Genomic DNA, 72,089 nt, shown 5'->3' with positions numbered 1-72,089 from the left:
AGTGAAGTCTGAGCAATCATCTCAAAGCATCTGTCTGCAGCATTGCTTAAAGGTTGTTTACATATTTATACATATGATATCAGGATTAAAATTAGATTTTTGTCCTTTACAAACATTTCCTGTTGCATAACAACTTTTTCTCTCAGTATATCTCCAGGATAGAATGTGATGTGTTACAGCAACCAGCTGTAGAAACCAGAAGTTTGCATTGCTCCTATCCCTAATGTATTTTGTTCTGTAAATGAGAAAATTAACATTTCAGTAACAGTAATTTGACAAAGCTTTTTATTACTTCTGTTACTGATACATGTAGTCTGGAACGGTAGATATGGATTAATTACACATTTTGGAGAAGCCAGATGCAGATACATAACCTCCCATGAATGAACACCCTATTATAAATGTTTAACATGATACAACCTTGTTCATAGTCAGCTTTTTACATTAGGATTAAAATTCTGACATGTCACCCACGTTAAGTAATTTTTTGGTCTTTTTCAAACTGTGGGTCACACATAATAAATAGGTACTTTGGAATAATCACATGTTGGATAATGGGCCGTCAGCAAGATGTGCTGGTTCCAAGTAACTTGCATCTCAATGTTTTCATGACTACATTAGCACTAAAATCAGCAAAAGAGATATCTGGCCTTGCATAACTGAGAGTAGTTTAAATACTCAATATCACTATTTTAGAGTATGCTTAGTTTCTTACATTTAAATATTTTCTTTTTCATAAACATTTAGGTTTTTTCAATAAAATTTTTACATATTAAGCTAGTTTCATGAGGGATGGAAAAGATATAAAACTTTGCTCAGCTTAATATCTACAATGTACAAGTCCAACAGGAAGCTAATAGCTTGTTAGCACAACATTTAATGGGAGAGTAACAGATCTCATCCTTTCAAGGGGTTTTATTCAGGTAGTACAGGGAATTCAGTCTGTATCTCCCATGCCCTATAAAGACTTTCAAATTGCTGTATTTCCTCTCAATATGATTAATGGAAAGTGTTTCTTTCTAACCGAAATACCCCAAGATATAAATTACTGTGTTAACAATCTTAATTACTATTCCCAAGCAAACAGTTAGGCCTATTTGGACTCATTAAGTATATCAATTTCAGATTAGTTCAAACCCAACACAATAAAGTGATTCATCTGCTCAAAGCTACCACAGACAACTGTAGCATTATAATAGAATGGACTCAATCCCACATTATTTTCTGCTCTGCATATCCAAGGCTTTTCAAGCTGAATAAACAAATCTCTATTGACTTGAATGATTTTCAGGTTACCAATGGCAAAAACCTTCTGTTAGATAACAATATTAAATTTGTATCCAATCCTGTTTTCCTAGAACCATTGCCATCAATGATGTATTTCAGCCAAAGTTCATTTATAAGATTTTAAACTTTTAAAGATTAACCCTGATATTTCACTTGCTCAGATTTTATCCTGTATAGTACTTGCAAGCTTTAATCTAGAACATGATATGCCCTTATTTCCACTCATTCTTAGCATCTTAACATTAGTGTGACAGTAAGAAAAGAAGGAAAAAAACTACCAGTCCTAAATTTAACTTCACAATGTTTTAGAATGTAAGAAAAGAAGTAAAGTTTCCACACCACATTAAAACTCAGCTGGGGAGTTTGGCAAGTCTGAGCTCACTCATTTCACACACATTCCAACAGTTTAGCACTTTCCTCTCATACGTTATCTTTCATCAGAGTTTTTGCATGTACAAAAGTCAGGGATATATCCCAGCTGTACTCTAGGCTAATGTGAATGTTTATGGACTAAGGAAAGTGCTGGGAACCTACCTACTGTATAATACATACTACACCCTGAAAATCAAAAATTATTTCTATTTCCTCAGATCTGCGAAGCATTAATAACAGAGAATGAATAGCTACACAATTGCAAAAAAAATATGCAGAAAGACAAATAATTATATTAAAAATGGGATATAGGAGTTTCAGAACATATGTTGAGTTCTGATTATATTAAAATAATCAGATTTAATTAATCAGAATAGCTATATAATATATTATATTATATTATATATATTATATTACCTATTTCTATATATTTGGAAAATGAAATTGGATGAAGTAAACTGAGGACTTAGGAGAAAATTTTGGTGTGATTGAAGACTCCTGCATTTGTTTGACAGTCTTATTCTCACTTTAAATAGCATTCAAAACACATCTATGTTGGTCACACTTGCTTTGCTCTTTAGTGCTATTTATTTTAAAAGAATAAAAAATTGTTTCTACCATACATTCTATTCCTTTTCTACTAATTTGCTTTTTTCAAAACATTTTTACTGAATTTCATTCCTTCATGGTCATTTTTCTTTGATGTTCAAAATTATCCACTGATATTTTATTCTTTTATTATATGTACAAACATTTTCCATTTAAAAGATTACTCTTTGTAATACACCCAGAAGTATCAGGACTGAGCCATTGCCACATAAAATTTCTCATAATTTCAAACTAAAAAACATTACTAGTCCATGTTTATTGTGGCCCTCCAGCAACTCTCATGGGAGGTCATACAGAACTGCATGACAGCCATGAAATTATGCTGTATCATTAATAAATAACTTACTATAAATGTCAAAATCCCTCAGCTTCTAAAGACTGCTTTAGTAATTATGCTACATTAATCTTAAAACAATGACATTCTGTCCTTCCTTTCTTCTTTCCTGTACCTCTATTTGGTGGAATATCTCCTACTTATCAGCAATTTATTATGAATGAGACTACAGAGGTTTAAAATTGTTAATGCAAATCAAGTCACTTGATAGCTTCAGAGTGAACAAACACTAATATTTTTTTCTAATTGCCTAATACTTTCTCTTGAATAACTTGCAAACATTTGAAGCAAGCTTCTATCATTAGCATAATATAATCACAATGTTCCCACTTAATTACAATTTATTTGAATGACTAATCATCAGTTTCATGTTTTAAAATAATAGAAACATTTTACAAACTGCAATATAGTATCTGCCTATCAAAGCATTAGTATAAAGACAAGTGCAATACACATAGCTTTTATTAGCCATTGTCTTTAAAAATATTTTCTATTTCTTTTGCAACCTCTGTGATAGACTTTAAAAAAAAAAAGTAAGTTTGATGCATGCCCGTGAATGATGCAAAGAGAACTGTCTCCCAAGAACAATTTATCCAAACTGCTGGGTTTTTTCCAGCCTATGCCACTAATAACCTCAGTTACTGGCATCGTCCCAGTAAGAATGAGTCATCTTAAATTTGAAGGATATCAACTGCATTTTTATAGCCATGTTGAAAGTGAAGGACTTTATAGTCAAACACAGCATCATTTCAATTGCATCTTCAGTAATTTATTTAAATGATAGAAGAGTAGAACATAAAACGTCAGCTAGGAGAAATGAAGGAAAACTGTCAGGATCAAACCTTCCATACTTTTCATTCAAGCTGTCACTTCTGTCTCATCTTACATGTGTGTTCATCAATGCTTGTTATTTGCTATTTGCCACATATTCCATATGCCTATGTTTCCACATGCAAGTGAGAAAGAGCACTGCAAGTCAGCACTTTTTCCCCTACACCCCCTTTCTGTCACGTCCTTCTCTCTTCTACATTCTCATCCTCTTCATTATCACATCTGTGGTGGGACATGCACCAAGGAACTGTCAGCAAGCTTCTTGCTAAGAGAAAATGCCACTTGTAGCCTTGTTGTCAAAGCCAGGCACAAAGTCTGTTCATAGGAAAAGTTTACCACAGTGACTAAGGAAGCAAAGAATCGCATTTTTCTTATTTATCTAAAGATTTATGCATGTGAGAGAGAATATTAAAGAGTGGTGAAAAAACTCTCTCTCAGTAAGAGATTCAAGTCCAAATCTAGAATCTCAAATTATTTGCTAGAAGTGAATATCTTTGAACAGAATACAAGCCAGAAGCCTGACTGTTATTCAAGGATCTTCCAAAACCTACAGTTGAAAAAAGATAGGTATCTACTATATCTTTTAAAACTACTTAAGCAGTTAGTTGGTGATAAAGACTGTCCTTGTTGCTGGTAAATATGATTTCAATGTTCAAACTCTCAGCAATTTTTGCTACACAAATGTCTTTCCTACTAAAAATTAAAAATGGAAATGAATAATGGGTGAACAGAAGGAAAATTAAAGCAATTTATATATCTGAATTATATAGGTCCTCAATCACTTAATGTTATTTTATTGTGAATTGCTCATTCATACATCAAAGGCTGTAGAATTACAAAAGAGCTTGCTATTGTGCATTCTCCACTAGTAATTCAGACTATGTCCAAGCTGCAGCCATTACCATAAACTCTTTTAATAAATCTGCCAGTTCCATATGGCCATATGGCATCTATAGAGGAATAATGGTTTCCCCTTAAACACTACCAAAAAGCTATTCCTCTCATTCTTTCATTCTTTCTCATTCTTCTTATTAGAATTAAGATTTCTCCCCCCCTTTTTTTTTCTTTTTTTTTTGTGGCCAGGAAAATTCTTTATAGACAATTTTTTTGCTGGGGTAAATTTTCATATTATGCTTGTGTGATAAGCAAGGACAAACAGAGCTGGTTTTTTTGCTATCGATCTTTGTTCTGTTTCACTGACATAATTTAGTTGCTTTTTTTCCTCATTCATATCCAGATCCAAGCAAAAGCTGATCTGGACTTCTCACTCACTCTCACCCCTCCTCTACTCCCTCTTTTGGTATATTTTTATTTTAAAGGCAAATACTAATAGTTCAGTAAATTAAAATGATAGCAATGGAACAAGAAGTTCTTCTAAAATAATTGAAAGTATTATTGTATCTGTTAGAATATACAGGGGCATTGTCCATGTTCAGAGATATAAAACTAGAACGAAAAATAAGCTAAAGCATGACAGCAAATGACATGTGTTAGAAACAGCAAAACAAGCCACTCCAGGTTCTTCAGACTCAGCTTCCATTTTCATAGATTGTAGCAGAGAAATCTTCCCATTTAGATCTAATTGCAGCCAATACAACTGTCCTCTATGATTTTTGTGGCAATCTAGAACAAGGAAGTTCTGGACTAAAACAATATTTTTTGTTGGAGGGTCATCTGGATGTTAGCTTCCTGCTCAAAGTAAGATCATTAAAAGATCAAAATTGGATCAGGTTGCTCAAGGCTTTGTCAACTTCTGATCTCCAAATACAGAGATGCAAGAATCTTTATGAAGAATTGCCCTACTCATAAGCCAGTCTCATTGAAAAATAAAGGTAGGGATGATTTAGCTAATTTTGAGCATGTTTCTGAAGTCTAATGACAGTGTTAAAACAGTGTCTACTTTGGCACAGGTATTTTGGTACTTACTATTTTTGTGGATAAATAAGAATGTGAAGCCTGTAGCAACTGGAAATAAACAACTATAATAGAGAAAATGGTAAGAGAAAAATACAGAAAATTGTACACAAAAGAGAAAAAATAGAAGAATAGGAAAGCAAAAGCAACAAAGAACAGAAATACCATTATTCTGATAGGATAAACATATACAGAAAAATATTTTTATTGTTTAAGAGAAAGCAACAGCTGAAATACATAATCCTACACTGCAGCAAAAATATTTTATTTCTTGTGGAAGCTTCCTAGAGCTTGATTTTATATTCAGGATATTTTAAATGTGTTGGAACAATCTGTTATAACCCATTGTTTGAGTCTGTTTCCCTACACTAGCCATTCAAAGCAATATTTTTTTCTGATCCATTACAGAACCTTCCCGCGGTCAATGATGTCACCCTCCCTACCAACCCAGTCACAAAACTCATCACTTATTTCCTAAAAGCCTAATTTTGAACTGCATTTTTTTGCAATCAAACTCATTTGATTCCAGTATTTATCCTTAGCCTCCAGGAAGCCGTAACTTGACACAGAATGACTTTAAGTCTCTACCCTTAATAGTGAAATGCAATGCATGGCAGTCAAAGTAGCAAAATGGTGACTTCTCTTTCTGAGTGCCTATAGTACCTGTCCCAGGTGAGTGAGTATCTCTTTTGATGGCTTTGGCAACTCTGATTTTTCCCTTCTGGCTTCTCAGAGATGCAAAAGCAAATCCATCCGATCACATTCTCCTTTGTAGTGCCATTGACTCTAATACCTTGTATCTATGTTTCTGCCATATTTGACTTCAAAAGACAATGAAATTGTACAGATGAAAAGCTTCTACAAAGCTTCCCTCACATACTTTTTTTGAAGATCAAATCAAGCTCTAGGCATTAGTATTACAATTTTGATATACGCTACTTGCAAGAAATAATGGAAGAAAATCACCACTTCACTGTAATAGTTTTTTCCCTTTAAGAAAAAATAGCAGGTCTTTTGTTCAAATGAACATGGTTGCTTTTAAGTTTGAAATGTCAAACCAAATCTAAAATAAATGTATACACATCATGACAGGCCTCTGCATTAGCAGAAACTCAAATATTCCAGCCAATTTTAGTTTTTGTAGAATTTGGCTTTCATGTAGTCACTATATTGATTGTATTTCCATAGCTACCTCTGCAGCCTGTGGTTCTGCCTAGTTTTTCAGAACAAGAAAGAGCAGTTTACATATTCTCCTGAATTCAGCTACAGCAATAAATTACTATGAGTAGGGTAAAAATAGTGAAGATACATACATATCTGGATTCTTTGAAGGAAAGGATCAATTTGAATTTTGGTTTAAAAAAAAATTGTTTTTCATTTTTCACATAGCTTTGTTTCGCCTCCCATTTATCAGTCCTCATTTCTAATCTGCAACATTGCTGCTGCAACAGGACAAGCAAATTGCAACATAAATGTATATTTCACTAGGTAAACCAATAAAGTTGCAAGTATGAATCAGTTTGTTAGTAGTGACATTTGAGGTAGAATCTCACTTCCGTGGATACAAAATATTTGTCACAATCATTAGATACAAAGCAAAGTATAAAAGTTTCTGATACATCTATTTGTGACATCTCATCCTTGGGTACAAAGGAGTACCACCCAAGATTTATAGATGCTCATGGTTGAAAGGAACAACATAAGTCAAAGGGCTTGCAAAAGCTTACACATTTTTATAAGTTAAATACACATGTGGCATGGAAATTGGAATATTAGTTCCTGAACTCCTAGTATAAGCAAACTACAGTGGGCTGTGGATTAAAGGCTAGGGTGAAAGATAAAAAAGAAAGAAAATATTAATTAAAGATGGGGAGAGAGAGAGTGACTGTATGAGGGATGGAGAGCTCTGAAAAAGAGTATTGCCTGTACAGCTGTAAACTAAACAAGTAGAAGGGCTATTCAAAGTAAGATTCTTCTTTCTGTTAGTTGAGACACGGGGGACTACTGAAATAATATTAAGTGCCAAAGAACACTGGATGTACCATTCCCCTCACAAAATGTAGAACAGCAATGACCTCTAATAATCCTGATCAAAAATAAACAGGCAATAATTGAGATCTATAATTGCCTTTAGTGGTTTGCCTTGTAACAATATGAGAGCAGGATAATTCACTCAACAACAGGTAATGGGCTAAAAAAATGGTTAGTCACTTTAGAAAGAGTAAAAGCCTGCCCAGCAATAAAATATTTAGAAATTAATGAAGAAACAAAAATCAGTGCAATCTTAGAAGGCAGAGATTTACATTCTGAAGCCATTAGCACAAAGATCCTGCTTCCTGCTGTGTGATTTCACCACTGAACAGAATAGAAAACTGCATTAGTCTACTCTGATCAGATGAAGAAAAAAAAAATATTGCAGGAATCAGATACCCTGTTTAAAAAGAAGTCCAGTCAAAATAAAAAAAAACCAAAACCAATGTGATAATGTTCTACAATCATCAACATGCTTTCTTGAAGAAACCAGTCATCATAGCATCATACTTTGGTGCTTTAAAAAACTACTTCTATGGTACAGTCTCCTTCTAAGTACTGGGACACAAATTAATCCTACTTTCAAAAACCTCTGTCGTTCTAACAATTTTGGGAACAAACCAAGAGAGCTCACCTGCCAGCAAACTTCCATCCTTGAAATTGCTGCCGAAGATAACCAACAGTGACACTTCCCTGTTATTGTCAATGACAAAGTCAAGGGTCCTGCTAGAAGATGACTACAGGTCGTGCACTCTGTTACAGATGACAATTCTTGCAGAACCCGGCTGCACATTGTAGATAAGTTCTGGATTTTTGCAAGTTGCTCCTCCTTTGTCAGTGTTAATTTCAGTTGAAATAGCATTAGACCAGTATGAAGGGCTTCTATAACTCTCATACATCAATACCTCACAGTTTATCTTGCTCTTGGTTCAGATGAACCTTACAGAACTCTTGCACTTTGTTTTTTTTTTCTTATCCACTTCTCCTTCCATACACAGTCTTGATTTCTGCCAACAGTAAAAAACTGCTCTGAAACTGAAGGTATAATTACAGAAATGTCCAAGCTGAGTCTATTCTTGTGACGTCATCTCTATAATAAAATAGTAAATGAAGTGTGCAATTTTTTTCAGATGTGTTTATATTCAGCAGGATGTGCTGAATTGTGTTCTATATACTTCATGTTTACTAGTAGCAAAGTAGCTGGACTAAAACTGGATTTAAATTGCCCAGCCAACTGCAGGACTTACCTGTCCGCAGTAAAAACAAAAAATAGTTGTTTCCGGAAGCTGTTGAAACAATGCAAAAGAAATCCAGCCATCCTGACCCCTGGTAACATTGTGAAAAAAATAATTCCTGCACTGTGAAAAACGATTCAGAGTTTATTGGCTGTCATGTCATCCATTACAGCTTCCTATACCCTTCTAAAGATTAAAAACTTGTCCATTCCCATCATCCTTCTTTCAGTCAAAACATTTTACCAAGCCTTCATACTTCAGAACGATCTCTCCCAGAAATATAACAACAGCATAAATGTAGGGGAAAAAAAGCAGAGATTTGGTGTCAGTATAAATAAATGTAATGAAAAAATAGACCCTTTAAGAAAAAATAAATTTTAATTGCCTTATCAACATAAGGGACATTGCATAATGCAATTTTCCCAATTTTCACACTCTGAATTAGTTTATGAAACCATATGATATCTTTTCATGTTTGTTGAGGCATAATCTTCTCAATATTATTAACATTTATTTTAATTAGACTCCACCCTCCCAAAAATAGATTTGCTGTATCATATATTCCATACTGCATTTACAATCTCTTCCAATTAAATATTTTTTAATAAATCAGTGGTCTGATTTGTCATTATGAATAATGTAATGCTGTCTGTAAAAGGCATAGATCAGATTTATCTGCAACTTTATACATTTTGTCCTTTAAAACTCAGATAATTGCTACTCATATATGACAGAAAGATTGGTCTCAGCCACCAAAATGCATATATCTTTCCCTTAGTTCAACCCCTTTGTGTTCCCAGAGAATAGAAACAAGTTCCAAATGACACTGGTCACCAGTACCAAAACCTCTTCTACAGATCACTGGAAAGTCCTCTCCAAATACCCTCTTCATTTCAGACACAAGACCAACAGAGTGACCAAACATGACTCCTGAATGACCTCGATACATTTAATTTGAACGATCTCCACCTCCTTCATGTACAAGCTGCTTTCTATATCACTCAGATAGCAGAGCTGAAACTCTCCAGACAAATACTGGGATGCATCTCACATTTCCTACTCTATGGAGTAAACTGCAACTCCATAGCAATCTACTGCCATCTTCCTCTCCTTCAGTTGACTGCAATCACTGTATCTAATCCTGCTGTTCATGTAATGATGGTCATGTTTTCCATCCCATGAAGAAATAGGAAGAAAACCAGAGTTTCTGGATTGCAATTAGACTAAGGCATTAAGCCAAAAGCTTTACTATGCATCACTGCTAAGATTGGAGTTGTTCTGCAAATGTTTACAGGAACAGCCCTTGGAATCTGGGAAACTACTTGTGTCCAGCATTAAATGCCAACTGAGAAAACTCTTTCTAAAATTTGGCTTGAGGCATAGACATCTACATCCAGTAAAAATTCTAGCCATTTTTATGCTATAGCAGAAGTCTGACTTGAAAGGCATGAATTGTGTTATACACATGATAATGTATCTGGGAGAACATGGCAAGCAAGTGGACAAGAAATGTACAAAGCCTGTACAGCAGGATAGCACAGAACAGTCTTTTTAGTAACACTAAAGAATAAACCCTCTTCGTTAGGCTGTATTTACAAATACAGTAAATAGGCACCCCTTTCCTTATAGGCACCCCTTTCCTAAAACATATGTTTACATTATCTAAGTAGTAGGTATGCACATTTAAAAATGTTGAGGCTGAAACTTCACCAGAAAAAAAAATATTTGAAATTAAATATACGTGATTGTTCACGCAACGTGTTTAGAATTATGCATATTTATATCCATTATCATTCATTCACATATATTTAGTGAATATTTATGGTCTAATTAGTTGCATAACAATACTGAGCATTTAACTCCACTTACATGATCACTTAGCTGTAAAAATATTGACTCATTTTTATCAAGCAGATCCTAATGACTGGCAAGAAAATGATGTATCATGAATATCTGCTTAGGAGACCTGCTATAACACCACCTGTCCATATTGATCTGATTTATACAACACTTCTGACACCTGGAACCATGAAGCAAAACCAGAGCATTGTAAAAGAAAAGTTTATGATGCATTACAAAAATTCTATTCCTACCATTGTCCACCATCTATAAATAATTTGCTGGCTCAGTTGTGTTCAATTGTGAATCACTTCATCCACCAAAGGTACATTGCAAAATAGATATATCTAGGAGGATGACTGCAGATATTCTTATTCTTTATTCTTTAAATTAAGTTTGTATACATCATTTTCCCCTTCATTACACAAGAACTTCTAAAATACAAGAAACATGAGAAAGAGAGGTAATATTGTGGTCCACATACGCATTGCTAGGAATGCCAAGCTAAAATGAATGAAAGTGCTGGGAAAAAATATTGAAAACTACATTTACAGAAATAAGTACTTTTCTTTATATTTGACACCCTCATTTTTAAGGAATAGTCTTAATTTTTCTTGGAAGGTGGAGAAGGATATAGAAAGGATAGGCTCATGTTTATATGCTTTATTTTAAATACCATCATCCAAGGCCTGTTTAAAATATATTAATTTTCTTCACAGCATGTTATTTGGTATTCTCATTTATATCCTGCCACTGTGACGGCAATCATACTTGTTTTGCTTTAAGCATGTGACTAATGGAATTTTGTAGCTACTTAAGTAACTAAAAAGAATAAAGGATAAAAGACTGAGTCTTACTAGACTGTCATGAGAAAGGTAATACTAGTAATGGTGCTGAAAAAAATACAGTTAACTACTTAATATTAACATGAGCAGAGTTGAGGCTCCAAATCTCATTATAATTCTACTTTGTCTTAAAGCAAAATAAATAAAGTGGATAAAAAATTCAGTCATGTAAATAACCAACAAATAAGATGTAAAAAAAGCATGGTGCTGGTACTAGAACTGATCTCCCACAAAAAAGCCATTCCCCTCTCCCACTATTCATGTAAAAGACCAAAGGAAAGGCATTTCCAGGAAGCTTAGTTAGAGTTCAAGAAATTCAAGCAATATTCTAAGTATTTTCTACTAATATGGTAGCACTTGCCCAGTTACTCATTTCACTTGAGTGTTTTGTGCTGCCTCAGAGCTTATTATCCAGTCTGGTCCCCTTCCTTTCTCTACCAAGAAACAGAGTGATTTGCTCAAGCAGCAACAGCAGCTAGGCTACTTCCACACTGCAACTAAAGGCAAAGTCTCAATTACCCAGCAATCATATAATTCTGCTCCCAGAGTGCTGTCAGTACCTTGCTTTTCCTGGAACTGCCAGAACAAATGTGTTGCATGCCCAATATAAACCTAATTCGTAGATATAAGCTCTGGAAACAACCCTCAAACAGAGGGTTGCAACTCTACATAAATCTAATTAATTTTCCTACAGAGAACAAAAATTACCTGTAATTGACAAAATGAAGTCTGTGAATTCAGAACACCCAATAAAATTATATATGCAAGACTCTTATTATACAGTCTTTGCACATATCAAAATGCAAAGAACAGCCTATCATAGGCAATCCTATTAAAATTAATTGGCATGTTGTTTCAAATACATTAGGTCACAAGGAAAAGCTCAGGCTATATATAAAATGTTTGAGACATTCATACATTTCATTGATTTTGCAATTCCTAAGTGGCTTAAGCCACTGAGGACACACACTAACATGCCAGTGAAATCATGGCTGCATTAGTATTAATTGTGACTAAAGTGTGATCAAAGGATTTTTTAAATGGTATAGACAGTGAAATTGTTCCATAATCCCAGGATACATAAAGAATCTCTATCTTTAAATGCACTTTACACACACCAATTTGAAGGGACTGCCTGTTCACAGTTCAGCCATATTTCCTTCATGTATCATATGCATGAGAAAAATCAACAGAAGGAGGAAATAAAGGCTTGAATTTGAGCACTGAAGTGAATATGCAAAAAATTTCACTGTTGGACAATACAATAAACTTCATAACTCCTAATAAAAGTATAAGAAATTTGTTACTTCCGGGAAAATTTACTTTAAATATCATTGCATAGCATAATTTAAATATCATTTCATCTTATATTTTGGTCGGTCATTTGAAAAATTGAATTGACTATCCAGTAAAGCATTAATGGGACTATTCTATCACTGTCTAAGTGTCTTTACTGATATAAAATGAATTTTGTACTGGATGCATAAACCTTAATTTAAAAGATTGGCAAAGATCTGAAACAATTAAACGGTCCAGACTTCATATAACATGTCTGGCATGCTTTCAATGAATCTTGCTTTGTTGTGCAGAGTGATGCATTTATCAAACACCACATACATATGTTTCACCAGTTCTGTAAAAATTGATCTTGTCTCTTTGTTTTTGCTCCTAAGCATCTTCAGTGTATGCAGAATTAAAAGTTGGAAGAATCCAACCATAAAGACATATGCCTTGGAACTGAAAAGTAAGGAGCCAAATTGATTCTAATAAAAATCTAATTTAAAAAAATCTCCAGTAAGAATGTTATGCACTGTGCTTTTTAACTGCACAAGCTGAAGTTATCAACCATGGAAAGAAAAGGAGGGAGAAGTACAAAAGCAGAAGCTGCTGAAATTTTGATGTTTCCACCAGAGACTAATCTAAACCATATTACCTTTACAAAACCTGTTTTATTGTATTTGCATTGCCCCTAGACAAAGGAAGGAATGATGAATCTGACTCCATGTTCTCAGGAGGCTAATTTATTATTTTATGATATTATATTATAATTAAGAATACTGTACTAAAGAATACAGAAAGGATACTTACTGAATGCTAAAAAAGATAATAATGAAAACTCGTGACTCTCTCCAGAGTCCCAACACAGCTTGGCCCCCATTGGCCAATAAGTGAAAACAACTCACACCAGAAACCAATGAAACAATCACCTGTTGGTAAACAATCTCCAAACACATTCCAGGTTGGCAAAACACAGGAGAATCAAATGAGCTAATAATTGTTTTCATTTTTTTCTGAGGCTTCGCAGCTTCCCAGGAGCAAAATCCTGGGCAAAGCAATTTTTCAGAAAATGTGAATGCCACACTATTTAAAAATTTTCTTTCAATTTTCATCAACATATTTAAACCTCCTACAAATTATAGGCATCTGGAGAAGTTATCATTCCAAAATAACTTTAGTTAGTGAATTTCAGTTACAGGATGCTGGAGTGCTCAGACACCCACTAAATGCCTTTTAGTTTTGCCCTGTCTCTGAGCCTCTCTACTACTATGTCAGTTCAGAACAATGATTTGCCAGAGAGAGAGGCAGAGGGAGGGGAGAGGAGAAAGATTTGAGCTAAACAGGATATACAGTGATCATTTAGTTCAACTGTCTGACAACTTCATGTCTGACCAAAAGTTGTAGCATTTTGTTAAGGGCATTGTTCAAATGCCTCCTAAACACTGTCAGGCATGCGGCATCAAACACCCCTCCAGCATTTCAACTCCCTCTCAGAAAAGGGGCAAAAAACACCAGTTCTGTAGAGTTTAAAAAAATGAAAGGACTGCTTGTGTAAAACTGCAGGCAGAATAGTGCATGATTGATTCTGAGCTACGGAGCTTGAAGCAATATAAAAGGTTTCACTTCAAGTGCCAGTGATGAATCATGCTGAGCCTGGCCTGAGCTCCCCATCTGCATGCAGGGGAGAGTTTGTGTTCCCTGTTCTGCAGAGCTCTTGTGTCATTTCAGCAGAGATCTGGTCTCAGAGATGGAGGAAAGACAGCATTGTGAACCATGTCAGATTTGTATCTCCTGATGCTGCACTCAGACACCACGTCCTGTCTTGAGGCAGACAAGGCTGCTTGTTGTTACACAAGAGATGTCTGTCAGAGGACAGGAATGTTAAAACTGGCTCAGAGAAGTATCTATATAATTTTCTCTGATGTACTACAGTAATCCCTGATTTTCATTCAGTGTTTCCATGTACATGCAGGAAAAACACATGTTCCAGGCTTTGGGGGCACTTGGGTAGATTTGTGTGGCAAGGTTTTGGTAGCACGGGAAGCTCTAGAGGTGGCTTCTGTGAAAAGCTGCCAGAAGCTTTCCCTGTGACCAACACAGCCAATGCCAGCCAACTTCAGGACTGACCTGCTGCTGGCCAGCAGCAACAGTGGTAACCCCTCTGGGATACTGTGGCTAAGAAGAGCCAAAACTGCTGTGCAGCAGCAATCGCAGCTGGAAAGAGGAGTGAGAATATGTGAGAGAAGCAGATTCCCCTGCAGGCCATGATGCAGATGATGGTGAGGCACCTGTCCCACTGCAGTCCATGGAGGCCCACAGAAGAGCAAAGATCCACCTGTAGCCCGTGGAGGATCCATACTGGGGCACATGAATGCCCAAAGGAGTCTGTGACCCTGTGGGGAGCCCTGCTGCTGCAGCCTCCAGGCAGGAGGTAGAGTAAATGGGGAATTAAGTAGAGCCCAGGAAGAGGGAAGGGGCAACTTTTTTCTAAGACTTGAGCTTTTTTCCCATTACCTTACTCTGAATTGATAGGTAGTAAGTTAAATTATTTTTTTCCCAAGTCAAGTCTGTTTTGCCTGTGACGGTAATTGATAAGTGATCTCTCCCTGTCCTTACCTCAGCCTTCATAAGGCTTTCATGGTATTTTTGTCCCTGTCATGTTGAGAAGAGGGAGTGATAGAGCAACTTTGGTGGGCACCTGGCATTCAGCCAGCATCAACCCACCACGGTCCTGTTAGTTAAAGTAGCAGCAGTTGCACAGAATTAGTATACAATACATTTTCTGGAGAACACACACACATACTCACAAAAACAGTACAGTCCCTATTCCTGGAAGTCTGCAATTAAAGGTTCTAATCCTGCACTTAGCTTTACAGAGACAAATCTTAAAAAAAAAAAAAAGATGTAGAAAACCTCCTTGAACTCAGCAGCACTCCTTGCAGCCGTGCAATTCCAGCCACCTGAAAATTGCTGCAGGTTTAAGGGGGAAGGCTGAAGAGGCTTCAGGAGTCAATGAAACATCACAAAAGGAATTATATTTACAAATGTGACAAGGAACAACACAATAGGATTGGAATGAGAGAGAAGACTGAGAATAATATTAGGTGTTAGAAGCCAAAAAAATACTGCACATAGGCAAAATGTAATGATTCCAAGGAGAAAAGATAGAAGATGGAAACCCCAGGGCATAGGAGATTATCTTGATAAAGTGAACATGTAGAACATGCACTGAGACACTACATCACTATGATATCTGGAGTAGAAAGAGAAATGAAAAGCTCAGGTTGACTGGTAAAGCTGTAAAAGGCCCAGAGGGGGTTAAGAGGAGAGCTACCAGTCTAGGCAGCAGGGAAAGAAGTGATGGAGAAAGACTGCTAGTTACCCTTTACATAAGGATGCTGCTGTGATAAACTGTGGGAAAGGGGAGCCTGCAGGGAAACCCTGGCAACCCACATCAGGCTGTGATGATGTTTCTAATGTTTCCTTCATTTCTATGATAAAGCAGCAGCAACAGAGTCAGAACTGCTGAGAATGAACATGAAGAACAATAGCATGTCACTGAATCTGTAATGGATCTAATGGGTCACTGTCATCACTGAAGGAAGTAACCTCACAAGAGAAAGAGCCCTTTATCATTCTGTTGTTCCTCCCAGCATCATCTCTTGTATCAACCAAACTGCACAGCTCAACACATTTCTGATCTAGCCTTACACAGCTAATCTCTTAAACTAAATGCAAACATCATAGGCTAATTTTTGAACAACTAAAAGGTGCACAACATAGACATGAGGCAAATAAAAATAACAACAGTGATCAAAGGAAAGGTTTCAAAGTGGAGGAAAAAGTCGACCTTCCCCCCTCCAAATGCTTTTTGAAGCTGAAATTCATCAGCTAAGTTAATGCAATGATAAATGTTTTCAAAGTACAGTTCATAGGGTGATGTAAATAAAAGAATGTTTGAAAAAACACTTTAAAAGAAGCTAAGACATAAAATGCTTATGACTATTCTTCTACAATTTTACTCAGAATAGAAAAGGAATGAAGACTAAAACAGAAGAGACAAAAGAAGTATATTTTTCTTCAAAAGGTCATTATGGTATTTTGTTACATTTTTATACAGAAGCAATTTCCTGAGCAAATAATAAGTTTTGTGTCAACTCCTTAGACAATTTAATTAAAGTTCTTTCTGTAAATGTAGTTATTCACATTAAGTCAACTCATTACAAACACGGGTGAAGAGTTTCACTAGCAATGAAAATCATTTACAATGCAGAGTTTGTGAGCTGGGCTCAACCCAAAAAAATGCTACCACCCTAACTCAGGTATTTGCATTGCTTTATTGACATGGACACTTCCCCATACTAGCTAATGTTCAGCGCCTGTGACACAGAATTGATAGCTAAAGTAATTTGCTATCAACTGTAGCTGAAAACATTTCCTTCTTAATTCAAGAAATAATGAAAAAAAATATGATCTAAATTTCATGAAGTGCAAGCAATGTCTAATGCCAGGACACTAACAGATGGTCAGATCTCATTACAGCAATGTAAGATGTTACTGCTCTCAGCTCACTTTCCTTTGCTTTCAAACAGAGGCTAGATGGAGTTAAAGAATAAAGTAGGTGTTTATTAAAAGGCCTCAATGGATACACCTTGGGCAGTACACAAGAGCCCAACCAGGGCTACACCCAAGATGAACTCAAAATGGGCACAAAATGGACAACCAGTCACAAGGTCTCTCACTTTTATAAGTTCTGATCCATTAGCATATTGGAGTTAATTGTCCAGTAATAGCTTTAGCTTATTAAGACCCATCATTCCTTTTTTTCTCCCTTCAGTTCATGTTGTTTATGCTCTTGGGTATCAGTTTTCCTTGGTCCCAAGCTAGAGAAGGAATTGTCTACCTACTCTGTGAAGAGATCTTACCATCCCTTAATATGAAGCTCAGAACTACACATTAAAGCAGCACAGAATCTGAAAAATATAAAAGCTAAAACCTAAGGCATCATCACAGCAGAAGCCCAGTGCAGCTGCTCAGCCTAGTCAACCACTCACAGGCTAAAGCAGCATCTAACAATCAAGCTGGAAATTGAAGGCCAAGAGATGTTTTTGGACTTCACAGTGGACTTCACATGGCAAAAAGAGTACTCAGCAGAGTGAACCAAAGTCCCTTTGTTGATCCTGAGTGACGTAGACAGTACAAATGTTCTTGCACATGTGTTCTATAACAGGATTATTCTCATGTTTAGACTAGAAATCCCAGTGCCAGCACATACAAAACAAGCAGGGTGCTTTCTAGGAGTAGATGGGCATTTGGGGAATGAAAGCCTTAGACAACTGAACCTTAGAAAACCAAAACTAGAGTTCAAAAACATACTACCAGGAAATAAATAATTCTACAGAAACAGGAGGAGACAACTTGGCAGGAGGGCAGGAAATGTGGAGGCAGTGTGTGACATGATTCATAAGAAACCTAAAGAAAGGTTTTAGTACATCCACAAAAGGAAGAGACCAAGGTGTGGACTGCAGAGCTGCCAAGTTCTTAGGGAATAAAGTCTCAGTTCATGATGCAACATTGCCCATTTACTTTCTGCTGGATAACTCACTCCTTTTTTTCTATGTACTCTACATAAACCCTGTGCTGATGAAAATTGGTGTTATTCCAGTTGATGTAATCTGTTCTTGTTATTTGCTTCATTTTAGTACAATTGGCTATTCCTGTTCCTTTTGCTCAGATCAAATTTCTAGTCTTTATTCCAAGAAACTGCTACTTGCTGAACCATGTCTTTAGAAAGATAAAGAGTAACTTTGATATTTTTCTGTTCCATTAGTGCAATAAGTCATCCTATAAACAGAAGCTTGTTGGGTGAAATTTGACAAATCATTCTGTCATTTTAATTTTAGTACAAGTTATTATACCATACCTATTACTGAACAGTTCACCCTCCATCTGTGTGATTTCTGTATTAGATATTGCCAGTTTCACATGGCTGTCACACAAAATTGTGCATTAAAACAATAATTTCTTCCACTTACTGATGCCTGCACTGGGATATTTTACCCCCTCCTTCCACACCCCTTTTAAAAGACATAGATGCCCTAAATCCATCCTTTTCTTCCCTTTTCCATTCCAACAAATTTTTCTCAAGGTCACCAATAAAGACATTAAGATTACTTTTCTGACTTAAACAAACCAGCAGCTTTCTACTGCTATGTGAAGGGGAATAAATAGGACCAAAAAAGGTTGAATGGTTGAGAATTACTTATTACATTCAGCAGCTCTGGATTATTTTACTACCACTATATTTAATATAAGTGTTACCTTTTTTTTTTTAGCTTGTTTAAATTAATAATTTAATGATTCTGCTGTAGGTTTTGGTTTTAAGGGTTATAGTGGGGTCTTTTGTTTTGTTTTAATAAGGTAGTTATGACAATCCACATTTATAAAGTAGCATACTCTTTCATCATGGCCTTCTTAAACAAAAATTTTTCTATTGATTTATCATAGAAATTACTGGAAAAAAAATTCTAGGCTTTTAGCAGAAAATGTCAGGTAATTCATTAATACAGGAGCTCAGAGTTCTCTTCCTGACAGCAAAGTTTCTGTTGGTTTATTCTTAGCCATTGACTTCATCTGATTGTGTTTGAGTTTATTTTAAGGAATACTATTCATCCTTGAACTTCTGCTTATGATCTTGAGAATTCTTTATAGAAATGACCACAGGAGGATACAACAGCACTGATGCATATTATTGGACTGTGGCTCCCTCTGGACATGCCATTTGTTTTGCAAGCAGCTAAGTAAGCCATATATTCTTTTCATGTCCCTTTAAGCTCACAGGTGCTCAAAATATTTGAAGAATTCTCAGGGTTCAGATCCCTACGCAAAGAAGCTATTTTTATATATATAATTTCTATTGGACAGATGAAAACATAAAGCACTGTGGCTAAATCCTTACAGACACTGATGTAAAACAGCTTCTTGCCAACTTCTTTGAATAAGTACTCAGACTAAAGCTCACATTTTCCTTTGCACTGTGAAAGCAGCACACAAAGAAACTCACTAACAGGCCTCAATAAGGTAGAAGAGCAGTCTCCAAGTACACAGAGAAAATACTTACTTTTATTTCAGTAAATACCACATTTAAATACCCCATTTTCAGGTTACGCAGCAGGAACACCAAATCAGCAGCAACATATGTTGGATGTCTAATTGTCATCCAGAGGTCAGCATTATTCTGAAGTCCCTGGAAGAGCCCCCCAGATCTCCTCCTCTCTGCTAGCAAATGGTTCCCTGTCAGAGGACTCAGCAAACAGAGATAAAAAGGGAAAGAATCAGGAGTGCTCCTGCTGTACTAAGTAAATTAACTCAGGAGAATATTGATGAGATTACTAATTTATTTAACATATAAACTGAATTCAGAATGGGAATAAAATTTCATCTCTTACCATTCATCAGTTACATATTGCCTAGGGCCATGAGCCTGTTCATAGCCTCTTCTTCTTTCTCCTTGTTTTTGCCTAATTTAGTTTCACTTTTCTTTTTCTCTCCATTCCTGTACTTCATTTTGGACTGAAATACTTCAAAGAACGAATGCTCTGGTTTGTAACAGCCAATACACTGTCACCACAACCTTTACAATGATAGATGCCACTTTTTTTAAAAGTAGAGACAGGTTTTTTATTAGCAGCTCTAAAAGTCCTCTACCCTGCTAAATGAGTCCTTTCTGAAAAACAGCTGTGAGAAAATGCATTTTCACTAGCAGCTGGTCTTCTTGACTGCCTACATAACCCTCCTCAAGGAGGAGAGGTACTGAAGTGAGTACTTGAGCTACAACTGACCAGCCACTCCTTACCTTGGGATTTTCATCAGGTAGGCTGGAAATACCTGAAGAGAACCATGTCAACAAAGGCAAAACAACAAATATTCAGCCCTAATCCCTGCAGCTTTCGATGTCCTTTTTCTATTCAGAGATCTGCAGAATAAATGATCACCTGGATATGTAGATCAGTCCTCAGCTACAGGTTTTAATTGATAAATTATTTAGTTCCCTCAAGAACTATGGTAGAGGAATCTTGAATTTTTTTCAACTTGGGAGTCCTGGAGGGCATGCAGTATGCAGCCAAAGTGGCAAAATTCACAGAGGATTGGCATATTCAGGGAAAACAAGGGAAACCAGCTCAGACCCACCTCCTACTGTGTCATATCAGACATTATTCTACAGGCACAGTTGCCATACCAAGTGGGATCACACTTCTGCACAGAAAGTTTTGTGCTTCCCTCACCTGCTATTGTTACTCTAGTAAGTCAAATTGCAGAAGAAATCATTTATCAGCAAGTGCCTCTACCCAAAATAACACAGTTTTCTGTTGAGTGGAAAAGGAACTTCAAACTGCAGAGAAAACGAAACAAATCTGAAGACTGAAAAGTAGAAAAAATAATTAAAAAAAAAAAAGATATGTAAAGGGACATAAAATAGAAAGCAAAGGGGGAAAATAAATAGCAAGCAACTGTATAGGGTCAGGACAGAGCAAGGAAGGGAACACAGCTACCTGCCAACACAATCAGGCATGCTGAGAAAGGGCAGAGCTGATCAGCCTGGCCCTTCTTCTGCCACATGCATCCTCCCTTAACCAGGAGCTGAAGGAAATGAACTTTTCTCCCTAGTATTACTGCTTTCAGCGAATCAATGTGAATGAAGTACCACTCTTTCTAAGAAAGCACTTCACTCAGAGGGTTTATTATATCTTTCTTGTGCTCAACAGCTGCAAAGTTTCAATTTCTTTGAAGACAGTCATTTTCTGATAAACTTTTCAATGTTTCCTTTCCCTCTGCTTCTTTTACAGCTGCTTCCTTTCAGCCCCTCCTTGCCTTCTTCCTTTTCCCTATCTTCTTGTGTTTATTCCTGAACTCCCAGATCTTTTCCACGCTGCTTCAAGACAGTATTATCAACTTATCTTGAAACACACACACTTGTGACAGCAACAAGAATTAACTGCCTGTTCTACCACACGGAACAGATTTTTATGTAGCACTAAATTTAAAAGGAAATCAGAATGCAGGCAATTCATTGAGAAGTTTACTTTTCCAATTAAATGGAAGGTTAATGGAGATAACATTAGAAGGAAACATGCTGAAGACAAAAAACAGTTCACTGAGTTCTGGTTATTGCTTTTTATGCAACCTGCCCCTTCTCAGCAGAGCAATTAAGCTAAAGAGGTCTGTGGCTAATATGTGCTTATGTGGTGCATGTGATTCAGTTCAAGAAAAACCAATGTAAAGGAGAAGGCTTTTGCTTTCACTCTTATTCACGGGAGTGAGGTATTTTTGTGTGTGGGATTTGAAAAAGGGAATAGATTAAATCAATAACACAAAGCTTATTTTTAAAGTCTTGTCACTGCAAATTGCAAAAATTTAAAATTCAGCTTGAATGAATATTTACCTAAAACCTGTTTCTGAGGGCAGTAGAAAAGTTTTTGAAAATTGTGAAGGATTTCCTTTTTTTTTAACGTTTTAATATAAAGTACCTTAAATCAAACAACAATCAAGTGACCTTGGTGACTTCCCCCAAACCCTTTCACTTCTATTCAATATTGGCAGAAAAAACTGGAGTGCCATCATCTCTACATTTCCATAAAGATGCATAATTTCAATGATGCTGGCTTGTTTGTAATTTCCTTGGGTTTGCATTATTTTTTGACAACTTCATGAGAAAAAACAATAGATTCCTGAATTTAAAAAAAAAGAAAAAACAAAAAAGAGAAAACAAAACAAAACAACAAAACCATCTACATTTCTCAGTTGGAACCCATTACAGAGAGTGCATTTATTTTTATCCAAGAGTTCTAATTTTAGTCATCATCCCTGGGTCTGACATAACATACAACTTATGAAATCCTCTTAATCCATCTGAGGAACCTGCACAGAAACAGATTGGTTCAGTTGGTGATAGGGAACATGTCCCTCTCTATCTCCATTAGCTGTAGAGAGCCCAATAAATGTAGGCTAGGGAGACTACACTGAGACTCCCCCTAGCTGGAAAATATGTGTACACCTGCCTCTCGACCCATTGAGTCAGAACATTTTGTCTACCTCATCTATTTACATCTGCAATATTCTGAAATGAAAGATGTCTTACTATAGAAGCCTCCAGTCCTGCAAATAAATACACCCCTAACTCCATACTTGGTATACCTGGTAACCAGTGCAGTTTCTAAAGATAGGCAAACACAATGGGCCAATACAGAGAATTCCTGATCTCGGCTGCTGCTTTTAATACTCTATCTCAACTAACAGAGCTCCCACCCCAAGTTTAACATGGGACTTTCTGTCACAATAGCTGTATGTAACTCTGTATTGTTGCTGCATTATCATTTTGATTACTTCAGTTGTTCTAGAATTGTCACAAGCATTTACTCACTCAACGATATTTAGTTTTTGCCTTTGTGATTTCAGAAAAGAAGCCATGCTCTACTCAAGTACATTAAATTATTAAAAAGTGATTCCTCTCCTTCCTCCCAGGATATTTAATGTTATTTTGCATTTGAAAAGACCTCAGGCTAGCTCAGTGATTGCCTTTGTACCTGCCCATGACTGGGAGAACAGAAGATTTTCTGATTGTTTTCTCTACCAGTACTTACACTGCTGAGGTGGGACCACTTGAAGTTTGGCAAAGAGACAGCAGGTAAACATCTGTATAGAGCCCCAGAACAGATGCACTGTTGAATATAAAGTGATACCAAAAGATAAATTTCTAATAAAAATATTAAACCATCAGATTAAGACCTCTTTCACCTGCCAAGGTTTTGACGTATAAATGGAATGTTTAATGGGCTGCATTAATGTAATTAATTTACCATCATTATAAAAGTACACTTAGTTTGTAGCTCCATTTTCTAATCTGATTTTTCCTATTAAATTGACATCTCCAGCTGACTTTCACGTTCCCAGTTGTAATAACTAACTTCTTCAGGCTTTTAACCTTTAAAATCTTAACGCAAATTAAATTCTTCATAATCCCATAACCCCCAAAATTATTTTTTCTTCAGTAAAAGTATGAACAGGAGGAGAAAAAGGAAATGTCACTTTGCTTTTCACTGCAAGAACTAGAATAAAAAGTTTAGTAACATATGTAACCTGAAAGGCTTTCATCATGCTCTTAAAACAGTTAATTCAACTGGATCTCATGCATGCATTACCCCTAGATAGATTTCCTTCATTAACTTAAATAACAGCAGACATAAATCTTGACATAATCTTCTCTCTGAACTTTACTGTCCGTAAAACATATGGAGTCTTCTTTGCCAGAGAGAAACTCAGTCATTTTTACACTCCTGGTGTGGAGCCAGGTTTTTGTATCAGTGTGGCTGGCAGGATGAATCAGCGAAATAACTCTACCTCTCTGTCTTTTATTGAATCCTATCAGATTACCAAGCTTTTAAAGGCCTCATGAAAGGTTCACTAACTAAGCCATAAATTTGTAATTGAGGATAAACAGACTGTCAGTCACCATCAGTGACAAACCCATACTTGGGTACCAGTGTGAACATGACATGACAAACATCATCAAGATCTAATAGTCCCTCTCTTGAGATTCTTACATAACCTGAATCAGGGGTACCAAAGGGGTTGCAGCCAAAACATTAATTTCTTATTGTATAACCTTTCACTGCATTGTGTACCTGAACATGTAACCTATAATTTCCCTGCCATGCAATTTGGAGCAAGAAGCAAAGCTTTCTCATTTGGAAGAGGTAAGGAATTCTGCCTTCAACATTAGTGAAGGAAAGTTGTAGCATTTACTGTAGTCATCAGCTAGTTGCACTGTGGGGGAGTTAAGTCAAGAGTCCACAAGTAAAAGGCATTTAGAAGAGTAGGGGAAAGGCTAGAAAAAAGCAAGTCCAGAAAAAAAGTAAATTTTAAGGCTTAGAGACACTATCTGGAAAATACTAAGATACTCAAAGCAGTCGAGGATTTCAGTAATATGGTACACTTGGAAGTCAGCCAGAAGCCAATCTGCAAGCAAAAACAGGGGCTGACAGACACTCACTGAGGACAACCTTTCATTATCAGTTCCAATGGATTACCTTTCTCACTGATTGGATGGCCAATCTTAATTTTCCACAGGTTTAACCATCAGAATCCTGAGGACATCTGAATTTCTTTAATCTGTGACATCCTCTAGATATATTTCTAAATTTTTTAAGATTCCAGACAATGATTGAGACTCTGGAGTATTATTACCATTTAGTGGGAAAGACTATCATGATCCTGTTACCTCATACAAATAGATATATGGGTAGACATTTATATCAATTGTAGTTCTCCTTCCACATCCCCACAGACCACCTCTTAAGAAAACTGTAAACTATATAGAGGCAACAGATAGGCAGATTTGTAAAGAAAACAAATTAGACAAATCTTTTGTTCATGTCTTCTGCACCTCAAGAATGCTCACATCATCAGTGCTCTAGGTAAAACATGTAGACAAGATAATTTTTAATTTAGTTTATACCCCAAGCCCTCTGGAGACACAGAGAATAAACAGTAATAAATGAGCATTTCTCTTCTCAGTAAGACACAGACACACAACAAATCACAGGAGGAAAGTTCCTTTGCAAAAAATTGGAAAGTTAATAGGTTTTCTCAATGTCCTGCTTGAAAATTAATCTTCCACTTAATCAAACCCTTATGGATAGATAATACTTTTCCTGTCAACAAGACTAGATTTAATAAGATTTCTTATCTGGAAATGGCAATCTGGAAAATGTAGGCACTTTTTTTCAATTTTTATTGCAACTTAAACTTTTTTGTGTTCTTGTCCTATACTTTGGCCAGACCTCTTAAGCAATTTTAACAGATAAAACCTACATGATCCCCAAGCCAGAATGTTTCTGCATGTGTGGAGCAGAATCAGAGTGAGGGACCTTGAGAAATCTCATGAGTTTGACGTGCCCTTGAGCAGTGGGCCTTTCAGCACACAGCTTAAGACTCAAGTCCTTAAATTCTACCTGGTTTAGGTGGAAGTCCTTTTTTTCAACTGGTCCTCACTAACAACTAGATATACATTGCTCTCTCTAGCTGGTAACTCCCTGTTGCAATACCTGATGGGTATTGCAAACTTACCAGCATTAGAAACTCTTACAAGTTTAGTATTCACCATTCTTGCATGGCTTGAAAAGTCTTGTTTCTTTTCTTCCTGTCCAACTTTCTGTGGATCAAACTGCCTTCATTTGCTTTGACGCAGATTTCTGCATCTCCAAATGTGTTTTATGTGGTTTCACAAGGTTGAAAGAGAAAAGCTAAATTTGATTTTTCAGATACATGCAGTGGGGATCCATCCCATCATATTTTTGAAGCTGGAATAATCAGAAGTACTTTCACTCAAGGATATGGTTCTGAATAAAACTAGACTTTATGCTTATTTAAGATAAAAATACTTAAATATAAATGTCATCTGTGTGCATGTAAAATGTTAAAAGGATTCCATTCAAAACATAATTTTAGACTACAAAATGTTTGTCAAATTGTCGACTGTACTCCTTAAATATAGAGAATAAAGGCATCAGGAACAAAAAGCATGAGCATGACATTGATTCAAATAATTTTCCTCCTAACATTTTTCTCTATATGATATGAAATGATGAAATGATGTATATGAAAAATATCATAGATATGATAAAAGCTTGAGAGAAAAAAAATCAACAGACTGCTAACTGACATTCTAACCCTATCCAATAAAATACATTACAACAGCATCCCAGTAGATATTTGTTTTCCACAAGCAGTTTATAGATAAGGCACCAGTCTCTAAAGTGAAACAAAGGGACAGAACTGTAAGTCAGGAACAGATTAATGCTAACAACAGTGATGGAGGAAATACAGTAAAGCTCCCACTGAAAAGGCTTTCTATATTAGTTTTCTTGGCTGTAATTGTTTGTTGTCATACTCACCAAGTTCCCAACCAGAAAAAGAATAGATTGAAAATTTAAGCTTTGGTCTCATGATGGGCTCTTAAAACTTTAGATACATATTGCAGAATTGAATTTAAAGCACTTGTTATTTTCCTTTCAGAATTCCTCATACTTTTCCAGTTATTTTACCTCCTGCATAGACAGAGTGACAAGCAATCTTCAGATATGAACTCACATATAACTTCCTCTGCATTCCTGTCTCATTTAGTATACAGGGATTGGATTATAAATCAGCTCAAAGTTTACAGGTGTCATTTAATATTCCTCAAATTTTATCTGTCTGGTACTATAACCAAAGCAACATTCTTTCAAATGCCTCATACATATGTATCATAATTTGTATTCGCCAGTAAATATTCCTCTTGAAAGAAAGGGATTTTTACCATTTTTTCATGAACATTCAACTTAAACATATTATCTTTAAATGTGAAGAAAATTTTCATTTTTCATTACTCTTCAGTTACCTGTTAAATTATTACAATTACAATATATCATATTTCACATTTCACATACAATCCTGGAACTATCTATTCCTTTATCAAAAAGCACTTGGAGTGCTTTACAGAAACTTCTGAAAGCACCTATCATGGGAAAAAATAAGCTAACTATGAATTAAAAGTGAAAAATGCAAAAAAAAAAAAGAAAGCAACAATCAAAAAAAGACATCTCAGCTTTTATCAGCTCACTTAGACTGAGGCTTCAGCAGAAAAAAATCTCTTTTAATTGCAGCTCAGAAGACAAGTTCTTCTCAATAGAATTGAAAGAAACTCCGAATCAAGCAATTATCTAAATTTCTGTAGCAGGTCAGCATTTAATTTTGTCATTTATTTCTCCAAGATGAACAGAATAAACTTTAAAAACGAGGCTTTCTGAATTCAACATTAAAATGCATGACAGTCCAAACTGTATGCAGCAATTTCACTCACTTTAATATTTAATACAGCACCAGAACTACATTGCTAACTGAGCTCATTCTGCCACATAAATTTCCATTCACTGTGGCATTTATCTGGACTAGACTTCATTCCTCTACCGCACTCATCCAAATGCAGGAGAAAGTCACAGAATCCCTGTAATAGGCAGGATATTGAGTTTGTGCCACAAGAGCAGGAATTATCTGTGATTTATTTATTCCTCTGTTGGTAAATTAGTGAGAGGACTGCTCGTGTGGATCTCCACTGGGGAGACAGCAGAGTAAGACCATGGAGGCTTGGAATGAAATATTTTACATGGAACACATCTCCCTCTACACTTGAGCAAACCATCTATTTCCCTCTGTCTTGATTCCACTCTCTTAAAGACAGGGTAAGTGGTCCCAAGTAACTTCCAATGCTACAAGGACTTTAAAAATACAAAAAGAAAAAAAACCTCATGGTTCTTTCTAACAGAGATAAGAATGATACACAACTTGAAAATAGCAACAATTGTTTATATCACACAAAAGCAAGAACAGTGCCACTGTGAGCTGTTCCAGGCAAAATATTTCCCATCCCCTCTGCACTACTTTTTACTTCAAAGTCCTTCACAAGTATGCAGCTTCAATCGTTTAGTGTAAACTGGAAAAAATGACAGGAGGATGTGAGCTGATGGGGTTAATATGTGGGAGGCACCATGTCCTTTTGTTTCTTCTTCTTCTTGGGACTAAAACCCCTAGCTATCTATTCTCCTTCTCCCCTTTCCTTTTCTTCCTCTTCCATTCTTTCTTCCTCCTTATCACCTAAAACCCTTCAAAAGGGCAATTTTCAAGTCTTCATGTTTAAATTGGCATTAGGTTGGGTCAGGCAACCCTGGCCTCTGCTCTCAGGTACAGCTCAAAGCATGTTGCAGACACTCCATCTGCCAGTTTGCCTGCCCCAGGGCTGGGAGCCCTGCAGCTGCCTCGGCACCACTCCACACTCGTGTTCATTAACCCAGGCACTCGCTGGCTGATGAAGCTGTAATGCTTTCAGAGCCTGACAAGTATCTCTGCTGCCCTGTGCAGTTAAAGCTGCTAGAGTCTGTTACTCCTCACTGTCACAAATATCTCTGCATTATACTTTATAATGCTTTCATTGATTACTTGCTACATGACTCACTTGGTTTTATCTTTATTTTTGTAGTATCAGTCTTCCTATTTTTTCTGACTTCACCATTACATTTCTTTTCTCTTTTATGACTTACCCACAGTCTTCCTTCTCTAGTTTTGGTATTTATTTTCTATTGATAGCTCACTCCTTTTGTTTCTTCTTTCAGCATTTAAAAAAAGAATTTATTTTATTATTACTAATTTTAGCCTTCTCTACACTCTGGCCTTTCTGAGGAAAAGGCTGAGTGCAGAAGCAAGAATGACAAAAGCAGCAGTGTTTTTCAAGAGGAAGTCAGCACTTGAGCTCTATAGAGCCATTAACCACTGCAACACATATGAGTTGACAGTAACCTTTTTTTTCTCATTTTATATTTATGAAACTCAGTTTCTGCTTTCCTGAAAAGTGAGTCTTAAGGCTAGAGAAAGAGAGGAAGTTCTAACACTAGACCTGCTTCCTTCCACAATTTATAGGCTAAGACAAAACATTCCTATTCCCTGGTACCTTATGGTCACAGACAGAGAAAAGGCTTCTGGCAGCTGCTTCCTGTGTTTGCACCAGCTCTAGGCAGTTCTCTTCTCCCACAGAGTGTTAGTTGCATGTATGACTCTCCACACACTCTGATGATGGAAGAGCACTGCTAAAAGCACAGCAAAGAAAGCTGTCTCTAAGGGCCCTGTACATCCAACAGCTAAAGGACTGTCTGCAACTCCTTTTATGGCTGTTGAATTAAGAATTTCAGAGAAATTCTTAATCTCTCCTAGCAATTTCCATTTTCCTTTTGCTCTACATCTACCAATCTTTCTCTGCATGGTTCATGGACCACTAACATGGCAAATCAACAATTTCTTCTTTTTCTGCACAGGTATTTGTAATCAATATGTCAAAATTGCTAGGAAGGGAGAGTACATGGGTGTGGAGGCCCCAGAAGGAACAAGAAAAGAAAGGGATAAAAGGATGACAGGTTGGGATGGCACAGCCCACCATGAAGATCCCAGAACATCTATCTACACATGATTTCTCAATAACACACAGTGGGAAAACAGAGGCCACTCTAAGAGAAAGGATAGACCACAGCCATTGGAGAGGATGGCAGGAGACACCAAGAGAAACAAGAGTTTCTCAGCAGTGCTGCATAAAGATTCTCAGGGGTCAAACATGATGGAGACACACCAACCACAATTCACATCCAGGAACCAGCCCATGGCTGCCAAACACACTAATCAGATGTTTCGCCTCTCTTCCTCCTTCTCCAGCCTATTCCACACAAAAGGAGCACAGTCACCTCCAAAGAGACTGCCTGGCCCAATGTGTTCACCATCTTAAACACATGCAAAAAAAAATATTTTAAGGAAAGCAATCTATCAAGACACAAATCCAGAGACAGCAATTTAAACCAGTACACTTCCACAGGCACTGGCACTTTCCAAATCTTAGTCCCCTTGGAGCAAATACAGAAGATATAATAGGAAGTCTGAAGCAAAGCTAACCAAAACTTTGTTTACAAAATGTTGTAACATTACATGGAACAGCACAATGAGAAATAAGTTCAATTCTGAATATGGCCAAAACAGTCTCAAATACGAACACTTAGAGAAAATATTTCTACCAGACATTTATAAATTCTCTCTAAAAGTCGGGACTCAGTCAACCATTTACACAATCACACTACAGTTTCAGAAAAGATGGCTGGCCAGTAACTTCTGGCACAGCTCTTACACTGCAATGAAAAAAATTTCCAAATGGTTGTTTACATGGTAGATATCATTTCTCTGTGCAAATATTATACAGTATATTTTTTTTTCCCTAATCAACCCCTGTGGCTGATTTCAATAATTAATATCAGGCTGAAAGACAGGTTCAAACTTCAGCAAAGGTCTGAATGCAAGGTTTGTAACAAATTTACAGCTCTAAACTAATGGTGAACCTATAAATAATGACAAAGATATTCAGTAATATCTGTGCTTCTCAGTTTAGGCAAAAACGTTTATGTGATGCTCTGGTGCTGAATGGATGCCTTGTTGCAGGATTCTGACTGGGTCTGTTTCACAGATACCATTGCAACTCCAGTTGCAATTGTTCAGAAAACTTCCCTGAAAATGTGTTGCAAATTACAGAATTTGGAGAGCAGGGCAGGGGTGGGTAGGTGTAGTTTTGAACCTGCATTTAAGTAAACTCTTCCACCACAGTGCAAGATTTTGATGGCACTAAAGAAAACTTGCATCACATAATGATGTGACTTGCCTGGGTACTGGAGATGCCTCTTGAAAAACACCTGTAAACATATATCCCCCAAAATACCAATTATTGGGCATCTTCAGAATCAAAATTAATTCCCCCATATCTTTGGCCAACTCACTAGCTGCTTTGGAGGTTAGAATCAAGACTTAAAATTATCATCAGAAGCTTGAAATCAGTTACAAATAAAAGAAAATGAAAATTATAAAGACAGCATTGTAGAGAAATATGCAGAATAATTATGGATTAAGAAGGTCTTAAAGACTTGAATATTTATCAGTTCTCTAAAATTGTGGTTATAGAGAAATGAAATCTGAAAAGGACATACAGACATCAGTAACAAAATTATGTAAAGTGGAAGAAAATTTCAAAGTACTGAAATCTTATAATTAGACCAGGGAAACTAGAATTCAGCTTCTTAAACTACTTCTGTGAGACAAGAAAATTTAAAAAAAAACCCAACACTAAAGAGATGAAACAAACTAGTAGTCAAATATTTTAGTAAGTATAGTAATGAATTATTTCCCCATTACCAGGGAGAAGACTGTGCATCTTGCACCTCTCCAGGTTAAAACCAGTTTGCTTTTTCTGAAGTTTTTGCAACTAGAACCACCAAATAAACATTGAAAAACATTCATTCACCACCACCACCTCCATCCTCAGTTCCCAAGGATGGCACTACCAACGTGAGGACTCCATAAGGAAAGCTTCCTTACATGTACATTGTTTAAGGGTACAAAGCCTCCTACTCCACACACTTTGGACAGGACCTTGATGGTCTGTTGAGGCACTGGGTCACAAACTGCTCCAGAGCAAAAAGGAAAGTTGCTAAATGGAACCCACTCCCCCGCAACATTTAGTACAAATTTTACATCTCATTGGGTTCTCCCTCTTTCTATAACAACAGAGCCTGGTACTTCTGAAGAAAAAATTTACAACACAATTGGAAAAGGGCTTCTATCAGCTATGTAACACAGGAGTGTAGTTCCATTTGAGCTCCTTACCTTAATCTACCAGTGAGCAAGTTGCAGCTGTGGGACTGCACATATGGGTGCTTCTGACTATGCTGAAACTGAAATATGTACCCTGGCTCACTAGGTATACAGTTTTGAAGAGGAAAATATACTTAATTCCATTTGCAATAAAGTGTTCCCAAGAGACAAGTTATGGTTGAAATGTTGACTGATGGCCCAAATCTTAGGCTTTTGGGATAATTTGGAGAGGGTACTACTTCTGAATTCAGAGGAGAGAATGTTTTTCCTTTTTTTTCTCCTGAAGCTGATGAGTCAAAGGGAAGTAGAAGATATATTAACTCAACTGAGTTCTTATTGATTTACACCTCACAACTGACCCTAAAAGGTGGATATCTCCAAGTGGATTTGGCAGCCTCAGGCTGAAATAGCATGAATTTATCTGGAAAGAGCATTTTGAAAAATATTGGTTAACAAGAAATCACCTTCAAAGAGAGTTTTCTTATTCTCTGTCTCTGTAGAAACAGAGACAATATTTACAAGTTCAAGTGGTAAAGTGATATAAAATATAAATATGCAAGCAGTCATATTCATTATGGCTGGTTTATTAATATGAAAACTTCCCAACACCTCTATGTTTCTTCCTCTAAGAGAAACATTTAACACTAGCATTTACAATAGTTGTCTAAAATGCTATCTCCTGTATAAATCTACCAGATTGACAGAAAAGGCAGCTCTTCAATTTGTTTCAGGAACTGTAGACATACTTGAAACTTTAATATGTACTTAAGGTTCTTTTTTTATCCTCTGTGTAATTCTCTGATATTTCCCTAGCTTGTTCAAAATCCATTACCTCGCAGAACTACCAGAATCTTCACAAAGAGTTTCATTTGTTTTGGTCTGATTTTTTTTTTTTGTTTGTTTGAAGTCAGTACACTCCAAATCAGTTGAAATATCAAGGGGAAAAAAGGTAATTGCATATAGCCCAATATTTTAGGATTTATTTCTAGGAGACTGGTACAATAGATCCCTGAAATATTAGTTTTCATTAAAGACTGCAGAAATTTAAACTCAAAACAAATTATGCAATACATAGTGGTGACACTATTTATTAAGCTTAAGTTTTATTTCTTTCAGTACTTTTCTGCACTAAAATCAGGCAGTAATACACAATATCATCAGTAGATAGTAAAATACACATGACAACATTTTACCAAATTTTCATGCATACTTTTCATGGCAATAATAATGGAGAGAAAACGTCAAATTCAAATCTATTTCTCACTGCATATTCTGTTGATATTTATCTCCCTTTAATATTTAGGCTAAATTACATAGTTGGTTATCTTACACCATGGAATCTTTGATAACACAAGTTATTTTCCTGCATAAATACTGACTACAATGACAATGTACTTGCAGTCATCCCACACAAGTCATTGTGTGTTCTGAATTATTGAACATACTGTTCTCCTTACAAGTGTTCTGTCAGTAGTTTTAACAGGAGAACTTATCCTGAAAGGGAAGAAACACCCTCTGAATAAGGAAAAACTAAGGCAGGGCTGGAAGAGGCCTCAAGATCCACAAGTCTGGCCTTCAGTAGGAAAGGAAACTCATGTAGATCATCTCTGACCAATATATTTTTTTTTACTCTGTACAGCATAAACTGAAGGAGGTTCCACACTCTTCCTTGGTAGGCTATTCCATAAACTCATTGGTTTATGAGCCTCACACCATTTAAAAGTGGTTTCCTCCTTTGTCAGCAACATCTGATTATTTCTATTTTCTCCTAGTACTACTGGGGTGTGGGGAAGCAATTTCCATCTTTTTATTAGGGATTTGCATATGTTGCAAAAATTATCATCTCTTTTTAAACTTGCCAGATTGGAACTCTTTCATTATTTTCATTGTTTTCCAAATCTGTTGGATTCTTTTCTTCTGGATATATATTCATTTCTTCTGTTGGATTCCTTGGTTATGCATTCATTCAAGGATGATACTTAGAGCTTCACACACTGTTCCAGCTGAGAGTTTTATTCCCATCAGAGAATAACAATTAATCCCATGTGTCACAAGCAAAACTCCTGCTACTTCATTTCACTATAAGATCTGTGATTTTACTCCTACAAGAAAAGGAAAAAAGTTTATGTGACCTTTTCCTTTTTCCAGACATGTGGCTGACCATCTGCTGCAATCCTCCACTGCAGTACCGGTGATTAGCTGGTTCATCATTTCTCAAAGTTTATTCTGGTGTTTTCCTGCCATAATTAATATATACCCAACACAGTTAAATCCAGAGATGTTCTAACTATATGTTGCATTCTAAAAACAAACCTTAATTTTAAAACATTAGATAGAGCTGTACCAAGGAAGGCCCTTTCGATTTGAGAGAAAACCACTGAGTGTGGGGTAGGGGGGACAGAGGATGAGCCAGTTGCACATGTACTCACCAGCAGTTTCACCTGGGCAATGTCACTGGTGATTTTGCTCATATCACATAAGGGGATATCAGAATTCCTTCAGGGTAAAATGACACAGGCTGCTCTATTTCTTTATCCACTAGATGAGCGCTTTCCACTGAAGAAAAGGAACAGATTTTTTGACACACTTTGCTCTTGTCAAATTCATCTAGTTGTTTTCTTCTTATTTCATTATTCTCTAGTTTCTATAAATTGTTTCATAATTCATTTAGAGCATGTTTTTTCTTTTCCCTAGCACTGCACATTCTGCTCATTTTTTTTCTTCACCCTAAACTACATTTTCTAGATACTGCTTATTCTTCTTCAGTCCCCTAGGATCTAACCTGTCCTACATCATTTCTCAAAAGTAATTAATGATTCAAAAAGTGTCTCTTTCTTATTTTTAGGCCCTTGAACATAAAAAGACAGTACAGTTTCCCAATTAAAAACTGCCAAGTTAATGAAAGAATCTCCAAACTGTTCTTTCTCTGCCCGTATTAAAAATTAACGTATCAGAAATCTAATTACAATATATCTTTATTCTTCCAAAACAAATGCTATCATTTGTCTGAAAGTGATGGATGCTTTCCTTTATTTCTCTAATTTTTCCATGAATCTTTTCATCTTTTTTGGCCAATTAGGCAGTTTACATGCTAGTTTGGTTCTCTGCACTATGTATTCACTTATATTATTCTTTTTTTATTGTCTTTAGCCCTTCTTCTGCTCCTCAGACACAGAAAAAAAAATTTGTGTACACAAAAAGTAAAGTACCTTCTCAGTCATTACTGATTAAATTTGAGAAGCAATGGAAGAAGCGTGAATGGCCACAAACTCAAAAAGAGTACACAAAATATATTGAAAGCATAATCAAGAAATGAGTACCACAGGAAGCATTGCAGAAATACTGAAAAGACAATCAACCAGAAAAGCCATAAAATAAAAGAGAACAAAACAAACCCAAAATAATAAAAAACCCAACCTCTCTCCATATGCTTTCATATCCCTACTTCTGCACTAGTATTTGCCACTGTTTTTTAAGCATATTCCATTTTCGCATAACATATTTAGAGAAGGTATGAAGAGAGAGCTTTATTACTTAGCCTTTTTTCCCAAGAGACCCTGCCTGTCATTTCCAAAAGACTGATTTTCCCAAGTTTCTTAACTTTACTCTGCCACTCCATTCCTTTCTGTGAGGTGGTGAACACTGTCATTTCAGAAACCCTTCCAACACCTTGATAGGTCACTTTAACTTCTCCCTGCATTCTCCCTGTGGAGTGAGAATATAACCTAAAATAGTCACATTCTGTACCTCCTCCACCTTCTGAAACAAAAGCCTAACTGTCAGTGTGGCTTTACAGTGCCACTCAGGCTTGCAGTGACCTGTCAGGCTGTTTTCCCTCAATAATTGCAGTCTGACATTGTCATTAGCTTCTGTGCTTTGGATAGCTCTTTGTATTTCTCAGGATCAGACATATGAAAAATAGAGGAACTTCTTGTTCATCTAATGAGTAACCAGTGACATTGTGTATTTGAGTAAGTTTGAAAAACAGCCAAAGTCTTGATAAGCTATTGAATATAGCAAGTGGAAAACTTGTAGTTTAGTTAGACAGACTTTTCCATTTTTGGTCATGCTGATAGTACTTTATTTCATAAGCAATTGCATTGATTTAGCTCATTTCTCCAGGTTTAGGGATAAACATTGCCAGAAAGAAAACTTTGGCTGAAATAACAGGGGGAGGGAGGAGCGTGTGAAATCAGTGACATGGCACTTAACTTTACATTTCTTAATTAAACAGTTCTCTCTGTAGCTACAATTATGGGACTTGCAATTAAAGACTGTAAAACCACATTAATGATTTATTCATGTCCAATGAGTAATTTAAACTGCTTAGATTAAGTATTCTTAATAAAATACAAATAGAGGATGAAAACACATCAGATAAAGCAAACCAAGATGGATAGCTACTGCTATTTACATAAAAGTATGCAGCAGCACAGTTGATAAACGTGTAACAGACAATATTTAATTAACAATTTAATTGGGGAATACAAATGTACACTAGAGAATTCAAAGGTAGGATTATCTTCAGTGTGACTTGGCTCTCATAAAGTATAAGAGAATAGAGATCAGCTTGGTACCAGAATGACATATATATTAGGATGCATTAGAGACATTTTTGTCCTTCACTGCCCAATTCCTACAAATAGAAAAGAAATAGAACACTGTCTAAAATGTTTATCTAAAATTTAAAAATAATTTTGAAATGCTCTTTTCTCTCTATTCACTATAAAAGAAGTCTAAACTAGTTTCAGTGTGGACATGAACGTCCTCCAAATTATAGTGAAATCAATCCTCTACAAATTAGCAGTTTTACAGGTGTCTTCCTCAAAGCTCCCACATAACTCAAATAATACTTTCAACCCATAAAGATAATTTCAATTGCATACATTATATAAAAAAATTAGAAGACTGTGTAATCTCAGGAGTATAAAGACTCCCACTGGGTGAGCAGCAGTGAAGCAGCATGAAGTAAAAATTCTAAGGTGCAGATGTCAGTGTAGGCAGGTGGTTGAGAAAAAGAAAAGAACAAGAAAAAGCTGATGATAAATGAAGAACACTTGGTCTGAAGCCTTATCTATGCATCAAGTCTAACTAGGACAATCTGCAGTTTACTTCAGTGTTTGTTGCCACGATCTGAGGGGCAGTGCCCCCCCATCTGTGTACAGATCCTATCGCACTACAGCTGCATGTGAAGATTTTGCTCACAAAGAACGGATCTTCTCTGCTGCCAGGACATGTCAACAGCCACTTCCTGGTTGTTCTCTTGCCTGAGGGCCCAGCTGACATGTGAGAAGCCTTAATACAGTAAATGCATGCATCATACCATGAAGAGGAACCATGGGTGCATCAGGAATGTTGGAAGCAACATTCATGACTTGCTCCTGAGACTTATCTGGAGCACCACGGAAAAGCAGCAGAAACAAGCTGAGTCAAACATTTTGGGCTAGAAATAGCCCATGGGCTAATGGCTGCTCCTCCCTGTTCTCCAGATTCTATAACACATTAAAGCAACCTAAACAACCTACTTTGAGAGACTGAAATGTTATGATTAATCACTTAAACATTGTTATAAAGGACTTTTTGCCCATTATGACAAAACTTTATAAGCTGAGACCACCAAAGTCTATCCTTGCCTGGATCTGCTTCCTTTTTGGAACTTTGGACTATGAATTAAGCCACCTAAGGGAACTTGACACTATCGTCCAATTATCTCAGGTCTGGGGAGAAGTAAACAAGACTGAGGGAGAAGAATGTATTCACAAGAAAGCCACGCCCAGCAGCTGTCCTGAATATCATCTCTGGCTGGGTTCAAGGTGGGGGAGTCCATAGCCCACGGGCTCCTCTGCTGAGGCCAGGTTTGCATGCACTTCCCCCCAACCAAGATGGGGAGGAGATGTTGTGTAGGGGATTGTTTGAACTATCAGAAGTAAATAAAATTTTCTTATTTTCAGTCCTGGACAGTAGAATATAGAACAGATAATATTCAGAGCATAAAGTAGTGAGCTAACCATCATTAGGATGGTCATTAACAAAACTCGCACACAGGGCAAGGGACCAAAGCAATTGTGTCAGAATTTATAAACATCTTCCATAGGTTAATGAAGCTGTTGGAACTTGTTGCATATGACAGAAGCAAGGGCCAAGCTAAATCCTTTTTAATTTTTAAGGTCTTAGAAGTAAGGAACATTAATATTGACAGACATTTGAAGAACAATAGGGCTATTTAAGAAAATGTTTCCCTTAAAACACTTCCCTTAGATTCATACACACAGACTTTGAGTTGTGCATAATACATAAAGGTAGAACACATTAATGAGCTAAGCTGATGGATTGATATTTATGACAGCTTATATCAGCTTTCACTGATATAACCACACTGTTACATCTCAATTTCAATAAAAACCGGAAAACCACACTCAGCCCATACTATAGTAAGCCATGATATTTTCAGTGCATGATCAAGTATAGTGCAGAGATCCCTGACTTAGCAGAGTCAAAGTGTTGACAGTGATTCAAACAGACATTCTTAGCTTGTACTGAAGATAATTATCCTTTAAGAGCCAATAGCACTTGTGACTCTTTACAATTCTAGGATGCGTATTTCTACAACCTGTTTTGGAGAAAACTTCAGGCATCTACATCTATAACATGGAAAATTTGAATGGGCAAAATTAGGAGATCCATAGAGAACAAGAAGCTTAAACACCTTTTGCCTATTACTATCAGCTAAATTCAGAGCATGTTTAAAATGCAGACTGCTTTTTGAGTCTCAGCTAACTTCCACCTCAAATGCAGACTGCTTTTTAAGTCTCAGATAAATTCAACCTTGTAGTAGAATTATATTAAGAGACCTACCAAAATAAAACACTCCACTTCCAAGTGAACTTAAATAGTCTGAATTTAGAATTCTATGAATTTAAATTGCTGACAGAACTTTCAAAATAAGAATAAAAAAGAAAAAAAAACCCATATAATGAACATCAGTGCAGTTACTCTGCATACACAACTACCAGACATAAAGGTACTCTTTCAAATTTCAAGTTTAATAATCAAACCTGAACTGGGATATCAGTACAGGCTGAGGGATGAAGGGATGGAAAGCAGCCCTAGGAAGAAGGACACAGGATTAATAATGGATAAAAAGCTGGATATGGGCCAGCAATGGGAACTATCAGCCCAGAAAACCAATATACCCTGGGCTGACCCTAAGCAGTGTGGCCATCAGGGCAAGGGAGGTGATTCTGCCCCTCTTCTCTGGTGAGACCCCACCTGGAACACTGCATCCAGCTCTGGAGTCCCAGCACAAGAACGACATGGAACTGTTGGAACAGCCTCTCTGTGCTGAGACAGTTGAGGCTGTTCATCCTGGAGAAGAGAAGGCTCTGGGGAGACCTCATTGCAGCTTTTCAGTGCTTAATAAGAATTTAGAAAGACAGAGACAAATTTTTAGCAGGGAGATAGAACAAGAGGTAATGAATTTTTTAAAAAAAGAGAGGTGATTTAGACTACATATAAGGAAGAAGTTGTTTACTGTGGGAGTGATAAAACACTGGAACAGGTTTGCCCAGAGAGGTGGTAGATGTCTTATCCCTGAAAACATTCAAGGTGAGGTTGGACAGGGCTTTCAGCAACCTGATGTAGTGGACCATGTCAGTGCCCATGGCAGGGAGGTTGGACTAGATGATCTCTAAAGGGCCCTTCCAATCCAAACTATGCTATGATTCTGTAGTCTGGTAATAGTTAACTTCCTAATTGTTGGCCTTTGGTCAAGTCTCGCACTCTGAAAACTGATTTCTCTCCATATCTTTTCTCCCATGAGAGTTCTATGGTTCTCCTGTACTGTTTCAGAGGATACCGTAAGTCAGTGGATTTTATACGAACACGACAGTGGTGTTTACTTGCATTTTTTGGTGTGGCTGGTTGTAATAGAGATCTGCCTGGTCCACCCTGTGTTTATTCTTTGTCTGCCTTACCTAAGAAGCTGAGGACAAAAAAACAAGGTGAGTGAACCACAACTAACCTTCATGTTAATCTCCATGAGCCTTCTTCTCCTACTTCCCATAAGATCTCTCCAAACTTTCTTGAGGCTTGGCAGCAGTACAAAAAACCTGAAATACATACATTAGTGCCTACACTACTTCAGTAACCAAATGAAGAAAAATTCTGTACCATTTCTGTTGCCTCTGAGGTGTTACTTCAACACTCCAGAGCAGGGTACTACAGCAACTTAGCTAATGACCCTGTTGGGCTCAGTGACTCTGTGGCTCTTTGTGTCACTACCCTTCCTAGGTTTCCACCGCTGTGAATGGATGTGCCAGACTCTGCAGCAAAAGCAGTCATCATTCCCTGTTTACCTAAAAAAGGTTTTTGTGCATTTGGCTGTTCACACATAGACCATATTCTTCTTAAACCATATTTTTGATTTCAGGCTGTAAGTCACACATAAGGGTATCATTTATATTTTTCAGAGTTTGCTACCTATGAAAATATTCATACATCAAATTTCTCATTTAGCATCCTCCAGAGACGTTCAAAAGTGTTGTCCTTTGCTGCTGGGTATGTCAGAGTTTAATGGGAGTATGTACTCATTAGTAAAATTGCTACCTACCAAAAACATTTATAAACCTTCAATCAGACATAGTACTTCTCTAACAAAAAACATACTTCAAAGCCTTAGTTGTTAGTTAAAAACCTTACAATTACAAAATCTACAATGAGCTTTGCAGTACAGCAATGCAATTTGTTTGTTTTCCTCCCTCTGTGGTCTCCTCATGAATTGCCTGGCATTTGAGAAAGACCATAATGGTAGCAACAGCAGGAACACATTTTGTTTTGTTCTTTTTCTGAAAGCTACTCATTCTTCAGACACAGATTCAGAGCTAAATTTCTATTTTACTCATAACACTATCAAATGGCAAAAAAAAAAAAAAAAAAAAAAAAAAAAAAAAAAAAAGAAAAGACATTGTTCCATGAAATTTGAGAAAAATTTGTCAAGACACAAAAAAGTTGTAGACAATCCTGTATTTCAGGTCTAACACAAGTTTGTGTATGTTATGGAGCAGTTTGGATGTGCTACAGTGATACACCAACAGTTTAACATATTAAACATGAATAGGCCAGTTTGTAGATTACATATTATTAACAGGAAAAAACAAGGGAGACCTTTGTATGCTTAGCAAATCTAGTAAATATGAGTAAAATAATTAGCTCCTTGGAACATAATTGGCAAGGTAATTAAAATATGTAATATTACTTGGTATTTATATATCATAACTTATCAGCCATACCAATAAGTGTGTACCATATTGCCTTAGGGCCATCTTTTAGACTGAAATTTTTAGATACTTAAAGTGTACATGCCTACCTTCCTCACGTGTCATTCTGTGTTCAACATCCAGCTCTAAGTCCATTAGTCTAAATTATCCCAGAAGTATTATTTAGTGACAGAAGGACTGGAGATTTTTGTTAAGTCCACCTTCCTCTCCTAAAGTGTCAATGAAGATAGTTGAAAGATAAATGGGCTCAGTTAAATCATCTCTAATGGATATAAATACATTTAAATTTTTGTATTTCCTGCTAAAGAAGAATATTAATTTAAATGAACCAAGAAATATTAATGTAAATATGCTGAAAGTTCATTGAAATATAAAATATTAAAATAAAATTCTGACTTCATTTTTTAAAATGTTAGTGTAAAAGACATTCCTAAAAATAAATTATGATAGTGTCCAAATCAGTTCCAAAATGTTACTGAGATTAATAGTGAAGCCATTTATCCGTGTCTGTGTCCCTAAACAGTTCCTTCCCAGACTTGCTCAAATAGAGTAGAATTGAATGGAAAATTGTTCCTCTGCCATGCTTACACTTACTAGGAGTTAAGTATGGTATCTCAGAGTGACAAACCTCTCTTAAAATATTAATTAGATAGAAATGCCAAAGGAACGTTTTGCTCTCCCTAGAAAAGATGAATCTCTTAGCTAAATGCACATCTTTTGACATCCTTTAAAAACTTCCTTCTTTTCCAGTATTTCTTTTTATTAACTTTTGAATCTTGTCAGTCAAGTCTGGCTTCATGGTCCCCACAGCATTCATGGATTATTAGAAGTGTTTCTGGGTTTGATGCAAAAAGGCATTGAAAACGTGTGCACCTCAGACTGTTTCTGTGCTGTTGATGTTGTAATGACATTATTACCTTTTTAAGAAGTCATTGATGCTTAGGCTGCAATTGATCAATTTTATTTTTAGGTCATATTCATCTGCAAAGAAAAAGAATAGGAAAAAGCCCTAAAGAGTCATTTGAGTGTCTCTTGCGAATAACAAGGTGAAGCAGACAGAGTTAATCATGCAAAAACTATATCTTATACTCAAGAAGTTCATTGGAGAGGAAACTATAAGCCCTGGTTTAAAATTAAGCTGAAATCTTCACGATCACTGCAGCATATTAAATACGGTTTTCTGAGATACCTAGAAATAGATAAAGAATGATGAGTTTGGCAAAAACACCCCAAACATATAACTCATTTTCATTCCTTCTCTGAACACTCTTAAATAGACAGAGAATATCTAAATCTATTGTTTCTGTAAATCACTATGATTAGTGAGTATGCAGTGAAATACACAGATATACAGCCATGTTTTTTTTCTTTTCCCTCCACAAAAAAAACCCCACAAAACAAAACCAAAAACAACAATAAAACAAAAAAAAACTGCCACCCACACCAAAAAAAAAAAAAAAAACCACCAAAAAACCTCTCAACTCAAATGACAAAAGAATCTTAGACTACACCCAAAAGAGAACTGTGTTTATTTTGTAACATATTTGCATCATACAAGTAAGCTGAGAGAGCAGCCCAGGTAAAGTTTGTAGAAGAGTTAATTACACACTATTAGCAAGCAGTCTCAGTCTAACAGAAAAATTATTGAAATATCAGAAAACTTTAACAAGAAGACAGGATTCAATAGGTTTTCTCCAAGGCTATGAAAGACACGTTCATGGATGAGCTGCTAAGATTTCCTCCATGGATTTCAACTGTTATTCTCTCCATATTCCTATTTTCTTTCCTCTTATCTTTCTCCCTGGAGGATTCTCTGTATCATTCTCGTTCCTCTAAGGACCTCGTACCTCCATGTGAAACAGAAAGACATTGTTCTTACTGCTGCAGCAAGCAATTCTTCAGTGCAAGCTTCGTTACCAGCTCAAATCTTCACCCAGATTTATCAGCATGCTAGCCAAAGTTAATGAGCCTACATTTTAACATTTCCAGACCCAGCCAGGGTTTGAGTGTCAGTGCAAAAGGCGTGAAAGGATCAAGAAGGAAGCTTGACTGTGAATGAAACTTGAGTAGTTTCTGAATTGTACTTCCCTCATCTTTCTGGACAGGATCTGTTTCTCAATCAAAGATTTATTTACCTTAAAAATAAAAAATGATTTTTTAAAAAAAGTAGCAATATTGCCTCTTATTTATGAGGCATCATAAATCATTCAGCTGTCAGCACATCACATAGTAAGAAGAAAGCACTGAACTAGTCAAACTGTATCAAAAGCCTTCTTTGTCTAGTGCTCAATTGTCTCTGCTATTGTAAAGTCAGGACAAGTCCCTAACACAGACCTTTTAACTGAAAATGTTGTACTTTTCCCCTAGCTGCCACAAAGAATCAGATGATTGTTCTAAATGCTCACAAGATGACTATACTATGGCAGTTTTAAAAGGGCATTTCCAACCACAGAACAATAAAAAAAAAAGTTAATAATTTTAGTGTAATGTGTTCATGAGCAAGCTTTTCTGAGTTTATCTGAGTCGCATTAATGTTGACTCTTTCAGACTATCAACGTATATAAGAAATCCAAAATAAGTATTTTCTTAGACATTATATAACTTCACTGTGTACTTTGGGTATCTATTTAAAGTAAATAATAGTGCTCCCTCTAAAAAGAAAACTTCTACAAATAGAGACCTCAAAAATTCAAACATAATAAGTTATACTAAATATTCCCAACAATTAAAAGAAGCTGCAGAAAGGAATGAAACTACACACACTCACATTCACAAACACACACACACAGTCTGAGGGAGAACTACCCCCTCAGGGAATGCACTGCAGTATGCTCTCCTAAACAATATAACATTTCTATACAAGAAATAGATCATTGCTTGCAAGCCTTCCCAAAAATAACATTTTGGCTCATTTCAGAATTAAATTAGATAATTATGCTTAAAGTATTTGCCTTGACACTGGTGTTTGTTAAGTGTACTTTTATGAGACGGTTATCAGAAAAAAAGATTAATTTTTAAAAGTGACTTTTTAGACAAATATTTGGCCCCTGATATTGGGAATTCTAAGCTAAGAATGACTGAGGTTTACTTCTTAGTATGGGAAGGAGCTCCTCCTGCTTATTTAGTCTGACCATGAATGCTGTGATCTGGCTGCTAAGCAGTGCCAAATGCAGTCTTTTGCTTCTGGAGGACTTCCATTGAATACAATACAATACAATATCCTTTCCTGTAATTTCCTTAAAAGTATTTATTAATCTTGTGCCAAGAGGTGCCAGTATCAAAGAGTTAAGTGGCAACATGCACCGGTACCAAGCTGTATAAAATCAATCTCCAGTGCTGAGTTATAAAACCTTTCTAATACACAGGATGAACAGACTATTCTTTGAGATTACTATTGACACATTATTTCCAAAAAAAGGGATGATAGATCACTTCCATAATTATAGAGACACCTGACTTTAATCAATAGCAGGCAAATTTCATCCAGACTAATGCTGAAGTTCCCATTCAATCATAAGAGCTGTCATTTCACTTGAAAATTACTATGGATTCCATGATAAATAAAGCATCATGGGGAAGATCCATTAAACTTGACAAATCCAAGAGGAGTGCCAAGAAAACAACACAAATCAATATTTGATATTTATCAGTTTGACAAAAAGCATGTGATAGAAGGTACAGAAGAAGCTCATGAACACTCATTGCTTGATCCATTTTTTTCTTAAAAACAAAGCAATATAATAACTCATCCTCAAATGTCATGTACAAAAAGATAATACTTGAGAAGGAAATCTAAACGACATGTCCTGCTCTCAGCAGTGTCAGGTATGTCTGTGTTTTTGCCCTGTGTTTAATATCTTTTCAGTTTTGGCAAATAGCAGCAAGATCAGACCTCAGTGCATCTGCTGTCTATGATTCAGATGGCAGACTGTGTGAACTTTGCAAAGGGCAAGTCAAAGCCAAACACTACCGCATCTATTAGGAGTGTTTTGCTGATGACTGTGAAGTACAAATAGCCTATTCGTAGACAGAGTGCTCTTAATCATTCCTCTGAAAGTGCAAAGCACTGAGCAATTTATGGGCCAAATCGTGACTGGCTTGTAAGTAGCATGAGGGCACAAAAGCCCCTAAGGCTAAATAAACCAGCTTTGCTTTCAGCTTTGTGATCCTGAATATAGCCAGGATCCATAAACAAAGTTCTAGGTATAAAAGTTAAAGTTGATTAGAAGCCAAAGATTTTATTCAAATAACCTTCTCCTTCATCAATGTCCCTTTTCTCTTCCTACCAGTGTCCCAAGCTACAGTTAAACCTCCTGTGGCTGCTTTAAAAAGAGGAAAGAACAGAGATCCTCTTAGAATCATAGTATTGCTTAGGTTAGAAAAGACCTTGAAGACCATTCAGCACACCCTTTAATCTAACACTGTATTCACCACTAAACCATGGCTCTAAGTGCTACATCCACATGTTTTTAAACACTTCCAGGCATGATGATTCTACCCTGAGCAGCTTGCTCCCATGCCTGGCCAATCTTTTTGTTCAGGAGTTTTTCCTAATATCCAAGTTATCTCCTCCTGGCCTGTCACTTGTTACCTAGAAGAGACCAGGCCCCACCTTCCTACAGCCTCCCCTTATGTGGTTATAGAGGATGATGAGGTCTTCTTCTCTCCAGGCTAAAAACTCCAGCTCCTTTAGCCACTCCTCATGAGATCTCCTCCAGAAGAACAATGAAGGAGGGAACTTTGGTGTGATGGACTCCACCACTGGCCCTGATAACCACTTTGACATCTCATACATCGGGACATTAAGATCCAACAAAATGCAATGGTCTGCACTCAGCAGGTCCTCATGACTCAGCTGCTGTGGTCAGCAGTCCACTTCTGCAGAGTGGCAGAAATGTGAAGGACAGGCACTGCTGTGGCTATCATCAGTCTTTCTCCTTCCTCTTCAGGGTGTAAAATGACCTACACCACTTCATACTTTGTATGACAATATGATGGAGTGGAATTAAAAGTGTCTAGTAAAGGCTGGGTGCACAGGTAATATATGCACATGGTGGTTTGATATAAATAGCCTGATGGAGTTTCATGTACTTGGGCCAGGAGATACACTTAAGCACCTAAGCTTAGTAGCTGCACAGCCCTACTCACCCCAGTGCAACTCCTGAGTACCACAGCTCAGGTGCAGAGAAAGGACTGCAACATTGCAGTGCTGTGAGAGAAAAATTTTTGTTTGCCACATGAACTTCTTGGAGTTCTCAGTCAGAGGTAGGCAAAGATATTCAAAAAGGATTTCTCAAAACCAAGGGGGTTTGTAATAAGTTTTAGTCTCTGTGAGTCAGTGTTGTCTAAGAGGTGCATAGCAAAATGCCTTGCCAGCTCCACTTGGTCATGAAGGTTGCTTCCTAAGAAACCCCTACTTTTACTGACTAAAGACTAGATGAATTCTCTTGCTCTTTCTATGTTGGGGGAAAAAATACATCATAGTGGTGAACTGTGTATGGTAAGAGTGGTAAAAATTCAATTTTCATCCCACACCCAGCCCCCTTTATGCAAGATCTCTGAATCATGACAGTGCTTCTCAAAACTGAGCATGAGCACAGGATTCTTTGCTGAGCTTAAAACCCACAGATGGATCCAAAGGTCAGGAAGTTGTAATTATAGAGGTTTGAGCTGTCCATCAGCCCAAAGCTTCACAGTTTCACTGAGATACAGCACATACCCTGTTTCAAAATGCTGCATTCTGAAATTAACACTGACAGTATTAATCTTTGCATATTTTTGATTAGCAAGCAGTAAAGTGAATGTCTGAGGGATGAAATTTTTCCTTTCTCCTGACTCCTTTTAAATTTTCCACTCTTCTTCACATTTTTCCTTTATCCATTGCAAATGGGAGAAAGTAATGAAAGAAAAAAATTAAACCTCTTTTAACCTACCAGTGAGTCTCCAAGAATATAAGCAATCCTTTTACACGAGTTAAAGATATCCAACTGATTTTTAATTATGCATGTATATATATAAATTTATATACATATATATATCTCAAAGACCTCCCATGAAAATAATCTTATTTTAATATGTTGCAAGATTATGCATTGTGTACAGTTGCTGGAAGATATCCTGATGTAGATTGTGACAAACATTTTACTGAGTCAGCAGCCAACAGAAATCATAGAGTTCAAGCAGGCATAGTGACAATACCATACTGACAAAACCTGCCTCCTTCTCCAAAACCATGTCACAGGAAGATCAATCACCTTGCCAAAATGTTGCTCTTCCTGAATAGCATGAGTTTCATACACAGCAAGCTGCTTTATCCGTCACTCTTGTAATTTAGCACAGAATATTTGCTAAACTTGTAATTTAGCACAGAATAGCAGTACTCACCTTCTGCAGAGCAGCGAATCCGAAGTCAAAATTTTACTTTGAAATTTTCCTCTCGAGAAACCATAACAAACTTTGTGTAACCATAGGAACACTGGAAACTAATTTAGAGATTGGTTTGTTATTTGACACTCAAATGTTTTGGGGTTGAAAATGAAGCAGATCTGCAGAATATAGATCTGAGGTTGGCTTCTGTCTCATCAGCATGATTCTCTTCAGCATTTTCTCATGGCTTCCTCAGGCAGCCGGGACGGAATGTTCTTTTACTAAAAATGATATACTACATGTCACTCTAAGTATCCTTGTAAGAGCTTCTGTTGGAAGAATTTCCAGCAATATCTGCAGTTCTTTCATGTTCTCAAAGGCATTAATTGCCCATGACTTCCCAGACCTCCAAATTCCCTAGAAAGTGTAATATCAGCATATCTTGACCTTGAACTTCATAGCAAGACAAGAAGGTAAATGGTTGTTCATCATTATTTGAGTAATCTCAGAGTGTGACTTCAGGAGTGAATCTTGCATATTTCCTACCTCTTCTGGTATCCTGGCTTCCAAAACCAAAATATTTACTGTAGCATTGAAATAAAAATAAATAAATTAAAACAACTAAGTAAAGCAGAAGAGCATTCCAGCCTTTTGGTTTACCACCCATATGAAGAGAATGTTTTAAATAGCCTTGGCAATGAGCTTTTTTGCACCTCAAATTGAAAAAATATTTGAGGAAAATAAGTCAAACAGAGGAACTCCAACTTTTAGGCAGAAGCAATATTCTCCTGGGTATAACAACTTTTCAGTAAATTTCATGGCCTGCATACAAGCTTCTATTGCTTCATTCTTTCATCCAAAACTTGTATATCTATATCAGACAAAGGAATAATTGATGTCAAATCAATTCTAATATTTCCTATCTTATACACTACAAACTCAAATCTAAAATGCTCTAATACTCAGTGGTCCAACTGGAAAACAACAATTTTGCCTAAGAAAACCCATCTGAAAAGTCACAATACAGTGCAGAGAGGGCTTTGCTATCCTTCACTACTTTTATCATCTCCCTGTCCTGTGCAGTCACCTCTTAGAAGAAACGCTTAGGATTCTGTGCTGGCTTAAAATGAAGTGTGAAGTTAAGAGAAAGTGTATCTATAGCAAAAATCTATTTTTTTTTTCCTGACAGTACCAGAGACAGACTCCAATTTGATTCTTGGATAAAGAAAAATCTTAATATGCCTTTTTACTTAACTCTGTACATTAATTAAAAAAAAAAAACTTAAAATCACTTTGATGGTTAATTTGCAGCTACCTCAAATTATCAAGTTTTCCTTTCTATCAAGTTTTTTGGTGACATGAACCTTCTTAAAGACCTTAAAAGCATTTAGAGGAAATGTTAAATTCATTAAACCCTGGTACTCCATAATCGTGAATCTCTTCACATTAATTGTTCCTTTCAGATGGATGATGTTCTACAAGCCTTTGAAGTAATTTAACACTCATGATGCAAGGTTTAAAAATTATTATGCTTTTCATAGCTGCAAAATTCATACTTTAATGAGACAATTCTGCTTGTACTCCCTCACAGTATTTAGTTACAATATGAAAAGAGGAAGAAGACCTTACAGAAAACCAACATGCATGTAATGAAAAATGGCTGTCTTCACTATAAACAACACTAAAGTTTTCACACAGAAGTTCTTGGTATATTTGGTATTGATCACTAAAAACAATCAAAGAAAACAACACTGCATTTACAGCAGCTGATAAGACTTTTGTAAGCTTTATAGTGAAAAGACACTCACACAAAGCATTCCCCATATGGAGCAACATTTTTTTGATAAACTCTATCTTCAAAAGTGAAAATGTAAGTGCATGCATCTCACAGCATTTTATGACAGTAAAGATATTTCCAAACTAAGGACTTTTGTCCAGAGTTCCAAAAATCATCACTTCACCTTTTATCGCAAAATTGAACAAAATTCAGGATATGCAGTGCTATCACAAAGAGAAGCCAAACATCTTACCACAAGGCTTTGTTTACAGAAAGAAAACAGGTGATGATGATGATGATTTAGAGAGCAAATGAATAAATGTTCTGAAAATTTTCACATATAAGGGACTCTGAAAGTAAGTGCTTATTGGTTCTTTAAGTTCTGAAAACCTGCATAGCAAATTTTGAATAGAATTGCTAGGTGGCATACTTTCAGCTTTAACTTTTTTATTTTGATTTTCATATTTTTGTACAATTTAAATTTCATTTATTTGAAATTTTACTCTCTGGAATTTTTAGAAAAATTCTATTTAGATGCAAAAGAACATTAAGCCACAAAAACTGCATGTAGCTAAAAATAAATTGGAATCAAGCTTTGAAAGAAACAAGCCTATTAGCAGCCCAGTGATGTGCAGTATTACGTATTTAAAGTGTAAATTTTACAAAGACATGAAAGTAATTTAGATAATATCCATATAAATCTTCCTTTGTGAAGTCTACTCAAAAATCCTAATATTTAACACTGAAATGTCTCAAAGTGCTTTTTTGAACTCCAGAAAACCAGAGCAAACACAAAACTTGAGTGTCTTGGTACATTTGCAAATGCATGGATGGACGGATGGATGGACGAACAGACAAACATTTAAAAGTGATAAATGCAAATGTAAGTAAGGGTGGAAAGGTTTATTAAACTTTGGAATAGATGCCCAGGGAGGTGGTGGAGACACAATCTCTGGAGGTGTTCAAGAAACCAGTGGATGTGGCACTCAGTGCTATGCTCTAGCTGATAATGTGGTGATCAGCTGATGGTCTTTTCCAACCACAATGATTCTGTGATTGTGATCTCCTGCATTCACATGCTGGTTAACAGTAAAGCTGCATTATATTAAATTTCCAGAACTCCCTGTGTACTTTCTCTAACATGAAACTAATCCAAATTCTTACCTTTGCTTCTAAAGAATTTCCACAAGTCTGCTCTATGTCTTTGATCTTCTCTACCTTTACAAATATTGGCAGGTACTTTTTCTTGTCTATCCAACCAAAGCAAAACTTAAATTAGCCTCTTCCATAACATTTCTTCACAGATGGTGCTACAGTGTCTCTGGGGACCAGCGGCACATTCATTCTCACTGCTCTGGCACACACATACCCTGTGGTTCACCAAGGAAACTGGAAACTTTCCAGATAGCATCCCACCGTGTAAACTGGATACAGAGTGGACAAGTCAGCCATGCCAAAGACTGCAAAAGAAAGTTAAAATTGTCGCCTTTTAAAGAGAGATTGAGGTCAAGGAATGGTGCATTTAGTGGGAGTCACACTCAGAAATCTTCAGAACAAGAAGATTTTTATTGCTTTAAAATGATAGAAAAGCAAATGGAGTAGAATAGGTATGGGGATTTCATCCTGCTTATCAGCAGAGACAGTATTGTCACTTTGGGATTAAGCCCTAATAATGAGTAAATACACAGAGCACATTAGCTAGGTATCTAATTGTCACTAGCTAGGGAGAAATGCTTTTTGCAGAGTGGCAGACATTAAAAAGCTGAGTAGAAGAGATATTAATTTAGTGAACTGAAAGACAGTGAGTAATTTTGAAAGCTGCACATGATATAACCATGTAGACACAGCATCTGTTCAACCTAAGCAAAACAACAGTAATAGCATGTGTGACAAGGTGAGAAAAATCCATTCGGCAAGGGCTAGACCTATCCTGAGGAAGTTATTGGACAACATCCAAGGATAGCAAGTTAACAGCTTCACACTTATTTTCCTCATGGTACAAAAGCACTACAATAATTCATTAGACAGATGGTTTCAAAGCAGAACAATTAGAGGGGAGAGAGAGGAGCCCTGCCTGAGCTCACAGGTTTGACTACGCCAGCCAGAAGAAGGGCTGACAAGAAGAGCTAGAGATGATGGAAGCTATTTGCCAAAATGCAGGTAACAAACTGCTAAGAGAGCATGAAAACTACACAAGAGGCTCCTATCACTTGTTTGCAGCCAAAGCCAGTAACATATCTTCCCCATCATTAGCACTTCTATATTTTTCTGCAAGCCAAATTTCATAAGGGAATTTTTCAGGCTGGTAGATTCACCTAATCAAGCTCCAAACCACCTATTGATCCCAGGTTTTCAAGGGAAGCACTTTTAGCTCTCTCTGGCATATCACTAAAGATAGGTAAGGAAATCTTGGCAAGAAATTGCAGAGGTTGTTTACATATCAGAAACTATATGTGAAGAAAATGAGAATTAACCAAGATTTTATTGTTTTTTTAAATAAATATAAGAATTGATTTGACCTAATGGAAAAAATCCCAGCGCAAAGATCCATAAAGAACATTTTTCAAAGACACAGCAAAGGATTTTTCGACTTTTTTCCTCCCTTCCCTCTAATTAGCAGAGAAATCCCTAATAAAAACAAGTCAGAAATTGATGTTGGCTAACCCTGGCCACTAGCTTTAACTAGACAAGTTGGTTTTCTCTTCCTTCTTACAAAGGGAGCACAGCATATTGATCATGTTATTGATTAGATTATCTTTATAATCTGTCCTAGAGGTAAAATCTACATCATTATACAAAAGTTTTAAAAACACTGACATGAATGGAACAAGAATATAAACAGAATGGAAGAGACAATCCTCCAAAAACTTAATGACATCTTAAAAAAGCTTTGTTACTCAAAGATTACTCAGTGTGATATCCTATGAGTGTATAATTTGATTTTTTTTCCCAGCTTTATAGCCATTCAAAGAAGTAGCTAATTTCTGTACTGACTCAGGAAACAACACAAAGTGGGACACTAAGTTTTACACATTTTTGTTTGCTTATCTTGCTTTTCCATGATGCTGGGGAAATATACAGCAGCTTGGATTTCAAGAAGAAATATCAGTTTTGCAAAGTAGTTCCAGAAACCAAGAAGAGTTTGAGATTACTTAGAAGCTTCTTGAAGAGGTGAAGAAACTTCTGAGATTTTTTTACAAAGTTTACTAAGATCAAGCTGAACTAAAGATTCAAAGCCTTTCTTTTCTTCAGTGCTTTTCTTAATAGGCTTCCTTTTGTTTGAAATTAGGGACATTCAGGATATAACCAGTTGTTCTGGTCACTGGCGTTTAACATCACTGGGACTATCTCTCTAAATTAACCTGTCAAAAAACTCCAAAGCCAAACCAGAAAAAAAAAAGGAGTTATTCTCAGTAAATACCAAGCAGACATGATTTAACTCATAATTGTGAATGGCTACATTAAAGGAAAAGATATCAAAAACATTCAGCAGCACGTTTAGTGGAGTTTAGTGCTATTTCATAGAGTCATAGAATCCTTTATGTTGGAGAGCCTTGCCAAAGGTGCATAGACATTGCCTTGCTCAATAAGGGACACAACACACCTGGACAGCACTGGGTAGGGGTTGCTGCAGCTCTGCCCACAAGTTGTAAAGAATTATATTATGTAAACTCTGGCTCTGGGCTGATACTCAGTATTCGGGGATATTCATGTATTTCATGAGAGAGAAGGGAAATAACCCACAAAAGTGGGAACAAGAGAAAATTCTTTAGTTTGAAAGGGTGAGTTAGTGCACATTCTGGATGAGAAGCAGAAAGGTGTTTCTGTTTTTTGGCTGAGGCAGAATGAGGAAGGAAAATGCAAGGGAGTAAAACCAGTTTGTTGCATCTAAGACAGCAGGAAACCTATGTCCATGTCTGCTGCTATAGATCTTAGGATCACAAACTTGGATTTCATTCAAAGTTCTCTTCTTAACTTGTATCCATTAAAATTCTGTGGTTTTAACTAGGATCATTCCCACATTAATACAGTACAAATTAAACATTACAAAAATATTGGTTATCTACCTTTTCACATAATGCAGCTTCTCCTTCCTTCCACATTACCCAGCAATAGTAACAAAATGTATGAAAAAGGTCAAAGGAATCAATTCAGAGGATGAAAGTAATGTCAAAAACTCTTTTTTTTTAGGAATAAATTTTACTCTGAACATAACTCATTTTTCTCAGATGTTTAAGTTTAAAGCTACAGTATAAGTAATATTGAATCAGATGTTAGAAATCCATGCCAATCTGCAAAAGAAAATTAAAAAATAAATCTAAAGCAATTTTAGAGGCTTTGGATTCTAAGATTAGAGGTAAACCCTGATATATATGGAAGAAAAACAGAAGGATTATTTCTCAACAAAAATCAATCCCATGGGGAAAAAAAACAACCAACCAAACAAAAAAGCCCACACATGGATATATTTTCTACATCTTTCTCTGAATATTTAATCTTTTCATATGAGAATCGGTCACAAGCACAGAGGAAAGTCTTCAAGATTTAAAAAAAATGGAAAGAAACAAACTAAGCACACAAGCACTATTATATTAAGGCTCAAATCCTTACATTTACATTGAGAGATTTAAAACGAAGAAAAAAAGAAGCTGGATAAAAGATTAAATAAGGGATTTAAATAGACAGTAGGTTATGTATACAAATTATGACTTGTGAAGTCCATTCATGTAGTCTTAGCATCAAGGGCAGATTAGTTCATTGGGAAACCAAACCAACCAAGCAGAAAACCTCTAGTGAACTGCAAGTAGAGGTACTAATATTTCCTTGCAGGGCTTTGTCCCCATCCTCTCCCCTTTTTCCCTAGGGATAAGACAATATTCTGAATATAGATTTCACAGCACAGAAACACAAGTAAATTACTCAAGGCATCATGTGCCCTTTGATATGCTACTGCACATTGCAATTGATAGTCACAGAAATTGTCACATACTGTTGAGGGCAATTTAGGAAATCTTAAGGACAGTATTTGCTTCTTATCACACTTTCCTGCTCTCCTCAATATAAAACATAGCAAGACATCCTGATGTACCAGCTTCTTTTTTTTTTTTAATGCCAAAAGAAAGAAGATGGCAGCAGTTAAAAGCTGAGGAAAGGGGAACAGTTTGGAGAAGGGTCTTACCAACCAGAACTCCACAATCCTCTCTCCATTCAGCTTAGTCACTGTGATTTCAGGTCCATTTTTATGAAAAGAGTTTTCCTTCACCTATGTATTCATCGTAAAGAAATAAATAAATTTAACTATTGCACATAGTCCATAATCAGAAGGATATTTTTCTGTACATAAGGTAAATTCAAAGATTAAACTTGAAAAAATTTTGATTTGGTGTCTTGATGCACTGTTTACCAAGATTTTATTAATGAATGTCCCTCACTCTTTTTACAATTTCCTTTCTTTTGCCAGACACATAACAGTATTCACAAGAGATGCTCTTCCACTAATTAATAACAGAAATTCCTTTGCCTATCACTCATAGAAATGTTAATTAAAATTAGTAGTAACAGAGGACCGGTGTAAGTGTGTGTATTTGATTAGTTGAACTGGAAGGAGCTAATTAGTGCCAGATAAAGTACATCTACATGTACTCCACATGCTTAGGTTGATCTTTTTGACCAACAGCAGATGCACAGGAAGCCAGAAGGTCAGTGGTCAGATGCATAGCGGTTGTTAAAGGAGCAGCTGTCAAGGTCCAATGATCATGCCATTTTGAGAAAGCTGGAAAACCTCTCCCAAGAGAATGAAGTGTTGAAGAAAGGGCTGCAAGTAGGGACACAGTGCCTTCAATTTGGAAGTTAGAGCTGTAACTCGACAGCTGGTAGAGCAGCCTGTGCACCAGCCATGGTGCCTGCCTGTGGAGAGCTCCTACTCGGCCTCTTGGCCTTACAACATGTCAGGAGTGTGGTTCTACTTCAGGAGAGACTGGAATTTTCTCTAGAGGCTTTCAGGGCATTTATTAAGCAGGAAATTTTAGTATAAACTACTAGTGATAAAGAAAAAAAAAAAAAAAGAAGAAAGCTGAAGTTGACTGTGGAGTGTCAGCGTAAAAGGTAATCAAACATGCTGGGCAGTCATATCAAGAGATTTCCAAAATTTCCACTCACTGCTCATGGATATTGCCAGCACTTAACACTTCTGGTGGTGATGGCCTGTCATGACTGCGTGGATTCCTGGCAGTCTTTCAGCAAATGGTAGGACACCTCAGACAAATAGCATTATAACAACAACAAAAATAAAAACAAATAAAACCCAAACAAACAAAGAGAAGAAACTTTCCTTCAAAAATAGTAAGAAAAATCTGCATTCATTTACCATAGAAGATTATATCAGCATTACCCATATCACTCTAAATCACTCTCCAATAATCTTTCTGTTGATACAATCTATATATGGCTACATTTTTCAAGAAAAAAATATTCAGGGTAATGAAGGCACATTCCCTATTGCATCATGATTCCAGCATAAGTGATCAAATAAAAACACAATTCCAGAATATAAGTAACATATGTTGTTACGCTGTTTTTTGGCAGGAGTAGACTTAATCTTCTTCCCAGTGGCTAATATGGGGCTGTGTTTTTTGGATTTGTGCTGCACACAATAGTAATAATGTAGAGATGTTTTTTTTATTTCTGAGAAGGGCTTACAGAGATCCAAGACCAGTTCTGGATTTTTCTACTGCCACACTGTCAGGGAAGTTGGGAGTACATGGGAGGTTGGGAGGAGACAGAGCCAGGACAGGTGACCCAAACTGACCAAAGGGATTCTCCAGACCACATGGCATCATGTCAATGTATAAAGTGGGGAAGAAAGAACAAAGGGGAGTGACATTTGGAGTGATGGCATTTGTCTTCCCAAGTCACTATTACACTTGATGGGGCTGTGCTCTCCTGGAGATGGTTGAACACCTGCCTGCTCATGGGAAGCAGTGAATGAATTCCTTGTTTTGTATGTGTGGTTTTACTTTCCCAATTAAATTGTCTTTATGTCAACACACAGGTTTTCCAGCTTTTACCCTTCTGATTCTCTCCTTGGTCCTGCTGGTGGGGGGCGTGAGTGAGTGAGTGAGTGAACAGCTGTGTAGGGCTTGGTGAATGGCTGGGGTTAAAGCAACACAGCAGTAAAATGCATTCAACGATAAGGCCATAGATTCAGCATCACTTTAAACCTATCTGGGTGTTGACAAATATGAAATTCACACTGACTCACCTCTGCTTTTCTTCTCTCTGTAGCTTGCACAGTTTAAAAATGAAGCAAAATAAGACATTCAACTCACTAAAATCTAACATTTCTTTCTATTCTGATAAATCTGATTATTCTATTTCTTGATCAAATTCTATGCAACCTTATGAAGAAGAAAAGTGGCAGAAGTGGCAGAACTACCTTTTTGGAACTTGATCAAACTTAAATCTCCTTAAAGCAATCAGAAGGCTTCAGCATTGCAATATAAATCTTAGAAATGTTAGTGGGATTATAACATCTGAATTTATTTTAGAATTGTTTATGTATGTGTACTGACTCTATGTTAACATATTCATTGCAGATATATTTCAAAATATCTTGCAGCCTTCTATGTATTTAAAAATCATTATATTTACATTAGTTCAAGTAAATAAAATATAATTTGGCCCATGATTAAACTAATTTACATTCTTATAAATATATGTGAAATTACAGCTCAAAACAGCAGGGAGGAATATGGAGAAATACACAGTTGAAGGATTTTAGACAGTGAAATATCTGTATAAATATTTCTGTGGAGAATCCACAGCAGCATTCTCTCTCCAAACAATTTAGGTGAAAGCAGAAAACATGCTAAACACACCACAGATCTTAATCTTCCAATGCATTTATGAACCAAATTTGGAAGAACTAAGAAGTCTCTGTTTTTTCAGTCATAGATTTCAAAAGCAGAGCTAAAAGGAAATTGTTCTCATTACAGCAAATTTATCGAACTTTGACGTGAAAATGTGCATTTGATAATTTTTTGCTGCTTGTGAAAAATTCCCCAGAAAGGAAATGGAAAAGGAAAGGTTAAAAAAAATTAACTCCCACAGGGAAACATCTTCGATTGAACAGAAAACTGTTTTCAAATGAAAAATTACAACCAACTGTAAAAATAGTGTAAAATCTTTCATTAAGATAAGAGCTAGAAAGAAAATACTGTTTGGACAAACCTAAAATAAAAGTTCACTTCAATTCTCTCTGAAAGTCAGGTTAATGTAAAGCTTTTAATATCAGTCTAGCTTTGGCAGCCTTCAAATACTTTTCAAAAATTGACACATTTATGTCAAAAGAAAGTAAATTATTTTTGCTATTGGTTGGTCCATTCTTGTCAAAATCCAGCTAGCTTTCCTTTTCCCTTCATTCTTGGAATGTCATTTCTGCACTTGTCAAAAGTTAAGTTATATGGAAAGAATGAAGTTACTGGAGTACAAAGCACACCTTTTTTAAAAAAGGAGAGGAAAAAAACCCACAAAAAAACATAACACCATACCCACACACCGACACAGAAATTTAAACTGTTCACAAAATCATTATGTAACACTGTAAATTACCATCTCCAAGAAAAACATTAGGAGTTTTGATGAAATCCCCATTATAAAAAAAATCAATTATTAAAAGAATGATGAAGAGAATAACAAAGGATGAATCAAAACCAAAGGGAATTTTATGTATGAGCGAGAATTGTATTTTGTATTGTCTACTAAGTCTTCCTGTCTCTTGGGTTGGCCGAGAGAAGTATCAGGAGAAAAATGGATCCATCACTCTTTGTTCTACTCACTTCCAACAGAACTACCAGCTGTTAGAAGATGATTCTCTATTAGCACAGATATAACCAGTTCTGGGGATGGAGACAGTAAAATTTAATTCTAATAATGAACATGCAACTAGAGTCCCCTTCAGGAGAATTATTAATAAAAAACATGCAATAACTGCATTGTACTGAATGTCTACTACTACTAAAAATAGCTAAAACCTTTACATGCACAAAGCCAGTTCCTTTGTAGCACAAAAGATGTAATGGAAACAATTTTCAGCTTATACAGAAAGTGAATTTATTACTTATTTCATGCCATCTTCTACATCATTAGCAAAGATTAATATTAGTAATAATGATTATAATTATTATTTTATTATTATTTTATTTAGAATCAAACTTTCCAGTGGAATGATATACTTTGACTTTAAACATATTGGCAACATTGTTTTAAGTGCTGTAGTATCTGGCCTTTTTTAGCAGCCCTGAACTTGTCGTGGCATCATACACCGAGCTGGATTTGAGCCCATTCCCCAGAAGTTTGAATTCTATCACACTAGACTAAACTAGTGCATGCCTAGCTAGCCTGGGATCTTCTTCAAGAGCCCAGATATCCCCATAGAAACATTACCTCTAAACATTTCTGTCTGAGAGACTTACCTTAGGTCAGAGTTTCTTCACAGGTATTAAAAAATCAGAATGCCTTCACTCAGATTAAGAATGGAGTCCATTATCTTCCTCATATCTGACTGACCAGAAGCCTCAGCCCTGTCCCCCATTCACATTCCATTTAGCTGACCTATTTTGAAGTCTTTAAAAAAGAAATCGCTGGATCCCCAATAAGGCTAGATGTTTTTTTCCCTAAAAGGACCAGCAATTTAATAACAAATTAAATCACCTTAAACAGCCTAAAGGAAAGAGAAATTTATGAGTTCAGACCTGTATTGTATAATTGGACACATCAAATTAATGTACAACAGTTACCCTTAGATAAAATGCAACAAGTTAACATAAGAAATCACTGCAGCACTCCACAGTAAACCGCAATGCAACATGCCATGAAGGTGAGAATCCTTTCTTCATAAGAAAAAAGGGTTTGAGATAAATAAACAGTCTCCTAGCTGTGAAGGTTTCAAGCTTGTTACCTACTGCTGTTTTCTGAGCATGATAAATAGCTTGTTGTGCACAGGATTGAGATATAATTCCACTTCCCATGGCAAAACACAGGCATCCTTATCCTTCTAGCATATATCTGGCCTCCACACATTGCTGTTTTCAATATCCTCTAAATCCTGAGAGGTCTGAGCTAACAACATGCTAGGTAAACAGATATGATTCTTTCCCAAAGGGACAATCAAGGAAATGGTTGCAAAGTATCTTCAGTTCCAGTGACTTGCTGTATGCTAATAATCTTTTAATTCCCTCTCCCACCTTCCTCCTTGTTTTCGGTACCATATTACGATCTTTTATTTGGGTCAGCTAAAGAAATATAGCAGAGATGATCCATTAAAATGGAACAGAAAAGGACATCAAGTTAAAGGAAAAGCAAGAACCTGCTTTGCTTTTCTTTCCAAAGAAAATGAATGATTCTCAAAACAAATGCATCATTTTAAAAGCTGGGTAGAATAGTGTAATTATTCATTAAGATCTTCACCACGTGTTCAAGATCTTAGCTAAATATTAAGTTCTATAACTGAAACCAATGCAAGAAGTCATCAGTGGTGACAACATAACTTCAAAACAAATAGGAGAGAAGCAAATTAATTCCTTTTAAACATTATCAGAAGCTGCAAAGCTGAATTGATTTAATTAGTCTGATTGAGTATCAGAAGCGGAGTACCAGAAAAACACTACCTTCTAACAATTTTTTCATGCTTTCTCATCAGGAACAGATTTCTAGCTACAAATTATAAATTACCATATCATCACTTAAGAAAACTAAAGAAACCTAAAATGAAGCTAAATCAGAGTTTGCCTGTATGATCTGAAAAAATAATTTTCATCCCATGTGTCTAAGAGATCTTTGGATGCTTCTTCTTTTCCTGGTAAAGCATCAGAGCCACTAGTGTCTCTTCCTGGAAGTGCTGCCACCTTGCCAGAGGGACACACATCTCACATATCTCCCAGCCACTGCCATGAGGAATACATAAACTGCATGACAACATTGCAAAATTCCCTATCTGCACACGTATTTTAAAAAGATCTCTTCCAACACAAAACTATTCTAGAATTCTGTGATTGTAAGGGTGGGCTCAACAGCTCTGTGTTTTAAAATTAGTATCAGTCAGTTTATCCATAAAACCAAAAGAAAGAGGAGCCTTCTTCCCCAAAAGTCTAGAAATCTAAATATTTGCTCAGAGCGCAGATTCTGTGCCATCATTGAAAGAGTTTAAGCCACATCTTTCATTTACAAGATGTAGCCGTAATAATTAGCCAAATACTTGATTCCAAAGTATTTGCTTTCTCCCAGATTTGTTTGCACCTATAATGAAAATCCAACATTTTGCTTTCATATTCCAAGGAACTGGAAAGATGATTAATTTGGATAAAAACTAACAAAACTCCTGTCCTCTAAAAGAAATAACCAACAATAACAAGGCATGTCAAAGGAAAGCAGGGAAACTCATAACAAAAACAGCCTGATCATGGAAATTATTTCCTTCTAGTCTACTAAGCCCCAACTACACTCATAATAAAAGCCAGCACTGCTATGAAATTCACTAGCACAACATAAGTGACAGCACTACTAGCTGCAAAGGCCAGTGCAGACTATGCTTATGATCTTTTTGGTGTCTCCTTAAACTTCATCTTATAAATAATTTTTTTCTTCCACCAGCTCGTCTCACAATATTAATTCAAACATTATGGAATTTTAAATTATGGAAGTTAAAAGCAGTAGTATAAAAGCATACTACTCATTTTGGGCTTCAGTTTGTTTTTCTTCATCTTTTTAAAAAGTAAGTCCATTTCCAGTACACACATATGAGAGCATTTATAGGAGACTACAGAGAGAAAAAAGCAGAGAGAGAAGGCACATATAAGGGCTACCCTAAAGCAAAATTTTCCTTTGAAACATTTGCTGCATTGGCCTTGCTGAGGCATGCAAGTGAAGGCTGAACATTTCATAATTTGTAAAAAAAAGACAATTTCTTAAATCCCAAAAATATCCAAAATTTTGAATTGACTCCTGTCAATTTATAAATAATGTCATAGAGATGCATAAAATGGACTTTTAACCAACAGAAAAATTCAGTATTACTGCACTCAGTACAACAGAAAATAAATTATACCCATTGGCAAGCATTTGCACATCCCCCATAAATCAAAATATTTTTAATATTTTTTCTAAAGTTAATCCTGTTATCAAATAACATCTTATATTTAGTTAGTTTATGAGGAAAAAGAAATGGCAAGAAAATTCTGAGAATTATTTTTAAGGTAAGCCCAAATTAAAGCTGGGTCAAGGGAGAAGATGGAGTCTATTAGGCTGTGATAGTAAGTAGGGATCAAGGACTTAATATTTTTTCCAAAAAAAATACTTCTGTGGATCCTCTCAGAATGTATAGTGTTACTGAAATCTGTTTCTCATTATTTGAAAAAAAAAAAGTAGTTTGCTATGCCACAGTTTGAGTTCACCTGGTATACAGTATTTGAGAAGGAGCCTTCATTTTAGCACTCATCCTCTTTTTAGAGTGTTACTAAATTTTGCTTCTGCATGACCCATGCATCTTAACAGGGTCCTCTAAGGAATTAGACAGATACTGGAAATGAGCAGACAGCTCCTAATAGGAGCACCCCAGGCAGTGTGGGAGTCGGCACCGTGAGAAAATGGAGCAGGTTGTGTAGGAAGCCCCACCACTTTTCCTCAGTCTCTTCTTTTGCAGAAACCCGCCTGTGACAGACTGTCTTCTCCTCCTCCTCCTCCTCCTCTTCCACACCTGGCAGAAGGGAATGATGCAGAGAACACAGTGCTGCTGTTGATACCATTGATGCCACTGCTCCATCAGATGCAGATACACGTGTTTCTATTATGCACTTCACCTACAGCAGCACAGCATCAGAAAGAACCAATAACTATTCATCCTTACAAACCATTTCCAGACAGTCAAATGAGAAGACTGAATTAAGGCAGGTCAAAGGAAAAGTGCCTTTAGCAAAGCTCCTTCTAAAAATACCTTCTAAACTTGCACATAGCCTACTACACTCTCAAAGACTCTCAAAATTTTCTGATCTTCAGTTTCCTTCTAGATTATTTAAAAAGATATTCTAAAATAGGTCTCACTTCAAAGAGCAAGCACAAACACACACAAAAAAACAAAATTGTACAAATTTTCTTTTTTGTTGTTTTAAAAATATGAAACTGTACCCAATAACTTCATTATTATTATTATATTTTCCTTCACATATCTTGCCACAAAATGAATGTAGAAATTGATCTCACTGCCTTTCCCTGCATTTTTTTTTTCTCTTGGTGGGCTACAGTTTCAAATGGATCCAAGGATAAGCCAATTTCACACAATGAACCAGAAGAAAGCATAACTGCAAGAGAACTTGAACAGTTTTGTGCTGACGTTAACTTCCTGTAATGGTCTTCATACGGGGTCAGTAAAGAATCTGAATATTTGCAGTGGCTGGTAGTAGGAGGGCAGTAAGGTAAGACCACCACCTTCAGAAGTCACAAAGAGTCTCACTGGCCTGACAGTGTCACAAAACCACAAACTCCAGATATGTATGTGTCCTGGGCTTGGGACAGATTTGGGAGGGAACTTCCCAAAGGGGTCTCCTCTAGGAAGTAAATTTCAGCAGCCCCTTCCCCAACCAGTTTGGCAGAAAAAAGCTGGGAAGGAAGCACATGAGCCATTTATCCACAAAAAATAAAAGCTCAGAGAAGATGAGGACTGGCATCCAGTAAAACTTGCCCTGATCTAGCAGGGAACTTAAAAGCACTTCCAGGTTCACCAGTCTAGAAGTAAAAATACCAAATAATGTCCTTATCCTCTTTGTGCCTCCCAACACATCCCAGATTTACAGCAGGAACATAACTGTAGGATTAGTTTGTTTTATTTTTAAAAGGCACTTGTTTAAATGTAATAAATTGCAGAAATAAGTATATCTACATCTCAAAATTGTGGAAACAGCAATATCTACATCTCAAAATAGACTTTTCATATGTAAATGCTATCTTTAGACAGTAATTCATATATCAATATGTAAAGCCTTAACAACTTAGAAAATATTTGGCATAGATTGGTGCTAAGTGACTTTCAGCAAATCTCCCAATGCCTCAGGTTGCCGATCCCAACCCAGAGCTTTATCAAGAAAGCACACTTGCTCAGTGAGACTGAAAATTATACTGGCATCAAGAAACATGCTCCTTGGGCCTAAATCACAACAATATTGATGAAGGCTGATAGATGTAATGTTTTCCAGCTTCTTCTCTGGCATTTCCTATTCTCCTGATATTTGAATTCTCTTGTTCAAACAACCAGCAGAACTTCTAACACTAAGGCCTCACAAGGGCAGCTTTGTTCCTGCTCCTGTAGCTTTGTTCCTGTGATCATCAGTGCAAGAATGACTTTTCTCTGAATGACTCAGGGCACTAACATGAGGCAAAAGTGTGTGATTATTTTTACAATGGGCATGCTGCCTCTTTACATATGGAGGTAAAGAGGGGAAGAGGGAGAAAGAGACATCGATCTCCAGGAGTTTATTGACTTGGTTCCATGAATCCTGGTAGTTACACCTACTGAAATTCTCCAGGGAGCTGAACAGAGCTTATACCTGATCCTTCCTCTCAAAAAGCAGTGCTTTTTGTACCCTATTCCCTTCATGCATTCATCCAAATAAATCCACCTGATTAAATAAAATTATACTCTTCCTTTTCATCCAGTGAAAGAAAACAGAAAATTGGCAGTACTTGTCCCATTACACTAAGAGCACAGGCATTATTTAACTGCCATTAGTAGAACTAATAGCACTGTACTGCATTCTACCTGTCTTTTCATTTCTACAGTCAAAGCTAACACAAAGTCTTCTCTAGGCTTTCAGGAGTAATTTTATTTCAAAAACTGAAGGACTAGCTACCTCATAAAGCATTTTCCTTTAGTACTTTCCATTTATCATAGCAGGCATCACCCAGCAATGAAAAAGCATTTACGCAAGCATTGAACATTTTCTTTCCCACTCTCAGAGAAGTTAAAGAAAACCAAAAGATGCATTAAAGACACAATTCTTAACAGTAAATGGCATTTAGGCTCCTCAACTCTTCCATTTTTCTTTACTACAGAAACATTTACTGCACAAAAGTTTAACTTTTGTTAAATCCTATTCTTCTGCAAGAAAAATCCACAACATAGGAAAAAAAGCCTACTTATTGCAGAAAAATGTTTTTTTTGTCATTTTTTCCAAATGTCAAAGTTGTAATCACATATTCTATTGCAGTTCTTCCTGAAGTGTCACTCAGCAGTTGCCACTATGATCTCTGAACATCAGTATCTGTAAGCAAGATAACTTTCTTGCTTGATGAGGCCACGCTTCTCCCTTGCCATCCACAGGAACCCAGTGTAAAGTGACTTCCAATTTAATTGGATTAGCCTGCAAAAATATCACTTGACACATCCTTTTTAGCCTTCCACCAGAAAATTCATAACTAAGTAGATTAATTTTAAAGAGGAAACCTCTCACAAAGATTTCCAGGCTGAGAAAACAAGGGGCTCAGTAGCCCAGTGTAAGGAATCAATAACAGCGTAGACTTTGCGAGTGAAAAACTGGATTAACTGAGTTATTTTTCCCTGTATTTACCAAATACAGAGACTGATATATCCCACAGATGCATATTCCTAGGGAAAATGTGAAATGTCAAGGCTTTACCACTTCACCAGAGCAGATAATTAAGTAATTAGAACAATCAACTGTTGACAGAGTACCAGCGACCCCCAGGTGAATTACAGCCATGAATTATGAAAGCATGAGCAAGGGAAGAGGGAAGACTTTGGCACATATGTAGGATAGTCTGAATGCAGTTATAGCACCAGGCTTATAATTTCTGCACTTATCTTCCAGATGTGCTTAGTTGTCCACAACTTTTGTTGTCAAACTGCTTATTTAGATGTCAGGGGCAAGCTCGTCTGGGTACATTTTCTCTCTGAAAAAAACCAGTGAACCAGAAAGCAGAGTATATATTAATCTACTCTCTCAACCTTTTACACAACATGAAAGGGCTGAAAATGTAAAAGAGTGCTTTAACAAATCTGCATCCATCTCAGTAAATTACATCCACCAGTCGAGGCGCCTGGGAAAGGGAATGTCAAAGGGGCCCTTTACACAAAACATGCACAAATTATCAATCACTAAATTATGCCAGAGGCTTATAACCTCCATCACACCTTTTGCTGGGGACTGTCTCCTCATCAGTAACTGCTCATGTGTGACATGCAGAAACACCCTCTTTGCTAAATAAGGAATATAAACAACACAACCATCATAGCATGAAGTTCAGGAATAATTTACTTCTCTTACTATTAGGGCAGGTTTGCTTTACTAAGTCTTTTTGGGCTAAGGAATTTGGTTTAAAATACATTGGACTGCGTGCTGTGATGAACCAACTCCAGGTAGAATGAGCTGGCCCTGGGGACTGGAAGCATTTTGTAGATGGAAAGCAGGGACAGAAGCACCATTGGTGAGCAGCCTCAGCTGCAGAGTGCAGGGGAGACGGGCAACACATGTAATTCCCAGCAGCTGGGAAAACTTCAACCAGCAGATTTGTTCAAGTAAGAGTGTGTGAACATCTTATATACTGCAATTCTTTTTAGGTGGAAAGTTGTTTTAAAAATTAAGTGAGAACAGGGCAAAGAAGAGAGACCCACCAAAAAGCCAATAAAAAACATGTCACATGCAGGAGATTTCACACTTTTGTTTCTCAAAAGCACAACTAATATTCTTCTGCTCTGAAATTGTTAATACTTCATTTCATTGCCTTTACCAAATGGAAAGAAATAGTCTAGAGAAAATAAGATTAAAGTATATTAACTATTTTTTTCTAAAATGAATTAAAACATTTTATAATAAAAATAAAATAAGAAAACAGTTGCAATATCTATATTTATTTACTTAAATATTAATGTTTTGAATTTTAAAGCTTCAAGTCAGACCCTCTATTGATATGGTTTAACATATATTACTTAATTTTAAAAATACTCTAAATTAGCTGTTGACACAAAAAGGGTAGAAAGTATAAAAGATTATAGGGTAAGGAACAAACCTTTCAGAATGGTTTCTGTAGATTAACCATGTGGGTGGATAAGTAACTCTCAGAGTTCAGAGAAGAGAACAGAGCAGTGTCAATGTAATGAACAGAAGTAGGTGGATGGTTCCAGTTCCAATCAGAACATCTCCCACTTCATCAAAGCTGCTGAAAATGATTCATTCTATGGTACATTTTACATGCCATGGACATTCTGTAGGTTTTCCTTCCTACTTGTCAAAGCCATGTACATATTCAGAGGAGGTGGCAAAGAAAATGCCCTTTTGATCACCTTCCAGCATTCTTTTCTTTCAAAAGCAAACAAACAAATAAACAAAACACATACATTTGGAAACAAGGAAGAATAGGGAAACTCAAGCCTAACCTGAATTCAAGTGAAAAGAGAAGAAAATAAAAATCTAATATATGAAATTGGGAAAAAGATATTTGGAGGGAATGTGGGGAAAAAAAAAAACACAACAGAAAAGGAAATTTAAGAACGGAAGTATTACTGAGAACACTTACCTTGAGTTTTTATATCAATCCTTAATATCCAGGTGTTTAGCTGCATTATACCTAAGTGAACATTCTTTTAGAGGTTTCCGTGGGAGAAGACCAGCATCCATTCCTCAGAAACAGCTAGAAGGAAGAAAAAATCAACCCTCCACTATGAGCCCCCAGAATCTATGCAGCTCCCAAAAAGACAAGGGTTCTTTGTATTATACTTAACTAACAATACCATTAATGCTCCAACACAGATCATTAATTTAAAAGAAAGTAGAAAAGAGATAGAAAGCACAAGTTAGTAATTCATAGCTCTGTGAAAGAGACCTCTCTGAACTTGCAATGACCACTGACAGTGCTGAGCTATAACCCAATTATATGACTGAACTAACCATATTCTGCCTCTCATTAAACCTCCCATTATACCTAAAAACCATACTGAAACCAATTTTCACTGAACCAGGAACCTAAACATGTGTTTAATTCTGAGCACATGCTCTGCTAAATGCTGCAGAACAAAAACCCTCATCCTGTGTGGTAAAGGAGGTTAAATAGAGTTAAGAGCTTTTTCAGATCATTATCTTCTACCATGCTCATCTGCTGAATGAATTATGAATAGAAAAGTTTGATTAGTACCTTCCAGGTCCACCCTGTATTGCTAACAAAGTTCTCCTAGGTTTGATAGAAGGCTAGTGATGTTCTTTTGGAATAATTGCAAAAATTAATTTTCAAGAAAAATTTCTGTTATTTTTTAGTTGTCTTCCAAACTAAGAAGAAAGAAAAGAAGGCATGTCCTTATTAACTGAAACTGAAAACCAAAAGTACGCTGGTGGCTATGGAGAATGCCCACTGACACTCCAGTTTTCTCAAAGCTGTAAATACAGGGAGTGGATAAATATTATTAGCAGCAGTCACTAGCCTTCTAACAGAGAACAAGTCTTCTATTCACCAGAGCAATACAGCCATGTCATTGTTTATTAGAATAAAACATATAGCAAGTACAAGAAGTCACTGGAAATTGAAAAAACCCACTAACCATACAATAATATGCAGGAACATGCATTTCCTTTTTTGTAACAATCCCACTAAATTACTGGTTTCAGCAGAAAAACAACAGATGCATAATTTTAACGGCCAGGTTGACCAAAAGAAAATTTTCAGTTTTACTTTCTTCCACTTTACCCAATACCGATAACATGCACAAGCTACTCCTTAGTGGTTTATAAATTAAAATGTAGCCTCTCTTTTTGTGCATGCACATGACTTCAGTATAGATTTAATTTTCTCTTGTGAATTCCTCACACGTACTGTAGCCAAAAAAATTTCAGTCCACAGGCCAACTTTACAGTTGGATCTAAATTTATTTACAAGATAAAAACTGCACACTCTTAAACTAAAACATATGGTTTCTGCTTATCAGTTCTCTAGTCTCTTTTTTTTTCTCCTCAACTCTGTCAATTTACAGGCCTCAAACTCCACAAATGTTTTGCATAATTCAAATTAACTGATTTGATTTAGCTATCTATGTAACATGAATCTTTACAGAAATCACTCTTTTAAGGATTGATCTGAGCCTCCTACAGGTACTTGTAAAGCTTCCTAGCAAGGGTCCTGCGTGTTTCACTTGTAATTTTTCAGTTTTTTCAGACCACCATTCACATCTTCCCAACTTTCCAAAAAGTGTACTCTGAAAGGGTACTTAATGATAACTAGATAGAAAAATGGAACACCATAAATAGCCAGAAGGAAAAGCTGATATTTTAAAGTATAATTTTTTATTATTCTTTTTAATTTTATGCTCGCCAGGTGAAAAAGGCATATTCTACCACGAAACTAAATAACTTTTGCTTTTTTGAGCTTTGCCCAGGGCAGGTTTAAATCTCTGGCATTAAATCTGAAAAGAACTAAGAACTTTTGCAAACTTTACTGCCTTTTAAATGCAAAGTGTCCTCTTTGATGTAGCCTACCTGAAAGACACAGCAGGATATTTGTTTTCTAAAGGACTTGTGTCAAAATGAAACCTACTACAAAAAAAAACCTCTCCTTACATGAAGAAGATAAGAAAAGAGTAAACAACATATGAAAGATAGGAGTTGCACTAGTAATATACTTCTGGAAGACTTTGGCATATTCCAGAGAAAAATATAAGCATATATCTTGGGAGGGGAGGAGGAGTTAATAACCCAGGGGGATAAGGGGGATACATTTGGTGTATACAAAGATACACATAATAAATAAATAAACAAAACCCAAATATCCTCTCCAGCCAACCTGTATCCTTTTAGTCAGTGATGACCTTTAGCTGGTGTTAGTCTCAACAGAAAGTTTTACAGTAGCTAATGTAGGTAAGGCTATAACTGTAAAATCAGTGGCAGCTCTTCCCTTGGGAAGATCCTACCCTACCAAAAGTCCATATCCCTTGGTAAAATGTTTGAGGATTTTTTTCCCCTCTTGCATTAGGCAGGGATCCCAATGTGCTGCCAAGCCAGGCAGTCCAAGACAGAAGCACAAGAAGCTTCCTGTGCCTGCACAATGGCCCTCAGTAGGGAGCTCCCTGACTGCCCACATGGCCACAGAGTGTGACAAGTGATAACTCAGGATAAGCACGAGCAGGGGAACTTAAGAGAAAATTAAATGGTTATTCACAAGCTAACAGGCAATTCTTCTGCTTCCAATGGGTGCCAAATGAGTATTTCCAGCTCATTATTATTATTTTTTCACAATTAATAGCTTATATTGAGCTTTTGGAATGAATGCTGTACTCTTAAAACTCTTTTACAAGACTACTACAAAATTTTCTTTAGAGATATCCACCAGCTAAAGACATTACAGACAACACTAGTTAAAAGGATCCTTCAAAGGATCCCATGATAAGGGAGGATGTAGGGCTATAGGGACTTAATATCTCTGCTTCATTTCCCTTCATTAGTTAGTCAAATTTCACTTAATAGAGGATAGGTAATTTCTTAGTCATGTCTCCTGTCTTGAGCACAATAGAGGGAACTTGGTATTCCCAAACACTGTGCTCACATTAAAAAGAAAGTATACAGCAGGAAAAAGAACCATTTAGCAGAGCAGCTATGTTTATGCATTTTTTGTTCTGTGGATTAAACATATTTTCCTGCTACATGTTTTGGAAACTTTGTATTTGGTGCTTGAACGCTAAAGAAAAAGAAGCTGCCAAAATTATACATACCATTTGCACAAAGCTAAAAAGTTGCTCTTTCCCATCTGAGAGCAGCTATCACCATTTTTTGAAGCAGTGCAAGCATAATTTATATAAGGCTAGACCTTACAACCACTTAAAAAAATAGATATTATCTAAAACATTTTCACTTTCATCAAGTTTTATTCATGTAGGAAATAAATAACCAGACTTTCAGTGTATGGAAATCTATTGGCTTGTCCAGGATCTTTTATAAAGAGATTTTTCTGGTTGGCTGGCAACTCCCTTAGAAACTGTACTTTTACACTGTGCGAAATGAGATGCAATAAACCAAGCACTCAGGATAACATCTACCTACTTCAGCAGGATAGGGACAATAACAAATGCAGCTTTTGTTATGATTGTAGGCTATTTTTCTTTGAAGGGTCCTTTCTCAGAGCATAAGATAAGTACATTGTAAGAATAAGTAAAGATCGAAAAAACCTTCCATTTTTAGAGCTCCTGTTTCTTTGTAAGAATTAGAAAGAAAAAGTGAATAAAGGGAAACTGGAAGAATTTTCACTCAGTTGCTATAACTTTATGCCCTCTGGAAAAGCAGATCCCATTCTAGCACCTTCCTAAAAGATCCTGGGTGGTGCTAAGCAAATCACTTAAGCTGATTTCACTTTTCACCACGGGTAATTTACAGTGCAGTCTTCACAGCTGACCAGTCTCTAGAAAGTCATCCACAGCAAGAGCATACTGTCAATTGATTTTGTGAACTCACTGTGAAGAGTTCCTGTGATTTGTAAGAGAGATCCAACTGTTCTAGCTGGTGACTTTCAACAGCACAGCAGGGCTCCTTAGAGAGCTTTGGCAATGTTATTAGCCATGTTACTGTGCTCAGTCTCCTGCAAGAGACACCTGAACTAATTCTTCCACCTGATGGGAACAGAAGTAAACTGTAGTCCTCAAAGCAATCTGTCACAGGAGACTCGGCTTCGCCCTTTCATCATCAATATCAGCCAGCTGAATAAAAATTATGACTAAATGTATAGCCTAGATAGACTGCAAACTCTTCTGTATTTGTCACAAGGGTTCATAGGATACCTGAGTTGGAAGGGACCCACAACGGTCATTACCTGGCCTGTGTTAAAAACTTCTGCGCTGGGAAGTTTTGGATGAGGCAGCTGAAAACAGATCTCTTATCTGGTACCTAAGGAAGATTCAAATTGCTGAGAATTAGTCTTTCTTAACTGTAATATGTGTTCTGCTTGATAATGAAGAGTCAATTTGCTCCTTAGAACATGTACTGCTGCCTGTTCATCTCACTAACCTCAGCTGCAGCAGAAGCTTATGAAGAAAAACAACACCAATTCAAAAGCACCATTCAAAAGTTTGAAATGTAACAGTTCAAAAAACTAATTCAAAACACAAAAAAGACAGATTTGTAACAGCACTCAGACTTCATGAGGATGTACCAAGATGTTTAAACAGCACCATGAACTTGTATGAATTATTTCCTGTTGGAATAAGCAACATCTTGTGGAAATAACAAGCCTTTAAGCTCAGTGATGGCTATAAATGCAGTTCCTTCTAAGCTGTACGTAAACTTGGGGTGAAATTGGAAGAGATACAAGCAGACAAATCCAACCACCCACCTTTCTTGAAAGGTAGAGAAGTCCAATCCCATCAGTCACTTCTCCTCTTGAACCATTCCACAAGCCTGTACAACACCAACATGGTAGGAAGTTTACCCAGGGAGAAAGAAATAAAAATAGTTTTCTACGTCACAAACTGAAATGACTCACAAAAGGGTTTAACTAGTTTAAAAAAAAAAAAACATGAGCTTAGTTTCTAGTGCAGAAAATGCAGTCTAAGCTTCCATGTATCTCAGTTTCTTCTCAGTACAAGAGGAATATTCATAACATTGTACCTCAAAGGAGTTAGTTGGAAATGTATTCAAACACATGCCTCAGAAGCACTGAGAAAAGTATGATGCACTATACTGAGTACTGAAGAAAAATTAATAATTCCACCTTCAGTGCATGTTCTTATAATTTGAAATAAATAAATCTAAGGCCAAATACTGAATGAAGAAGATAAAAGTGAAAAATTAAATAGAT

General features: G+C 36.5%; 1 long non-coding RNA gene across 1 annotated transcript; it reads right to left on the bottom strand.

The window, feature by feature from the left end:
• Positions 1-48,123: 48,123 nt before the first annotated feature.
• Positions 48,124-56,829, bottom strand: LOC143695927 (uncharacterized). The gene is made up of 4 exons (XR_013185399.1): positions 55,419-56,829; positions 54,439-54,522; positions 50,424-50,719; positions 48,124-48,353 (listed from the first exon to the last, which is right to left on the bottom strand). It is a non-coding gene; the product is annotated as an uncharacterized LOC143695927 (long non-coding RNA).
• Positions 56,830-72,089: the final 15,260 nt, after the last annotated feature.

The sequence above is a fragment of the Agelaius phoeniceus genome, chromosome 1 (genome assembly GCF_051311805.1).
Source record: "Agelaius phoeniceus isolate bAgePho1 chromosome 1, bAgePho1.hap1, whole genome shotgun sequence".
Lineage (NCBI taxonomy): Eukaryota > Metazoa > Chordata > Aves > Passeriformes > Icteridae > Agelaius > Agelaius phoeniceus.
The sequence above is the reverse complement of the archived record's forward strand: the minus strand, read 5'-3'. Positions and strand labels throughout refer to the sequence as shown.